General features: G+C 42.0%; 3 protein-coding genes across 3 annotated transcripts; all 3 read right to left on the reverse strand.

Moving 5' to 3' along the window:
- Window positions 1–4905: 4905 nt before the first annotated feature.
- Window positions 4906–13209, reverse strand: LOC120042530 (NACHT, LRR and PYD domains-containing protein 3-like; the record flags this gene model as incomplete). Its single annotated transcript, XM_038987370.1, has 8 exons — window positions 13184–13209; window positions 12765–12931; window positions 10722–12663; window positions 10465–10638; window positions 10212–10385; window positions 9682–9855; window positions 5607–5653; window positions 4906–5470 (listed from the first exon to the last, which is right to left on the reverse strand). Coding segments are annotated over exons 1-8 (3269 nt in total), but the record flags the coding sequence as incomplete, so codon positions are not given.
- Window positions 13210–31002: 17793 nt separating this feature from the next.
- On the reverse strand, window positions 31003–36094 carry LOC120042531. The gene is made up of 5 exons (XM_038987371.1): window positions 36003–36094; window positions 35720–35845; window positions 35411–35543; window positions 34889–34930; window positions 31003–31351 (listed from the first exon to the last, which is right to left on the reverse strand). The coding sequence occupies exons 1-5, from the start codon at window positions 36078–36080 to the stop codon at window positions 31017–31019; spliced, it is 714 nt and encodes a 237-aa protein (XP_038843299.1). The 5' UTR covers window positions 36081–36094; the 3' UTR covers window positions 31003–31016.
- A 6738-nt stretch (window positions 36095–42832) lies between these two features.
- LOC120042526 (NACHT, LRR and PYD domains-containing protein 12-like) lies at window positions 42833–50812 on the reverse strand. The gene is made up of 8 exons (XM_038987367.1): window positions 50692–50812; window positions 48703–50497; window positions 48452–48619; window positions 47789–47962; window positions 44774–44947; window positions 44030–44203; window positions 43512–43558; window positions 42833–43377 (listed from the first exon to the last, which is right to left on the reverse strand). Exons 1-8 carry the CDS (start codon window positions 50810–50812, stop codon window positions 42833–42835), a joined length of 3198 nt encoding a protein of 1065 aa, XP_038843295.1.
- Between the last annotated feature and the right edge of the window lie 16231 nt (window positions 50813–67043).

Here is a 67043-nt window from a genome sequence, read left to right on the forward strand (position 1 = left end):
CAACAGAACACATTAAAACACACCACTACTACTAATCTAACTGTCTGTAGGTCCAACAGAACACATTAAAACACACCACTACTACTAATCTAACTGTCTGTAGGTCCAACAGAACACATTAAAACACACCACTACTGCTAATCTAACTGTCTGTAGGTCCAACAGAACACATTAAAACACACTACTACTACTAATCTAACTGTCTGTAGGTCCAACAGAACACATTAAAACACACCACTACTACTAATCTAACTGTCTGTAGGTCCAACAGAACACATTAAAACACACCACTACTACTAATCTAACTGTCTGTAGGTCCAACAGAACACATTAAAACACACCACTACTACTAATCTAACTGTCTGTAGGTCCAACAGAACACATTAAAACACACCACTACTACTAATCTAACTGTCTGTAGGTCCAACAGAACACATTAAAACACACCACTACTACTAATCTAACTGTCTGTAGGTCCACCAGAACACATTAAAACACACCACTACTACTAATCTAACTGTCTGTAGGTCCAACAGAACACATTAAAACACACCACTACTACTAATCTAACTGTCTGTAGGTCCAACAGAACACATTAAAACACACCACTACTACTAATCTAACTGTCTGTAGGTCCAACAGAACACATTAAAACACACCACTACTGCTAATCTAACTGTCTGTAGGTCCAACAGAACACATTGAAACAGACTACTACTACTAATCTAACTGTCTGTAGGTCCAACAGAACACATTAAAACACACCACTACTACTAATCTAACTGTCTGTAGGTCCAACAGAACACATTAAAACACACCACTACTAGCTAATCTAACTGTCTGTAGGTCCAACAGAACACATTGAAAACAGACCTACTACTACTAATCTAACTGTCTGTAGGTCCAACAGAACACATTAAAACACACCACTACTACTAATCTAACTGTCTGTAGGTCCAACAGAACACATTAAAACACACCACTACTACTAATCTAACTGTCTGTAGGTCCAACAGAACACATTGAAACACACCACTACTACTAATCTAACTGTCTGTAGGTCCACCAGAACACATTAAAACACACCACTACTACTAATCTAACTGTCTGTAGGTCCAACAGAACACATTAAAACACACCACTACTACTAATCTAACTGTCTGTATGTCCACCAGAACACATTACAACACACCACTACTACTAATCTAACTGTCTGTAGGTCCAACAGAACACATTAAAACACACCATTACTACTAATCTATCTGTCTGTAGGTCCAACAGAACACATTAAAACACACACCTACTACTAATCTAACTGTCTGTAGGTCCACCAGAACACATTAAAACACACCACTACTACAAATCTAACTGTCTGTAGGTCCAACAGAACACATTAAAACACACCACTACTACTAATCTAACTGTCTGTAGGTCCAACAGAACACATTAAAACACACCACTACTACTAATCTAACTGTCTGTAGGTCCACCAGAACACATTAAAACACACCACTACTACTAATCTAACTGTCTATGTCCACCAGAACACATTACAACACACCACTACTACTAATCTAACTGTCTGTAGGTCCAACAGAACACATTAAAACACACCACTACTACTAATCTATCTGTCTGTAGGTCCAACAGAACACATTAAAACACACCCCTACTACTAATCTAACTGTCTGTAGGTCCAACAGAACACATTAAAACACACCACTACTACTAATCTAACTGTCTGTAGGTCCACCAGAACACATTAAAACACACCACTACTACTAATCTAACTGTCTGTAGGTCCAACAGAACACATTAAAACACACTACTACTACTAATCTAACTGTCTGTAGGTCCAACAGAACACATTAAAACACACCACTACTACTAATCTAACTGTCTGTAGGTCCAACAGAACACATTAAAACACACCACTACTACTAATCTAACTGTCTGTAGGTCCAACAGAACACATTAAAACACACCACTACTACTAATCTAACTGTCTGTAGGTCCAACAGAACACATTAAAACACACCACTACTACTAATCTAACTGTCTGTAGGTCCAACAGAACACATTAAAACACACCACTACTACTAATCTAACTGTCTGTAGGTCCAACAGAACACATTAAAACACACCACTACTACTAATCTAACTGTCTGTAGGTCCAACAGAACACATTAAAACACACCACTACTACTAATCTAACTGTCTGTAGGTCCAACAGAACACATTAAAACACACCACTACTACTAATCTAACTGTCTGTAGGTCCAACAGAACACATTAAAACACACCACTACTACTAATCTAACTGTCTGTAGGTCCAACAGAACACATTAAAACACACCACTACTACTAATCTAACTGTCTGTAGGTCCAACAGAACACATTAAAACACACCACTACTACTAATCTAACTGTCTGTAGGTCCAACAGAACACATTAAAACACACCACTACTACTAATCTAACTGTCTGTAGGTCCAACAGAACACATTAAAACACACCACTACTACTAATCTAACTGTCTGTAGGTCCAACAGAACACATTAAAACACACCACTACTACTAATCTAACTGTCTGTAGGTCCAACAGAACACATTAAAACACACCACTACTACTAATCTAACTGTCTGTAGGTCCAACAGAACACATTAAAACACACCACTACTACTAATCTAACTGTCTGTAGGTCCAACAGAACACATTAAAACACACCACTACTACTAATCTAACTGTCTGTAGGTCCAACAGAACACATTAAAACACACCACTACTACTAATCTAACTGTCTGTAGGTCCAACAGAACACATTAAAACACACCACTACTACTAATCTAACTGTCTGTAGGTCCAACAGAACACATTAAAACACAACACTACTACTAATCTATCTGTCTGTAGGTCCAACAGAACACATTAAAACACACCACTACTACTAATCTAACTGTCTGTAGGTCCAACAGAACACATTAAAACACACCACTACTACTAATCTAACTGTCTGTAGGTCCAACAGAACACATTGAAAACACACCACTACTACTAATCTAACTGTCTGTAGGTCCACCAGAACACATTACAACACACCACTACTACTAATCTAACTGTCTGTAGGTCCAACAGAACAAATAAAACACACCACTACTACTAATCTAACTGTCTGTAGGTCCAACAGAACACATTAAAACACCACTACTACTAACCTAACTGTCTGTTGGACCAACAGAACACATTAAAACACACCACTACTACTAATCTAACTGTCTGTAGGTCCAACAGAACACATTAAAACACACCACTACTACTAATCTAACTGTCTGTAGGTCCAACAGAACACATTAAAACACACCACTACTACTAATCTAACTGTCTGTAGGTCCAACAGAACACATTAAAACACACCACTACAACTAATCTAACTGTCTGTAGGTCCAACAGAACACATTAAAACACACCACTACTACTAATCTAACTGTCTGTAGGTCCAACAGAACACATAACTACTACTACTAATCTAACTGTCTGTAGGTCCAACAGAACACATTAAAACACACCACTACTACTAATCTAACTGTCTGTAGGTCCAACAGAACACATTAAAACACACCACTACTACTAATCTAACTGTCTGTAGGTCCACCAGAACACATTAAAACACACCACTACTACTAATCTAACTGTCTGTATGTCCACCAGAACACATTACAACACACCACTACTACTAATCTAACTGTCTGTAGGTCCAACAGAACACATTAAAACACACCACTACTACTAATCTATCTGTCTGTAGGTCCAACAGAGCACATTAAAACACACACCTACTACTAATCTAACTGTCTGTAGGTCCAACAGAACACATTAAAACACACCAATACTACTAATCTAACTGTCTGTAGGTCCAACAGAACACATTAAAACACACCACTACTACTAATCTATCTGTCTGTAGGTCCAACAGAACACATTAAAACACACACCTACTACTAATCTAACTGTCTGTAGGTCCAACAGAACACATTAAACACACTACTACTACTAATCTAACTGTCTGTAGGTCCAACAGAACACATTAAAACACACCACTACTACTAATCTAACTGTCTGTAGGTCCAACAGAACACATTAAAACACACCACTACTACTAATCTAACTGTATGTAGGTCCAACAGAACACATTAAAACACACCACTACTACTAATCTAACTGTCTGTAGGTCCACCAGAACACATTAAAACACACCACTACTACTAATCTAACTATCTGTAGGTCCACCAGAACACATTACAACACACCACTACTACTAATCTAACTGTCTGTAGGTCCAACAGAACAAAATAAAACACACCACTACTACTAATCTAACTGTCTGTAGGTCCAACAGAACACATTAAAACACCACTACTACTAACCTAACTGTCTGTAGGACCAACAGAACACATTAAAACACACCACTACTACTAACCTAACTGTCTGTAGGACCAACAGAACACATTAAAACACACCACTACTACTAATCTAACTGTCTGTATGTCCACCAGAACACATTACAACACACCACTACTACTAATCTAACTGTCTGTAGGTCCAACAGAACACATTAAAACACACCACTACTACTAATCTATCTGTCTGTAGGTCCAACAGAACACATTAAAACACACACCTACTACTAATCTAACTGTCTGTAGGTCCAACAGAACACATTAAAACACACCACTACTACAAATCTAACTGTCTGTAGGTCCAACAGAACACATTAAAACACACCACTACTACTAATCTAACTGTCTGTAGGTCCAACAGAACACATTAAAACACACCACTACTACTAATCTAATTGTAGAAATGATTCCAGAGGAAAACAAATGATAAAACATTGCTATGACTCACCTCTGAATGTGTTTCTGACACAGGGTCACTGAGGAGGAGGAGTAATCCCCAAGCCTAACCCCAAACACAGGATAGAGGGGTTCAGTGAATGTGGTGTGTTCTGTGTGAAGGTGTTTCAGTGTACCAGAGGAGACAATATAGAAGGACAAAGTACCAACTGGCCAGTCCAGATACACACCAACTCTGTTAGATCCAGGACCATGGAGGGATCTGTTGACTCCAGCATGGCTAAACATATAATGTCTACCAGTGCAAGGATAATCATAGTAGCTTAAACTCCAGGACTTCCCATTGTGTCCAGTCCTACTGTCATCCTCCCCTCCCTTCCTCTTCATTCCTTTGTACACCACACCAATGTCAGCCCCCTCACCATCCCTCTCCACCTCCCAGTAATAACGACCTCCAGATAAGCCTTCTCTGCAGAGAACTTGGAGATAACAGTCAAATCTGTCTGGATGGTCTTCATAATGCTGCTCCTCCACCACCCGTGTCACCTTCCTGTTCCCCTCAGACAGTATCAGGTATTGGTTTGCTGTATTTGGGTCCAGGGTGAGATGACAGGCATCTGTAGACAAAAGGAGAGTTTAATTAAACCACATCTTCATATAAAATGTTGTTTTGTAGGAACATAACAAGTATTGCTTAGTTACTATGTTACTATAGTTCTGAATATGCAGTTAATTAGGATTAAAGTGACTTACATTTCCCCAGCCCTGATTTCAGCCTGCACTCTCCACCATGACCCACACTGTAGGAGAAACAGGTTATTGACTGACAAAGACCTAATAAAGCAGTTAACATTTAAACCATATTGTTGTGTTCTGGTGCACTATCCAAGTTCATTACTAGAGACATACAGGTATTCTATCCTACCTACTGCATACAGAACGGAGTACAATTCATTACTAGAGACATACAGGTATTCTATCCTACCTACTGCATACAGAACAGAGTACAATTCATTACTAGAGACATACAGGTATTCTATCCTACCTACTGCATACAGAACGGAGTACAATTCATTACTAGAGACATACAGGTATTCTATCCTACCTACTGCATACAGAATGGAGTACAATTCCAACAGGATATCAGAGATGCAGAAGAAGAGTATTCATGTGATGATGATGTATGCTGTGATGGAGTGCTAAGCCTGCTGGGTAAACTTCCCCCACTTACACTTCCGGCGCCGACCGAGATGGCCGCCTCGCTTACGCGTTCCTTGGAAAATATGCAGTATTTGTTTTTTTATGTGTTATTCCTTACATTGGTACCCCAGGTAATCTTAGGTTTCATTACATACAGTCGGGAGGAACTACTGAATATAAGAGCAACGTCAACTCACCATCGTTACAACCAGGAATATGACTCTCCCAAAGAGGATCCTGTGTTTTGCCTTCCACCCAATACAATGGATCTGATCCCAGCCGGTGACCCTAAACAGCGACGCCGAAAAAGGGGCAAACGAAGCGGTCTCCTGGTCAGGCTTCGGAGACGGGCACATCGCGCTCCACTCCCTAGCATACTACTCGCCAATGTCCAGTCTCTTGACAATAAGGTTGATGAAATTCGAGCACGGGTAACATTCCAGAGAGACATCAGAGATTGTAACGTTCTCTGCTTCACGGAAACATGGCTCACTCAAGAGACGCTAACGGAGTCGGTGCAGCCAGCTGGTTTCTTCACGCATCGCGCCGACAGAAACAAACATCTTTCTGGTAAGAAGAGGGGCGGGGGTGTATGCCTTATTATCAACGAGACATGGTGTGATCATAACAACATACAGGAACTCAAGTCATTCTGTTCACCAGATTTAGAATTCCTCACAATCAAATGTCGACCGCATTATCTACCAAGGGAATTCTCTTCGATCATAATCACAGCCGTATATATTCCCCCCCCAAGCAGACACATCGATGGCCCTGAACGAACTTTATCTGACTCTTTGTAAACTGGAAACCACACACCCTGAGGCTGCATTCATCGTAGCTGGGGATTTTAACAAGGCTAATCTAAAAACAAAACTCCCTAAATTCTATCAGCATATCGATTGTGCTACCAGGGCTGGAAAAACCCTAGATCATTGTTATACTAATTTCCGCGACGCATATAAGGCCCTCCCCCGCCCCCCTTTCGGAAAAGCTGACCACGACTCCATTTTGTTGATTCCAGCCTACAAACAGAAACTAAAACAACAAGCTCCCGCGCTCAGGTCTGTTCAACGCTGGTCCGACCAATCTGATTCCACGCTTCAAGACTGCTTCGATCACGTGGATTGGGATATGTTCCGCATTGCGTCCAACAACAACATTGACGAATACGCTGATTCGGTGAGCGAGTTCATTAGAAAGTGCATTGACGATGTCGTACCCACAGCAACGATTAAAACATTCTCAAACCAGAAACCGTGGATTGATGGCAGCATTCGCGTGAAATTGAATGCGCAAACCACTGCTTTTAACCAGGGCAAGGTGACCGGAAACATGACCGAATACAAACATTGTAGCTATTCCCTCCGCAAGGCAATCAAACAAGCTAAGTCCCAGTATAGAGACAAAGTAGAGTCGCAATTCAACAGCTCAGACACAAGAGGTATGTGGCAGGGTCTACAGTCAATCACGGATTACAAAAAGAAAACCAGCCCCGTCGCGGACCAGGATGTCTTGCTCCCAGACAGACTAAATAACTTTTTTGCTGGCTTTGAGGACAATACAGCGCCACTGACACGGCCCGCTACCAAAACCTGCGGGCTCTCCTTCACTGCAGCCGAGGTGAGTAAAACATTTAAACGTGTTAACCCTCGCAAGGCTGCAGGCCCAGACGGCATTCCCAGCCGCGTCCTCAGAGCATGCGCAGACCAGCTGGCTGGTGTGTTTAAGGACATATTCAATCAATCCTTATCACAGTCTGCTGTTCCCACATGCTTCAAGAGGGCCATGATTGTTCCTGTTCCCAAGAAAGCTAAGGTAACTGAGCTAAACGACTACCGCCCCGTAGCACTCACTTCCGTCATCAAGAAGTGCTTTGAGAGACTAGTCAAGGACCATATCACCTCCACCCTACCTGACACCCTAGACACACTCCAATTTGCTTACCGACCCAATAGGTCCACAGACAACGCAATCGCAACCACACTGCACACTGCCCTAACCCATCTGGACAAGAGGAATACCTACGTGAGAATGCTGTTCATCGACTACAGCTCAGCATTTAACACCATAGTACCCTCCAAACTCGTCATCAAGCTCGAGACCCTGGGTCTCGACCCCGCCCTGTGCACTGGGTCCTGAACTTCCTGACGGGCCGCCCCCAGGTGGTGAGGGTAGGTAACAACATCTCCACCCCGCTGATCCTCAACACTGGGGCCCCACAAGGGTGCGTTCTGAGCCCTCTCCTGTACTCCCTGTTCACCCACGACTGCGTGGCCATGTACGCCTCCAACTCAATCATCAAGTTTGCGGACGACACTACAGTGGTAGGCTTGATTACCAACAACGACGAGACGGCCTACAGGGAGGAGGTGAGGGCCCTCGGAGTGTGGTGTCAGGAAAATAATCTCACACTCAAAGTCAACAAAACAAAGGAGATGATTGTGGACTTCAGGAAACAGCAGAGGGAGCACCCCCCTATCCACATCGACGGGACAGTAGTGGAGAAGGTGGAAAGTTTTAAGTTCCTCGGTCTACACATCACGAACAAACTGAATTGGTCCACCCACACAGACAGCGTTGTGAAGAAGGCGCAGCAGCGCCTCTTCAACCTCAGGAGGCTGAAGAAATTCGGCTTGTCACCAAAAGCACTCACAACCTTCTACAGATGCACAATCGAGAGCATCCTGTCGGGCTGTATCACCGCCTGGTACGGCAACTGCTAAGCCCACAACCGTAAGGCTCTCCAGAGGGTAGTGAGGTCTGCACAACGCATCACCGGGGGCAACTACCTGCCATCCAGGACACCTACACCACCCGATGTCACAGGAAGGCCATAAAGATCATCAAGGACAACAACCACCCGAGCCACTGCCTGTTCACCTCGCTATCATCCAGAAGGTGAGGTCAGTACAGGTGCATCAAAGCAGGGACCGAGAGACTGAAAAACAGCTTCTATCTCAAGGCCATCAGACTGTTAAACAGCCACCACTAACATTTAGTGGCCGCTGCCAACATACTGACTCAACTCCAGCCACTTTAATAATGGGAATTGATGGAAATTATGTAAAGATTTATCACTAGCCACTCTAAACAATGCCACTTAATATAATGTTTACATACCCTACATTACTCATCTCATATGTATATGTATATACTGTACTGTATATCATCCACTGCATCTTGCCATCTTTATGTAACACATGTATCACTAGCCACTTTAAACTATGCCACTTTATGTTTACATACCCTACATTACTCATCTCATATGTATATACTGTACTCGATACCATCTACTGCATCTTGCCTATGCCGTTCCGTACCATCACTCATTCATATATCTTTACGTACATATTCTTTATCCCTTTCCACTTGTATGTATAAGGTAGTAGTTATGGAATTGTTAGGTTAGATTACTTGTTGGTTATTACTGCATTGTCGGAACTAGAAGCACAAGCATTTCGCTACACTCGCATTAACATCTGCTAACCATGTGTATGTGACAAATAAAATTTGATTTGATTTGATTTAATTTAATTCTCTCATCATGTCCTCATGTTACTGACCCTACTACACTGCATATGACACAACTGCTGCTCACACTATTAGGACATCTATTCTGACTTACTTCAGCTTCATCAGTTTATATGTGGGATCCACCAGAGCAGCTGAAAGCAGTCCCCCTGCAGAGTCTCCTGGGTGATTGTAGCTCAGGTCCAGCTCTTTCAGGTGGGAGGGGTTTGACCTCAGAGCTGAAGACAGAGCAGCACAGCCCTCCTCTGTGACCAGACAGCCAGACAGCCTACAGAGAGACACAACAGCTGTCTAGGTTGGTGTACTGGTGTCAATCGTCTTGTAGGACACCCGTACATTTGTCCATGACACAAACATTGTCATGAAACATCAGATTTTCAGAGTATTTGTTTTACTAAGCTCAGTACTGACCTGACTGAAACAGTTGTACTTACCCCAGTGTGTGTAGTTTACAGTCTGGATCCTCCAGTCCAGCAGACAGCAGTGTAACTCAGCTCAGTACCAACCTGACTGAAACAGCTGTACTTACCCCAGTGTGTGTAGTTTACAGTCTGGATCCTCCAGTCCAGCAGACAGCAGTGTAACTCAGCTCAGTACCAACCTGACTGAAACAGCTGTACTTACCCCAGTGTGTGTAGTTTACAGTCTGGATCCTCCAGTCCAGCAGACAGCAGTGTAACTCCTGAGTCTTGCAGGTCATTGTCTCTCAGCTCCAGTTGTTTCAGTTGTGAGTTGGGTGAACTCAGGACTGAGGCAAGATTTGAACAGCAACCCTCTGTCAGACCACACTGACCAAGACTAGAGGGCAGAAGAGCACATGATTAACACATGTTTAAAACATCCACATAATAACTAATTGTCAAGATATTTAACTCACACTAGTGTCTGTATGTTGCAGAGTGGACTGGTTAGTCCAACACAGAGCAGCTTCATTCCTCTGTCTTCCAGGTCATTGTTGCTGAGGTCCAGTTCTCTCAGGGGGGAGTTTGGTGTCTGCAGAGCTGAGGCCAGAGTCTCACAGGATTTATATGTGAGTTTACAGCCATCCAGTCTGGAGAGAGGAGATAATCTGTTAGATATACAAATCCTTCATTATAATGATACTGTAAACATCAACTCAATAACAGAACTTACAGTGCTCTCTTGCAGGTTTTCACTACCGGCAGCAACCTCTGATAACCTTTCTCTGATGTGTTGTATGTCTTCAGGTCAAACTCCTCCAGCACCTCCTCTGACATCAGTAACAGGTAGGCCAGGGCTGAACATTGGTCAGGTTTAAGCTCTGTTTCTGAAAGAGTTCCTGATCGCAGGGAGGTCTGCATGTCTTCAACTAGAGAGTTGGCACCAAGTTCATTCAGACAGTGGAACAAGTTGATGATCCTTTCTGGTGAGGATTCCTCCTCGATCTTGTCTGAAAGGTACCTGACTGTTTCCTCATTGGTCTGTGTTGTACTTCCTACCTGTGTTAGAAGGACTCGTAACAGATTCTGATTGGACTCCAGTGAGAGACCCAGAAGGAAGCGGAGGAACAGGTCCAGGTGTCCATTCTCGCTCTTCAAGGCCTGGTCCACTGCTGTCCTGTGTAAGTCAGACAACTTGTCTGACTTCAACACGTCCCACTTCAACACGTCTGACTTCAACACGTCTGACTTCAACACGTCTGACTTCAACACGTCTGACTTCAACACGTCTGACTTCAACACGTCTGACTTCAACACGTCTGACGTCCTAATTTTGAATCGTCTTATTTCATAACAACTTTTACGCATACGGAATGCTTTGGATGGGAAGAAATGTTCCTTCTTGCCCAGACATGATTCTAAAGCATGCACTGCTGCTAGAAACTCCTGAATGCTCAGATGCACAAAGCTGTAGACCTTCTCTTGGTACAGCCCAGATTCTTCTTTAAAGATCTCTGTACACAATGCTGAAGACTCTGATGCCTCTGTGACATCAAGGCCACACTCTCTCAGGTCCTCCTCATAGAAGATCAGATTGCCCTTCTGCAGCTGTTGGAAAGCCAGCTTTGCCAGTTTCAGGATCATCTCTTTGTCTGACTGAGACAGTTCCTTTGGATTTATCTCTTTGGCTTTGTTGTACTTCCTGTTCTTCAAAATGATTTGGATGAGTATGAAGTGTGAGCACATCTGGGTCAGAGTTTTGGGGACTTCATCCTTCTCTGTCTCTTTCAGGATCATCTCAAGGACAGTGGCTGATATCCAACAGAAGACTGGTATGTGGCACATGATGTGGAGGATCCTTGATTTCTTCATGTGTTTGATGATTTCATTGGCCATGTTCTGATCTGTGATTTTCTTCCTGAAGTACTCCTCCTTCTGTGGATCATTGAACCCTCGTAACTCTGTCACCTGGTCAACGCACTCAGGAGGGATCTGATTGGCTGCTGCAGGCCTTGAGGTTATCCAGAGGAGAGCAGAGGGAAGCAGATTCTTTTCAATGAGGTTTGTCAGCAGCACATCTACTGAGGTTGGCTTCGTGACATCACAGCACTTCTCATTGTTTTTGAAGTCTAGAGGAAGTCGACACTCATCCAGACCATCAAAAATGAAAACAGTTTTGGTTTCACCATCTTCAATGCTGTCAATCTCTTTCAGCTCTGAGAAGTAGTGGGAAAGAAGTTGCACCAGACTGTATTGGTCCTTTTTCAGGTTCAGATCACGGAAAGGAAGAGGAAACATGAAATGAACGTCCTGATTTGCTTTTCCCTCTGCCCAGTCAAGGATGACCTTCTGCACAGAGACTGTTTTTCCAATGCCAGCGATTCCTTTTGTCAGTACAGTTCTGATAGGTTTGTCTTGTCCAGGTAAAGGCTTGAAGATGTCGTTGCATTTGATTGATGTCTCTTGTGTGGTTTGTTTCTTGGATGCCATCTCTATCTGTCTCACCTCATGTTCATTATTGAGCCCTCCACTTCCACCCTCTGTGATGTAGAGCTCTGTGTAGATGTCCTTGAACAGACTTTGGTTTCCATGGTGTCCAATTCCTTCAGATATGTGTTGATACTTGTGTTTCAGTTTAGCCTTAATGTCTTGTTGGACTGTCAGCAGAGTTTGACCTGTAGGAAAACAATGAGAGTTGAGACTCATACGTGTGTGTGTGTGTTTTATAAGGGCCTTTGTACCGTTCTTTGTAATATTGTATGAAACACAGTCTTACTTCTTCTGTCCAGAAGGTTGTGTGTGATCTTTAATGCATCCTCATTGTCCAAACTCTCCACTTCCTTATTGTCATCTGGTAATGGTTCCTGGCTGAAAGCAGGTGGCTGATCACTCTTCATTGATAGCAGGCTGGTTGTAGGTGACTCTGCTCTGGGCTTCTGGATACTGAACAAAACAGGGAGACAGATCACCTCATCAATATCACATCAATACCTCATGTACTTAATTTTAACAACTGTATAGTGGAACTTCTAGAAGTCCTGATGTTTCTTTTTAAAGCTACAGTCTGCAATTGGTAAATCCATTTGGGGCCTTTTAAATGAATGATGTAGACCTACAGTTTATGTAATGTGGGAACACCTTTCTCTTTAGTTTATATCTTTAAGATAACTGTATATTTTACATTTAATCTCTTACCTCTTAGAACTGGTGTCTTGAGTCATTTTAGAGGCAGTGGTCTCCTCTCTCTCCCCAGAGAGACTCATTTTAGAGGCAGTGGTCCCCTCCTCTCTCTCCCCAGAGAGACTCATTTTAGAGGCAGTGGTCTCCTCTCTCCCCCCAGAGAGACTCATTTTAGAGGCAGTGGTCCCCTCCTCTCTCTCCCCAGAGAGACTCATTTTAGAGGCAGTGGTTTCCTCCTCTCTCTCCCCAGAGAGACTCATTTTAGAGGCAGTGGTCTCCTCCTCTCTCTCCCCAGAGAGACTCATTTTAGAGGCAGTGGTCTCCTCCTCTCTCTCCCCAGAGAGACTCATTTTAGAGGCAGTGGTCTCCTCCTCTCTCTCCCCAGAGAGACTCATTTTAGAGGCAGTGGTCTCCTCTCTCTCACCAGAGAGACTCATTTTAGAAGCAGTAGTCCCCTCCTCTCTCTCACCAGAGAGACTCATTTTAGAAGCAGTAGTCTCCTCCTTTCTCTCCCCAGAGAGACTCATATTAGATGTAAGTCACAACTCACTCAGCTACAATAAGAAGAAACAGAACAGTCAACATTTCTGAACATTTTTGAAGAACCAATAACAATGACAACACTTTTTCTATCTGTGGTCAAAGAGTTCAATCAGCGACTTCATATTGTATTCAAACAATATGTTATTAAACATACACAGTCCAATATGTTATTAAACATACACAGTCCAATATGTTATTCTTTTGATTTGACTTGGATCCCCTGACTCCATAACAACAGCTAGTCTACCTGATTGGATCCCCTGACTCCATAACAACAGCTAGTCTACCTGGTTGGATCCCCATTAGCTGACTCCATAACAACAGCTAGTCTACCTGGTTGGATTCCCATTAGCTGACTCCATAACAACAGCTAGTCTACCCGGGGTACACACAACTAAAAATATGTTACAGTTTAGATTCACAGACGTAGTAGACATTATAAACATTCACCAAGTAGACATTACAGACCGTTAAATAGCTGACAGGTATTTATTCTATACCAAGGGAAGCCAGGCTTCCCCAAAACATTAACCAAGATCATTTTTATATAATGTATCTTTCGTCTCTCTGTGCTTCATAATTGTCCTTCAATTAGCAAGAGGCTGAATGTATCTCACAGGAGAAATAATCTGAGTGAAACAGCTCCCCTCTATCTCTCTACATGTAGACCATGTATCTGATGCTGTCTGGACAGTGAAACAGGGCCCCTCTATCTCTCTACATGTAGACCATGTATCTGATGCTGTCTGGACAGTGAAACAGAGCCCCTCTGTCTCTCTACATGTAGACAATGTATCTGATGCTGTCTGGTCAGTGAAACAGGGCCCCTCTGTCTCTCTACATGTAGACCATGTATCTGATGCTGTCTGGTCAGTGAAACAGGGCCCCTCTGTCTCTCTACATGTAGACCATGTATCTGATGCTGTCTGGACAGTGAAGCCCCCTCTGTCTCTCTACATGTAGACCATGTATCTGATGCTGTCTGGTCAGTGAAACAGGGCCCCTCTGTCTCTCTACATGTAGACCATGTATCTGATGCTGTCTGGACAGTGAAACAGGGCCTCTCTGTCTCTCTACATGTAGACCATGTATCTGATGCTGTCTGGACAGTGAAACAGGGCCCCTCTATCTCTCTACATGTAGACCATGTATCTGATGCTGTCTGGACAGTGAAACAGGGCCCCTCTGTCTCTCTACATGTAGACCATGTATCTGATGCTGTCTGGACAGTGAAACAGCACCCCTCTGTCTCCCTACATGTAGACCATGTATCTGATGCTGTCTGGACAGTGAAGCCCCCTCTGTCTCTCTACATGTAGACCATGTATCTGATGCTGTCTGGTCCAAACGAGTATGACACTGTTGCCCGAAGCATTGAAAGTAAGGGAAGCCAGCGAGCATTTGGCCCTTAATAAATAAAAAATATTAGAAATTAGCCAATCGGAGTTGAGCTAACCTGAGCGAGCTCAACTGTGAATGGTCCTGGCGCACCAAAAAAAGGTGTCAAGGTACACCAGTTTGGATTTTGGAGTCATTCCTCTCAAATTACCATTGAGAGCATAAGTGATCCGATTCAGGAAACTAGGTGTATGTCGCAAGTCACAAGTCACGACTTAACAGGAGAGCCGTTTGAACATAATTTTTTTTTTAATCAAAATACATTTTTAGGCAGAAATGCCTTCTTGAATGTGTGAACTTTCATGTGCCTTAATAACAAACTCGTATGCCGTCTGTAAATATGAATAAGACTGTTAAATTAGGAGCCTTGTTGGTTAAGCCACAGAAAAAGTTAGCAACCTTCCCACTAGCCATGATTGGCTGAGATGATGAGTGGGCTGGACATGCCGAGAGAGGAGTTATGATTGGTCTGCCATAGAAGCTGGTCAGTCTGTGTTGGTAATCCTGTCGAACGCGGCTTTTTAAAATAAATGTATTGTGTAGTGGAGCTGCATAAGTGTGGCTCTCCACTTTCTGGAGGATCAAGTTCTAAAATCAGTGGAATTAGAGTCTGATAGATAAAGAGATGGAGAAAACACCTGTCTCCAGATTACATCTTCAAACTAAGGGCAACCGTGGCATGGAATTCCTGACAGGGAGACGCGTCCATACACGATGATGTATACAGGTAAGATAGTCTAGAGTTAGCTAGCAAACATTACAATTTCAGATATTACACATTTTCTAATTTTGACAGAAAGTGGTTTAATTTCAAGCTAAAGTGTACTGTTAGCTAGCTAGCTGATGTTATTATTAGTTTCCCAGAGCCATTTGCTGTTCTAGTTAGAGCCTAATGTTAGCTAGCTAACATTGAACATGGTTGGTTAGCTCCCAGCACTGTTTATTGTTTAACTAGCTAACGTTGGCTGGCAGACTCGTTAGCTAACTTTACGTGAAGTGTGTACAACATCCGGTGAATATGGCCGGTGTCAGTAAACGTCTGCAAAAAAGCGTAATGAAATTGTTGCCAGCAGAGCTGGTTAGGCTGTTTTCATTTTATCCAGAGGTAAACAAATCATCGGCCAGAGGGTCAAGTGTGCACTTCGAGAGGACAAAGAGGGGTGGGGCAAAAGGTCAGGGTGAAAGTGTAAATGATAACATTGTGCATGACACAAGTAATTTTTACAACAATTGTTTACAGACAGATTATTTAACTTGTATCACAATTCCAATGGGTCAGACATTTACATACACTAAGTTGACTGTGCCTTTAAACAGCTTGGAAAATTCCAGAAAATGATGTCATGGCTTTAGAAGCTTCTGATAGGCTAATTTACATCATTTGAGTCAATTGGAGGTGTACCTGTGGATGTATTTCAAGGCCTACCTTCAAACTCAGGGCCTCTTTACTTGACATGATGGGAAAATCAAAAGAAATCAGCCAAGACCTCAGAAAAAAGATTGTAGACCTCCACAAATCTGGTTCATCCTTGGGAGCAATTTCCAAACACCTGAAGGTACCACGTTCATCTGTACAAACAATAATACGCAAGTATAAAGACCATGTGACCACGCAGCCGTCATACCGCTCAGGAAGGAGACGCGTTCTGTCTCTTAGAGATGAACGTACTTTCATGCGAAAAGTGCAAATCAATCGCAGAACAACAGCAAATGACCGTGTGAAGATGCTGGAGGAAACAGGTACAAAAGTATCTATATCCACAGTAAAACGAGTCCTATATCGACATAACCTGAAAGGCCGCTCAGCAAGGAAGAAGCCACTGCACCAAAACCACCATAAAAAAGCCAGACTACGGTTTGCAACTGCACATGGGGACAAAGACCGTACTTTTTGGAGAAATGTCCTCTGGTCTGATGATACAAAAATAGAACTGTTTGGCCATAATGACCATTGTTATGTTTGGAGGAAAAAGGGGGAGGCTTGCAAGCCGAAGAACACCATCCTAACCGTGAAGCACGGGGGTGGCAGCAACATGTTGTGGGGGTGCTTTGCTGCAGGAGGGACTGGTGCACTTCACAAAATAGATGGCATCATGAGGGAGGAAAATGATGTGGATATATTGAAGCAACACCATAAGACATCAGTCAGGAAGTTAAAGCTTGGTCGCAAATGGGTCTTCCAAATGGACAATGACCCCAAGCATACTTCCAAAGTTGTGGCAAAATGGCTTAAGGACAACAAAGTCAAGGTATTGGAGTGGCCATCACAAAGCCCTGACCTCAATCATATAGAAAATTTGTGGTCAGAATAAAAAAGCATGTGCGAGCAAGGAGGCCTACAAACCTGACTCAGTTACACCAGCTCTGTCAGGAGGAATGGGCCAAAATTCACTCAACTTATTGTGGGAAGCTTGTGGAAGGCTACCCGAAACGTTTCGCCCAAATTAAACAGTTTAAAGGCAATACTACCAAATACTAATTGAGTGTATGTAAACTTCTGACCCACTGGGAATGTGATGAAAGAAATAAAAGCTGAAATAAATCAATCTCTCTACTATTATTCTGACATTCCACATTCTTAAAATAAAGTGGTGATCCTAACTGACCTAAGACAGGGAATTTTTACTTGGATTAAATGTCAGAAATTGTGAAAAACTGAGTTTAAATGTATGTGTATATAAACTTCCGACTTCAACTGTAATTCTCCATACTGGCCAATGATTATAACTGCGAATCTGATCCAACCATTAATTCATACGTTGTTGTGTTCTGGCCTGAGAGGATAGAAGTTAAATATGAAGCTAGATGTAGAAGGCTCATGTTAACTAGCTAACGTTGCCCACGAATGGAAGTTAAATATGAAGCTAGATGTAGAAGGCTAATGTTAACTAGCTAACGTTGCCCATGAATGGAAGTTAAATATGTAGCTAGATGTAGAAGGCTCGTGTTAACTAGCTAACGTTGCCCATGAATGGAAGTTAGGCTAGCGGGCAAGCATTTTAGCCAGGTAGCCTAGGACAACAAACAAGAAAAGCGTGTACTGAATGACAGAGTGATAGACCGTGTACTGTATGACAGAGTGATAGACCGTGTACTGTATGACAGAGTGATAGACCGTGTACTGTATGACAGAGTGATAGACCGTGTACTGTATGACAGAGTGATAGACCGTGTACTCTATAACAGAGTGATAGACCGTGTACTGTATGACAGAGTGATAGACCGTGTACTGTATGACAGAGTGATAGACCGTGTACTGTATGACAGAGTGATAGACCGTGTACTCTATAACAGAGTGATAGACCGTGTACTGTATGACAGAGTGATAGACCGTGTACTCTATGACAGAGTGATAGACCGTGTACTGTATGACAGTTATAGACCGTGTACTCTATGACAGAGTGATAGACCGTGTACTCTATAACAGAGTGATAGACCGTGTACTGTATGACAGAGTGATAGACCGTGTACTGTATGACAGAGTGATAGACCGTGTACTCTATGACAGAGTGATAGACCGTGTACTGTATGACAGAGTGATAGACCGTGTACTGTATGACAGAGTGATAGACCGTGTACTGTATGACAGAGTGATAGACCGTGTACTGTATGACAGAGTGATAGACCGTGTACTCTATGACAGAGTGATAGACCGTGTACTGTATGACAGAGTGATAGACCGTGTACTGTATGACAGAGTGATAGACCGTGTACTGTATGACAGAGTGATAGACCGTGTACTCTATAACAGAGTGATAGACCGTGTACTCTATAACAGAGTGATAGACCGTGTACTCTATGACAGAGTGATAGACCGTGTACTCTATGACAGAGTGATAGACCGTGTACTCTATAACAGAGTGATAGACCGTGTACTCTATGACAGAGTGATAGACCGTGTACTGTATGACAGAGTGATAGACCGTGTACTCTATAACAGAGTGATATACCGTGTACTCTATAACAGAGTGATAGACCGTGTACTCTATAACAGAGTGATAGACCGTGTACTCTATAACAGAGTGATAGACCGTGTACTCTATGACAGAGTGATAGACCGTGTACTCTATAACAGAGTGATAGACCGTGTACTCTATAACAGAGTGATAGACCGTGTACTGTATGACAGAGTGATAGACCGTGTACTGTATGACAGAGTGATAGACCGTGTTGTCAACATGACAGAGAGGAGGATGTCATTGGTGTTTCTCTACAATTAGGGTGAGTCAACATGTTTTTTCTACTTGTATGAACACGCACACACAGACATCAGTACCATGAACCGTTCTTTACAACGTGCAGTAACTCTCTGTGGTTGTAAATTAATAGTTGTTTCGTGGTCCAAAAATGTCGGAAACATTAACTTGCTTGACCTTGCTGTAGGTCATGTAACTGTCTGTTAAATACAATATGTTTTCCGGACTTAACCGGACAGATGTTGCTCTCCGGTTTTGTGATAAAGACAAAGGTGTGGTTTGAATTTATTCTGCCACTGTGTCTTCTTATTGTCTCAGACTTAGTACTTATATATTAATAACAGTGATTTTACCCACGCACCGATACTGGTGGGACCTCATAATTGGCGTGGATGTAATGTGGACACCCCCGCTTTAGGCTTCTGTGGGACTGAACCTGTTGATGTAAGAGCTACGGAATGTTTTAATTATAGGCTATGTCCGGGCGTTCTCCGTTCTATTTTACAATCTGTATCGTGTCATTAAATATCAGCCACTATCGAGAACCACGGTCAGTAATACCCACATACATTTATAACGTTCTCCTGAAATTGTAGCTTACATTGTTGCACCATTCCATTCTGTTGTACAGGACCCCACCTATTCAACCTCTATTGTACACTTTTGTACACCTTCCAATGTTTCATGGATTCAACTTGAATATGAACATTTTCAGGATGAATCAAACCGCTGTATTTATTATTTATCAATATATTTCGTGTGAAAACGCTGTTGAATGGAAACTCCACCAGTAAATCTGTTGGCCAGCAAGTGGGTGTTTTCAGTGATTAAATTACATTTATTCAGCGCACGCGAGGGAACCACGTCTGCAAAGCCCGTTATGCAACTTAACAAGGTAAGTATGAATATAAACTAATGACAAGTGCGTAGGAAAGGCGTGCATAAGAAGGGCGTAATTTCGTAAAATTGGAATAGTGCCCTTAGTGAATACACACATGCACTGCTTGAGTTCACATGAGGTGCGATCAATTTATCTCGCCCGTTGTACTGGGTCTTCTATTCAGAAGAAGAAAGGTGTGCGGACAACGATTGAACCAGTGGGTAACATTACGCAACGGTGCACCGGCCAACTTATCGAGCGCACAGCAGTGAGCAAAACGGACCACCACTTTCCTGATCCGTGTCGCCAGAAAGCATTTTCAACGTTGATTTAGCCCTACATTCAAATAGTTTCTATGCCCATTGTTGCTCGTCACTTTTACTTGGCTGACTTGACTAAACAGAGTGTTTTCTTTAGTGACAGCTTTAAAGAATTCCGATTCACGTCTTCTAACGTAGTTTCGTCACGCGGTTAATAATCACGATAATGCGCTGTCCGTCACCTTTACCAATAATACCATACCTCATAGCCCTGTAGTCTATAACAATAATACCATACCTCATAGCCCTGTAGCCTATAACAATAATACCATACCTCATAGCCCTGTAGTCTATAACAATAATACCATACCTCATAGCCCTGTAGCCTATAACAATAATACCATACCTCATAGCCCTGTAGTCTATAACAATAATACCATACCTCATAGCCCTGTAGCCTATAACAATAATACCATACCTCATAGCCCTGTAGTCTATAACAATAATACCATACCTCATAGCCCTGTAGTCTATAACAATAATACCATACCTCATAGCCCTGTAGCCTATAACAATAATACCCTACCTCATAGCCCTGTAGCCTATAACAATAATACCATACCTCATAGCCCTGTAGCCTATAACAATAATACCATACCTCATAGCCCTGTAGTCTATAACAATAATACCATACCTCATAGCCCTGTAGCCTATAACAATAATACCATACCTCATATCCCTGTAGTCTATAACAATAATACCATACCTCATAGCCCTGTAGTCTATAACAATAATACCATACCTCATAGCCCTGTAGTCTATAACAATAATACCATACCTCATAGCCCTGTAGCCTAGAACAATAATACCATACCTCATAGCCCTGTAGTCTATAACAATAATACCATACCTCATATCCCTGTAGTCTATAACAATAATACCATACCTCATAGCCCTGTAGTCTATAACAATAATACCATACCTCATATCCCTGTAGTCTATAACAATAATACCATACCTCATAGCCCTGTAGTCTATAACAATAATACCATACCTCATAGCCCTGTAGTCTATAACAATAATACCATACCTCATATCCCTGTAGCCTAGAACAATAATACCATACCTCATAGCCCTGTAGTCTATAACAATAATACCATACCTCATAGCCCTGTAGTCTATAACAATAATACCATACCTCATATCCCTGTAGCCTAGAACAATAATACCATACCTCATAGCCCTGTAGTCTATAACAATAATACCATACCTCATAGCCCTGTAGTCTATAACAATAATACCATACCTCATAGCCCTGTAGCCTAGAACAATAATACCCTACCTCATAGCCCTGTAGCCTATATCACATCTTATTGATTAGGCTAATCACTATGAATCAACAACAATGTAAATACACCTAAAATAATCATTCTTTAAAGTTTAAATCAATATTGTATTAACTTGGCGGATGTTTAACCCCCTAAATCATCTCTCTCTTTATGATAATCTAACTTCTCAAAAATACTTTTCTACATGACATTCTAAAAGAACGCTGCAAACCTCTGAAAAAAATTGTTCCGACGATAACGTCCGTTACTTGCTCTACTTCCTCATACTAGTATTTCCTGTTTCAACTAGTGATGGGTCGTTCGATAACGATAACGGTTGTTTTTGAACGGATCTTTTTGGTGAACGTCGGTAACCGAATTGCACCGGTGAAAGAGCCGTTCATTTAGCTCCCTGGTTTCCATACAGCTACGAGGTGCTTTTTTAGCTCAAAACAACGATTACCTTCAGATAAATTACACAATAATTCTCTAAAGAGGGTGAATCCTTACTGCATAAACAATAACTAGTAAGTAGAGCGCGTCATTCTTTTCAAGGCTTTGTAGTGAGTAAAAAAAACAGGTGATCTAATAATTTAAATACTAGTTATCCACAAAAAGAAAAACGCCAACTTAATTTTTTGGCCAAAACTTTTGTATTATCTTAATGTTATGAATTTTAGTGACGTTGCCAATTCTTGTTCCCGAATTTATTTTGTTATTTGGTCCTCAAAACTTGAACTCGAGATTTGGAGAATACAGCGTTTCCCGCAACCATATGATTGGTCGGGTAAGATAACGCGTCATCACACTCCCTCATCTGATTGGTCGGGTAGGCGGACCTTCTGACTTTGTCCGACAGGACAAAATCGATTTGAACGGTCCTCTTTCTCGAGCGCTGACATCGTATTTTTCCGAGTTCCCTGTTGTTGTGAACGCGGCATAAACTTTTCACATTAGCCCTTCATTTAGTTTCAATACCCATTGCTACACGTCACTTTTACTTGGCCGAAATGACGAGAAGGACTTTTATTTTTCAAAGAAACTACTTTAGGTGATACACGTCTTTCTCCGGGAAGTGAATGAGCGCAAAGATAATAATCACTGTCATGTGCAGTCAATCGCCCATACCCTACCTCATAACCCTGTAGCCTATAATATAACATTGATACATATTGACTAGGCTGATCAATATGAATCAGCATCAATGTAAGGAAGCCTAAAATAATCATTATTGAAAGTTGAAATCAGTATTGTAATAACTTAACAATTCTGCGGATGTCTTACCCCCTAAATCACTTCTCTCTGCGATGGCCTAACTTCTACAAAACACTTTTCTACATAAAATTGTAAAATAACGCTACAAACCTTAGAAACATTTTTCTTCGACCGATATTGTGCATTTTTCCCCTTTACTTCCTTATAAATGTACTTCCTATTTCAACACAGTGGGCTGGTTCAACATGTATACGTTTATATTATATATTCATATTTGTGTCATGTAACGTTTTCATACAGATTGAGTGATGTTTTGCAGTATTCAGCCCATAGAATAGGAATATCTGGTTAAAATATATTTTAATTTTTTTTCAGGATTTGATTGAGTGATGTTTTGCAGTGCTACCAGCAGAGGGCAGTGTGACAACAACCAGGTTTGGCAGAAGGACGCTAGATGGTCATTTCTCTGTTGTGGTAACATGATAGGATGGGTAACCAATGATATACAATGGTTCTGCAGACCCCCCAAAATATTAATTATAATGTATAGCATATGAAGTTAAAAATAGACACATTCACACATAGAGACCAACACACATTTACATACACAGAGACCAACACACATTCACATAGACACACACATAAATACATTCAATTCCTTTTCCTTTCATTTATTGAAAATGTATTTGACAGGGATACTGCACATCAATCAACATTTCTGTAAATGAGACAGATTTAACCAGCTAGCTAGTTTAACTGTAGTCCCTGGGCAGGTAGATAAACATAGGTTGAAAAGCTCCTTATATGTCCTTCAGAGACTCACAAGTCATTGGTAAAGGAGTGACAGGTTACACAGCTCCTTATATGTCCTTCAGACACTCTCAAGTCATTGGTAAAGGAGTGACAGGTTACACAGCTCCTTATATGTCCTTCAGACACTCTCAAGTCATTGGTAAAGGGGTGACAGGTTACACAGCTCCTTATGTCTGTCAATGGTCAATGTGTTCCAGACGTGAGGCTCTCACTGAGAAAGCTGCTGATAGACTGAGGTGGTTGTGTTGATATTCAGTCTCTCTCATGAACCTCTAACAGGCCAACACTGTACAATATATTCATAAAATACATTTCTGTGGTTTTATGTTGAATGCCAAATTCTCAGAGCCAGTTTCACAGACACATTCCCAGTGATAATGCAAATACAGTAAGTACATTCCAATAACATCACAATACACGTTTACAATCCATATGTAACACATGTTTACAATCTCCTCCAATAGGGTGTTATTTCAGATGGTAATCCTAGACTCTCCTGTCCCCCTCATCTCCTCCAATAGGGTGTCATTTCAGATGGTAATCCTAGACTCTCCTCATCTCCTCCAATAGGGTGTCATTTCAGATGGTAATCCTAGACTCTCCTCATCTCCTCCAATAGGGTGTCATTTCAGATGGTAATCCTAGACTCTCCTCATCTCCTCCAATAGGGTGTTATTTCAGATGGTAATCCTAGACTCTCCTGTCCCCCGCATCTCCTCCAATAGGGTGTCATTTCAGATGGTAATCCTAGACTCTCCTCATCTCCTCCAATAGGATGTCATTTCAGATGGTAATCCTAGACTCTCCTCATCTCCTCCAATAGGATGTCATTTCAGATGGTAATCCTAGACTCTCCTCATCTCCTCCAATAGGATGTCATTTCAGATGGTAATCCTAGACTCTCCTCATCTCCTCCAATAGGATGTCATTTCAGATGGTAATCCTAGACTCTCCTCATCTCCTCCAATAGGATGTCATTTCAGATGGTAATCCGTTTTCTAATACTCATACTAACCACACTAACCGTACTATTTGTGACGTGATTTGAGTTTATAGTATGCTTATTGGTCATAGTATGATATAGTTTAACATGCCAAAAGTTCCCGGATGTCGTACTAAATTCGCCAACATATTAAATTTACACGCAGAGGGCACTACTTCCGTACTTTAGGGCCCATAATGCAATTCTTCAGGAAATGGGCGGGGCTACACATCGTTTTCAGATTTGAAGAAAATGGCGGAAAATATGTTGCTGAATCAGTCCAACGAGAGCGGAGACAAATTCATTACTTAACTAATTATGACAAATGTCAAGAAACTGTTGAGCAATGAAATAAAGCAATGCCTTTTCAAATAAGTTACCTTACACGTTATGTTGGCTGACAATTTGTTAGCTACGCTGTCCTTGTGAACCACATAGCATATCATTACAGCTGTATGTACCGGTATGTTAGCTACCTACCTAACGTTACAGTAGTTGGCTACTTATACATCAAACGTGTCAGTATATTAACTACAGGCTAACTAACTACTCAACGTTTATTGACTTGATTATTCCCGTCATTCTTAGCTAAATGGTATAGTCGTTGTGCTTTCGTAAATTCTGTCTCTACTCCGATTTCAGAGCATCTCGCCTGAGACCAGAGCGCAGAATAATGAATTTACGAGCCGCTCAACACCCGTTGAATATGGCCAGTGGCAGTAAACGTCGGGGGGAAAAAGCGTAATTAAATTGTTTCTAGCAGCACCCGAAAGCTCAAATCAACCCAACTCCTCGTCCAGAGAGTCCAGGACTCCAGATTTAATTTAATAACACACCCAAAGTCGAACAATGTCTAACTAGTAATTTGATACGCTAACTAGCTAGCAAGAGGTTGCATAGCAACAGCATCAACTTCCGGTAGAGAAGGCAAAGAGCTGGTTGGTTACAGTATACTAAAATGAACTAATAGTATGTAGTATATACTCATTAAGTATGTAGTATACAGTATACTAAAATGAACTAATAGTATGTAGATATACTCATTAAGTATGTAGTATACAGTATACTAAAATGAACTAATAGTATGTAGTATATACTCATTACGTACATAGTATACAGTATACTGAAATGAACTAATAGTATGTAGTATATACTCATTAAGTATGTAGTATACAGTATACTAAAATGAACTAATAGTATGTAGTATATACTCATTAAGTATGTAGTATACAGTATGTATACTACACTACTTTAGACCAGGGCCCTATTCCCTATATAGTGCACTACTTTTGACCAGGGGCCTATTCCCTATGTAGGGCACTACTTTTGACCAGAGCCCTATTCCCTATGTAGTGCACTACTTTAGACCAGGGCCCTATTCCCTATGTAGTGCACTACTTTAGACCAGGGCCCTATTCCCTATGTAGTGCACTACTTTAGACCAGGGCCCTATTCCCTATGTAGTGCACTACTTTAGACCAGAGCCCTATTCCCTATGTAGTGCACTACTTTAGACCAGAGCCCTATTCCCTATATAGTGCACTACTTTAGACCAGGGCCCTATTCCCTATATAGTGCACTACTTTAGACCAGAGCCCTATTCCCTATATAGTGCACTACTTTAGACCAGGGCCCTATTCCCTATGTAGTGCACTACTTTAGACCAGGGCCCTATTCCCTATATAGTGCACTACTTTAGACCAGGGCCCTATTCCCTATGTAGTGCACTACTTTTGACCAGGGCCCTATTCCCTATGTAGTGCACTACTTTAGACCAGGGCCCTATTCCCTATGTAGTGCACTACTTTAGACCAGGGCCCTATTCCCTATGTAGTGCACTACTTTAGACCAGGGCCCTATTCCCTATGTAGTGCACTACTTTTGACCAGAGCCCTATTCCCTATGTAGTGCACTACTTTAGACCAGGGCCCTATTCCCTATGTAGTGCACTACTTTAGACCAGAGCCCTATTCCCTATGTAGTGCACTACTTTAGACCAGGGCCCTATTCCCTATGTAGTGCACTACTTTAGACCAGGGCCCTATTCCCTATGTAGTGCACTACTTTAGACCAGAGCCCTATTCCCTATGTAGTGCACTACTTTAGACCAGGGCCCTATTCCCTATGTAGTGCACTACTTTAGACCAGGGCCCTATTCCCTATATAGTGCACTACTTTAGACCAGGGCCCAATTCCCTATGTAGTGCACTACTTTAGACCAGGGCCCTATTCCCTATGTAGTGCACTACTTTAGACCAGGGCCCAATTCCCTATGTAGTGCACTACTTTAGACCAGGGCCCTATTCCCTATGTAGTGCACTACTTTAGACCAGGGCCCTATTCCCTATGTAGTGCACTACTTTAGACCAGGGCCCTATTCCCTATGTAGTGCACTACTTTAGACCAGGGCCCTATTCCCTATGTAGTGCACTACTTTAGACCAGAGCCATATTCCCTATGTAGTGCACTACTTTAGACCAGGGCCCTATTCCCTATGTAGTGCACTACTTTAGACCAGAGCCCTATTCCCTATGTAGTGCACTACTTTAGACCAGGGCCCTATTCCCTATGTAGTGCACTACTTTAGACCAGGGCCCTATTCCCTATGTAGTGCACTACTTTAGACCAGGGCCCTATTCCCTATATAGTGCACTACTTTAGACCAGGGCCCTATTCCCTATGTAGTGCACTACTTTAGACCAGGGCTCTATTCCCTATGTAGTGCACTACTTTAGACCAGGGCCCTATTCCCTATGTAGTGCACTACTTTAGACCAGGGCCCTATTCCCTATGTAGTGCACTACTTTAGACCAGGGCCCATAGGGCTCTGTATAGGGAATAGGATGCCATTTGGTACAGCTTTGGCTGATCAGTAAAGGTCAAGGGTCATGCTCAGGGGGTTACCATGGAGATAGAGGAATATGTAGAATTAAAACGGGACGGCCAAGCCTACTCCTGGAATGATACTACTGGCCGTGCAGGCTTTTGCTCCGACCCTGCTCTAACACACCTGAATCTACTAATCAGTCGAATCAGAACCTTGACTGGCAGAATGAGGTGTGTTAGAGCAGGGCTGAAGCAAAAGCCTGCAGACCCAGTAGATTTCCTGTGTGTGTAGTTATGTTTCCATCTGTAATCTCAGTCCATGATTGGATCTTGGTCACCTCTTTTATATTCTTTGTATAGTATTTCTGAACAGGTGTGTTATGATCCTAGCAGACGTGTGTAGGAATGGTCACGTAACAGGTGTGTATGAATGATCACGTAACAGGTGTGTATGTAACAGGTGTGTATGAATGATCACGTAACAGGTGTGTATGTAACAGGTGTGTATGAATGCTCATGTAACAGGTGTGTATGTAACAGGTGTGTATGAATGCTCATGTAACAGGTGTGTATGTAACAGGTGTGTATGTAACAGGTGTGTATGAATGCTCACGTAACAGGTGTGTATGAATGATCATGTAACAGGTGTGTATGAATGATCACGTAACAGGTGTGTATGAATGATCACGTAACAGGTGTGTATGTAACAGGTGTATATGTAACAGGTGTGTGTACAGTAAACTACCCAGAAACAGAATACATTCTCTTTATCATGTTAAAACTCCAACAAGAGCACTATGGAACCATTTTAGGAACCAAAAACTAATTTTATTTGGAATGCTAAGCCAGACAAATTTAAACGTGCCTATTTATATAATGAATATATATAATGAGCTGGTCCCAGCTCTCTTCAGGTCATTGACCAGGTCCTGCCGTGTAGTTCTGGGCTGATCCCTCACCTTCCTCATGATCATTGATGCCCCACGAGGTGAGATCTTGCATGGATCCCCAGACCGAGGTTGATTGACCGTCATCTTGAACTTCTTCCATTTTCTAATAATTGCGCCAACAGTTGTTGCCTTCTCACCAAGCTACTTGCCTATTGTCCTGTAGCCCATCCCAGCCTTGTGCAGGTCTACAATTTTATCCCTGATGTCCTTACACAGCTCTCTGGTCTTGGCCATTGTGGAGAGGTTGGAGTCTGTTTGATTGAGTGTGTGGACAGGTGTCTTTTATACAGGTAACGAGTTCAAACAGGTACAGTTAATACAGGTAATGAGTGGAGAACAGGAGGGCTTCTTAAAGAAAAACTAACAGGTCTGTGAGAGCTGGAATTCTTACTGGTTGGTAGGTGATCAAACACTTATGTCATGCAATAAAATGCAAATTAATTACTTAAAAATCATACAATGTGATTTTCTGGATTTTTGTTTTAGATTCTGTCTCTCACAGTTGAAGTGTACCTATGATAAACAATTACAGACCTCTACATGCTTTGTAAGTAGAAAAACCTGCAAAATCGGCAGTGTATCAAATACTTGTTCTCCCCACTGTATATGGCACATGGAAATGTGTGTGTGTATGGATATATGTATATGTTTGGATATATGTATATGTAGCAAAAAATCTGAAATAAAACCAACATATTTGTCCTCCGAAGAGGGGGAGAGGTAAAAAAAAACTATAAACTTTTTTGTTTGTTGCTTTTTTGACAAAGATTTACATCCCAGTCAGATCAGGGGTGTATTCATTAGTCATCTACCGTAGCACAACGTTTTGCAACAAAACAATAGTTTATTTTGGACAAATTCAGGTAGGTCTCTACCCTGTTTTAAGGAGGAAAGCATTCAGTGTAATCCTAAATGTTGAATAGGAGTCCTGATCTAGGATCAGGTCTGTTTCCTAGTGAATACACCCCATGGTGTTGAATAGGAGTGTTGATCTAGGATCAGGTCTGTATCCTAGTGAATACACCCCATCGTGTTGAATAGGAGGGTTGATCTAGGATCAGGTCTGTTTCCTAGTGAATACACCCCATGGTGTTGAATAGGAGTGTTGATCTAGGATCAGGTCTGTTTCCTAGTGAATACACCCCATGGTGTTGAATAGGAGTGTTGATCTAGGATCAGGTCTGTTTCCTAGTGAATACACCCCATGGTGTTGAATAGGAGTCCTGATCTAGGATCAGGTCTGTTTCCTAGTGAATACACCCCATGGTGTTGAATAGGAGTGTTGATCTAGGATCAGGTCTGTTTCCTAGTGAATACACCCCATGGTGTTGAATAGGAGGGTTGATCTAGGATCAGGTCTGTTTCCTAGTGAATACACCCCATGGTGTTGAATAGGAGTGTTGATCTAGGATCAGGTCTGTTTCCTAGTGAATACACCCCATGGTGTTGAATAGGAGTGTTGATCTAGGATCAGGTCTGTTTCCTAGTGAATACACCCCATGGTGTTGAATAGGAGTGTTGATCTAGGATCAGGTCTGTTTCCTAGTGAATACACCCCATGGTGTTGAATGGGAGGGTTGATCTAGGATCAGGTCTGTTTCCTAGTGAATACACCCCATGGTGTTGAATAGGAGTGTTGATCTAGGATCAGGTCTGTTTCCTAGTGAATACACCCCATGGTGTTGAATAGGAGGGTTGATCTAGGATCAGGTCTGTTTCCTAGTGAATACACCCCATGGTACTAAATAGGAGTGTTGATCTAGGATCATATCTGTTTCCTAGTGAATACACCCCATGGTGTTGAATAGGAGTGTTGATCTAGGATCAGGTCTGTTTCCTAGTGAATACACCCCATGGTGTTGAATAGGAGTCCTGATCTAGGATCAGGTCTCCCCGGTCCAAATGATTCCAATTATTATTCTTATATTCAATGTTTTTACAAAACACTGTGTCTCCATAACATTTGTACAGTTATTTATGTATTTTGTACCCCAACACTGTTACTATCATTCTACCATTAGGTTGGTACCCCAACACTGTTACTATCCATTCTACCATTAGGTTGGTACCCCAACACTGTTACTATCCATTCTACCATTAGGATGGTACCCCAACACTGTTACTATCCATTCTACCATTAGGATGGTACCCCAACACTGTTACTATCCATTCTACCATTAGGATGGTACCCCAACACTGTTACTATCCATTCTACCATTAGGATGGTACCCCAACACTGTTACTATCCATTCTACCATTAGGATGGTACCCCAACACTGTTACTATCCATTCTAGCATTAGGTTGGTACCCCAACACTGTTACTATCCATTCTACCATTAGGATGGTACCCCAATACTGTTACTATCCATTCTACCATTAGGATGGTACCCCAACACTGTTACTATCCATTCTAGCATTAGGTTGGGACCCCAACACTGTTACTATCCATTCTACCATTAGGTTGGTACCCCAACACTGTTGATCTGAAGCAGTGAACAAAGACGGGGGTCCAGCTCCCCAAGAAGGTTCATCATCCTGGAACATGACTCAGTTCCTTTTCTCAACACCATGTCGATGATGTCACGTGCCATCTCTGCCCTCTCAGCTATCACCTCCACTGACTCCATTTCCTCCTGGTTGATGACTGTGTGTTGCAGGAGTCCGTCCAGCAGTTCATTCAGGACAGGTCTTGACACTCGTTTCACAAACTCTGTCCGTACAGAACGCAGCTGCTGCTCTCCAGAACCAGTCAGACTGCTCTCAGCCGGACCTCCTGCCCCCAACACAGCACCTGAGAGAGTCAGGTTACAAAATAACTACATTTGTACATTTACATTTCAGTCATTTAGAAGCAGAATCTGAAAATAAAAGTATTGAGAAAACATTCTCTTTTACAATACCGACCTGAACATATCACATATTCACATTTAGGGACGGTTTCACAGACATAGAAAAACAGTCTGGGTCATTCAGAACCAGGCTAATCTACATCAAGTCCTGGAGGAGATGTCATTGGGGCATTCAGAACCAGGCTAATCTACATCAAGTCCTGGAGGAGATGTCATTGTTCTTGAAGACAGTCTTTTATAATCAGGACTAGTCCAGGTCCTACAGTAAACCATGTTGACTGTCCTAGTCCAGGTCCTACAGTAAACCATGTTGACTGTCCTAGTCCAGGTCCTACAGTAAACCATGTTGACTGTCCTAGTCCAGGTCCTACAGTAAACCATGTTGACTGTCCTAGTCCAGGTCCTACAGTAAACCATGTTGACTGTCCTAGTCCAGGTCCTACAGTAAACCATGTTGACTGTCCTAGTCCGGGTCCTACAGTAAACCATGTTGACTGTCCTAGTCCAGGTCCTACAGTAAACCATGTTGACTGTCCTAGTCCAGGTCCTACAGTAAACCATGTTGACTGTCCTAGTCCAGGTCCTACAGTAAACCATGTTGACTGTCCTAGTCCGGGTCCTACAGGAAACCATGTTGACTGTCCTAGTCCAGGTCCTACAGTAAACCATGTTGACTGTCCTAGTCCAGGTCCTACAGTAAACCATGTTGACTGTCCTAGTCCAGGTCCTACAGTAAACCATGTTAACTGTCCTAGTCCAGGTCCTACAGTAAACCATGTTGACTGTCCTAGTCCAGGTCCTACAGTAAACCATGTTGACTGTCCTAGTCCGGGTCCTACAGTAAACCATGTTGACTGTCCTAGTCCAGGTCCTACAGTAAACCATGTTGACTGGACTAGTCTGGGTCCTACAGTAAACCATGTTGACTGTCCTAGTCCGGGTCCTACAGTAAACCATGTTGACTGTCCTAGTCCGGGTCCGACAGTAAACCATGTTGACTGTCCTAGTCCAGGTCCTACAGTAAACCATGTTGACTGGACTAGTCCAGGTCCTACAGTAAACCATGTTGACTGTCCTAGTCCGGGTCCTACAGTAAACCATGTTGACTGTCCTAGTCCAGGTCCGACAGTAAACCATGTTGACTGTCCTAGTCCAGGTCCTACAGTAAACCATGTTGACTGTCCTAGTCCAGGTCCTACAGTAAACCATGTTGACTGTACTAGTCCAGGTCCTACAGTAAACCATGTTGACTGTCCTAGTCCGGGTCCTACAGTAAACCATGTTGACTGTCCTAGTCCAGGTCCTACAGTAAACCATGTTGACTGTCCTAGTCCGGGTCCTACAGTAAACCATGTTGACTGTCCTAGTCCGGGTCCTACAGTAAACCATGTTGACTGTCCTAGTCCGGGTCCTACAGTAAACCATGTTGACTGTCCTAGTCCAGGTCCTACAGTAAACCATGTTGACTGTCCTAGTCCAGGTCCTACAGTAAACCATGTTGACTGTCCTAGTCCAGGTCCTACAGTAAACCATGTTGACTGTCCTAGTCCAGGTCCTACAGTAAACCATGTTGACTGTCCTAGTCCAGGTCCTACAGTAAACCATGTTGACTGTCCTAGTCCAGGTCCTACAGTAAACCATGTTGACTGTCCTAGTCCAGGTCCTACAGTAAACCATGTTGACTGGACTAGTCCAGGTCCTACAGTAAACCATGTTGACTGTCCTAGTCCAGGTCCTACAGTAAACCATGTTGACTGTCCTAGTCCAGGTCCTACAGTAAACCATGTTGACTGTCCTAGTCCAGGTCCTACAGTAAACCATGTTGACTGGCCCTCAAGTCATTGGTTTGTACATTGCATTCGGAAAGTATGACTTTTTCCACATTTTGTTACGTTCTACAATTCCTCATCAATCTACACACAACATCCCATAATGACAAAGCAAAAAAACAGTATTTTTGCTAATTTTTACAAATGTATTAAAGATAAAAAACAGAAATACCTTATTTACATAAGTATGCATTGATACTCGAAATCGCGCTCAGGTGCATCCTGTTTCCATTGATCATCCTTGAGATGTTTCTACAACTTAATTGGAGTGAGACTGTGGTAAATTCAATTAATTGGTAGGCACACACCTTTCTATATAAAGTCCCACAGTTGACAGTGCATGTCAGAGTAAAAACCAAGCCATGAGGTCGAAGGAATTGTCCGTAGACCTCTGAGACACGAAAATCTCGAGGCCCAGATCAGGGGAAGGATACCAAAAAAATTCTGCAGCATTGAAGATCCCCAAGAACACAGTGGCAGCCATCATTCTTAAATGGAAGAAGTATGGAACCACCAAGACTCTTCCTAGAGCTGGCCGCCCAGCCAAACTGACCAATCTGGACAGAAGGGCCTTGGTCAGGGAGGTGATCAAGAACCCGATGGTCACTCTGACAGAGCTCCAGAGTTCCTCTGTGGAGATGGGAGAACCTTCCATAAGGACAACCATGTTTGCAGCACTCCACCAATCAGGCCTTTATGGCCGAGTGACCAGACGGAAGCCACTCCTCAGTAAAAGGCATATGACAGCCCGCTTGGAGTTTGACAAAAGGCATGTAAAGACTCTCAGACCATGAGAAACAAGAATCTCCGGTATGAGGAAACAAAGATTGAACTCTTTGGCCTGAATTCCAAGGCTCATGTCTGGAAGAAACCTGTCACCATCTCTACAGTGAAGCATGGTGGTGGCAGCATCATGCTGTGGTGATGTTTTTTCAGCGGCAGAGACTGGGAAACTAGTCAGGATCGAGGCTAAGATGAATGGAGAAAAGTACAGAGATCCTTGATGAAAACCTGCTCCAGAGCGCTCAGACTGAGGCGAAGTTCCACCTTCCAACAGGACAACGATCCTAAGCACACAGTCAAGAAAACACAGGAGTGGCTTCGGGACAAGTCTCTGAATGTCCATGAGAGGCCCAACCAGAGTCCGGACTTGAACCCGATCTAACATCTCTGGAGAGACCTGAAAATAGCTGTGCAGTGACGCTCCCCATCCAACCTGACAGAGCTTGAGAGGATCTGCAGAGAAGAATGGGAGAAATTCCCCAAATACAGGTGTGCAAAGCTTGTAGCGTCATACCCAAGAAGATTCTAGGCTGTAATTTCTGCCAAAGGTGCTTCATCAAAGTACTGAGTAAAGGGTCTGAATACTTATGTAAATGTGATCGTTTTTTATTTTTAATACATTTGCAAAAATGTCTAAACCTGTTTTTGTTTTGTCATTATGGGGTATTGTGATGTCATTATGGGGTATTGTGACGTCATTATGGGGTATTGTGATGTCATTATGGGGTATTGTGTGTAGATTGATGAGGGGAAAAAATACAATTGCAAATTACAATTTTAGAACAAGGCTGTAACGTAACAAAATGTGGAAATAATCAAGGGGTCTGAATACTTTCAGAATGCATTGTAACTTTCATGTTTACTTACTTTTTGAATGGGTGTCAGTGACGTATTCTGTCACACCCTGATCTGTTTCACCTGTCTTTGTGATTGTCTCCACCCCCTCCAGGTATCGCCCATCTCCCCATTACCCCCTGTGTACTTATTCCTGTGTTCTCTGTTTGTCTGTTGACAGTTTGTCTTGTTTGTTCGAGTCAACCAGTGTTGTGTCTCAGCTCCTGTTTTTTCCCCAGTCTCTCTTTTCCTGTCTTCCCGGTTTTGACCCTTGCCTTTCCTGACTCTGAGCCCGCCTGCCTGACCACTCTGCCTGTCCCTGACCCTGCCTGACGATCGGTACCTTTTGCACCCTCTCTGGATTACTGACCTCTGCCTTGACCTGTCTTTGCCTGCCCATGCTGTTACAATAAACAGTGTTACTTGGACAGTCTGCATCTGGGTCTTACCTTGGTTCTGATAGTATTCATCTGAAAGATAAACAACATGAGGTTATATCACTCTAAATAGCATCTGGTACAAAAGTACAAAGTGATGATTGACATATGCTCCTACCTCGTGATACTATTTCTGTCCATACTGTCCTCTCATCATCACTGAATAACTCCATCTCAATGTCAATCCCTGTCATTTTCACAAGCGCCCTGAAAAAGCTTGGTGTTTTGTGTCTATGTATGAGATGAATCTTCTGGAGAGAGAGATTGTTTTGGCAATGTAAACATATGTTTCTCATGCCAATAAATCCATTTGAATTGAATTGAGAGTGAGTGAGAGAGACAGAGAGGAAGAGAGAGACAGAGAGAGCAATGCATAGAACTGTAACTGAAATGTCAGATTCATGTTCTTATTCTACTGAAACTGTACCTGTGGATTGATGGCGGTAGAACAGGGAATGTTCAGTCTGAAGGAACTATTCAGTTTGAAGGACTGCTCTGGTCCTGAGATGAGAATATTTGTAGACCCTTGAGAATTTTCCTGTTGTTCCACAGCCTGTGAAACGAGGCATGAAATACCCAGCCAGTCAATGTATAGTCTTATTCAAACATTATTCAGAAAACTAGCAACACACGTATCTTCATTTAATGAGTGTCAACATAAACTGCACCACTGGTTAGCTAAGGTCATCTCTATAATAATGGTCCCTCACCTGTATTTGGCCGGGGTTCCAGGGGAACAGGTATAGGCGAGAAATTAATGTTTCCCTTTTCACTGTCAGATAGAGCATCAGCTCACAGTGGACATCTACGTTATTTTTTCTTTCTTTTTTACTTCTCTGTTTTATTTTTATTTCAGAACGTAAGCTCAGTGTAACAGAGATAGGTGAGAACTTGGGATGGAGAATCTTAGCATGGAATCTGGTGACCTCATGCACTTCCTCTAAAGACACTCTATGTTCCTCTACATGAATAATCTTCATCTCATTCCTCAGGGAAGGGTTGGTCCCTGAACAACACAATAAAAAGGAGACAGAAAGACAAATATTGTATTATTCATCCAACTAAAACACAAAGAATATGCAGTACCAGATCAATAGTTCATTCATTCAGGAAGTGAAACTCAGTTACATGGAAATGTCTTTCTGAATACTATTTCTATATGGTTTTACCTAAACAGACAAAGTGTGGCAGATGAACTTCCGCAAGTTCACCTAACTCCATAGTGATGTCCAGCAATGGACCACCTTGTGTGTACTGCATGTCTTTCAGAAGTTGACTGTAGGGTTCCCAGTTCCTGAAGTGATACTTCAGGATGACATCTCTCTCACACAGCCAGCGGAGCCCAGACACTGTGCACTCATAACTCCCTGTGGGTGTCCTGTGCCTGAGGGCAACAACAAGATATGGGAGAGAGGTTCATTGGTCAAATGGAGAGGTTGGATTAGAAGACTATTCCCAAAGGTAATGGGGAAATACACTAGCAGGTGGAATGAAATGTTAAAAGTAGTTATTTTACCTGAACATTGTCACTCCCTGGACAGTGGAAGTCAAGGGTTCAATCTGAAGCCAGTGTGTGGAGTCCTGAACAAGGACAAGCATGTCAGTAATACATATGGGGCCAGTTTTTTTTTTTTTATATATATATGGGTGGATCAGCTTAATATGCCGGAAAGATTGTTGCCTCCATCAATGTAATCTGCATCATTTCCAATCCCCCATATATTTTTTTGGGTAAATATATATATACATATGCATACATATACACATGTATACATACACATACCTATATAGACATACTTTTTTAAGAATATACCTTTATTATTCCCCGCAAACCCTACCACCGATCCCCCAATTGGAGTAAACTGATAAACACTTCGGCTTTTACCTTCAGTTTATACATCTTATACACAGTTTACAGACACAGACATACTTTACAATAGTTATATTTTTGTTTGTTTTTAGTCCTTCCTCTATTTCTGATGTCCATCCAGTTTGATTTCTATTTGCCATATATTTTTCAACTGTGCTGTGATGTTTCCTGGACCTGTGACCAATAACGAGCTACATATGGACAATACCAAAAAAAATGATCTAATGACTGCCTCCTCACAGCAAAATCTGCAGAGCTGGGAAGATTGTAAAATTCCCGTGCTGTTTTGCGTATCAATTCATAAACCATGTGCCATGGAATGGGTACATCGAAAATCTCTTCCCAACTATTTTGCAATTTATACGACACAGCTGTCAGTTTTTTCGTCCTTAAATGAAATTGGTATATGTTTTTATTTATCACACTTTTCTTTAACCATTTATGTTCTTTAATACAGGGCCGACATATATGTTCCTTACTTTTTCCCCTTCTACTTGCCTCTTCCATTTTTGTGGTAATGCTGCAATTAGCTGGTTGTAATTTTGGGTAGAACAGACATTTCCATATGTCTGCGTTAGCTGCATGTGTAACATAACTCCACCAGTCCTATTCATGATATCATTCACTAAAATTATACATTTTAAAAACATTTCTTCGAAAAATATGTTTGTTTTTTAATCAATTAGTATATTTGAGTTTAACCACAATATTTGTTGTATTATTTGTTCTGTCTTTTCAGGTGGATTAAACTGAAATTGCAACCAACTTTCTAAGGCTTGTTTAAAAATAACGATATTTTGGAGATTATTTCCTTTTTAAACAACCGAAAGTGAGCAGGTCTAATCTGAATAAAGGGAAAAAGGCTATTCTTGAACATAGGATGAGACGATCCTACCAATTTACGACAGAACCATTTTGGATTTAAATATAACTTTTGTATGACTGATGCCTTTAGTGAGAGGTCTAATGCTTTAATATTTAATAATTTCTGCCCTCCGAATTCATATTCGTTATATAAATAGGCCCTTTTAATTTTGTCTGGCTTGCCATTCCAAATAAAATTGAATCTTTTTTGTTCATATAATTAAAAAAGCAAGTCACTAGGTGTAGGCAAAGCCATAAGCAAATAGGTAAACTGTGATATGACTTTTCACAAATAGACAGGTATTTTCCTTTCCATGGTAGCAAGATCTTATCTATTTTTGCTAACTTTATATTAAAATGTATTGGAGTGAGGTCATTTCTGTCTTTGGGGATATGTATACCGAGTATGTCCACATCCCCGTCAGACCATTTTATTTGTAAACTACACAGTAATGTAAACATTGTATTTTTTAGTGATCCAATACGTAATATAGTACATTTATGATAATTAGGTTTTAATCCAGAGAGGTTAGAAAAAGTATCTAGATCCTCTAAGAGGCCGTGGAAAGATTCTGATTGTGGTTTTAAAAGAAAACATGAATCATCAGCGTACAATGACACCTTAGTTTTTAAGCCACGGATTTCTAATCCCTTAATATTATTGTTTGATCTAATTTTAACAGCTAACATTTCGATGGCCATAATAAATAGATATGCCGATAGTGGACAACCTTGTTTTACTCCTCTAGATAGTTTAAAACTTTCTGAGATGTAGCCATTATTTACTGTTTTATAACTAGGGTTACTATACATAACTTTAACCCATTTTATAAGAGATTCCCCAAAATTGAAATATTCTAGGCATTTATATATAAACTCAAGTTGTACTTTATCAAAAGCATTCTTTAAGGTCCAGGACTAGACTTAATCTGTGTCTGGGAAACTGGCCCATTAACCAAAGTAACTAATCTAATGTATTTATTCAATGTTACATGGAATGCTGGTGATTTATCAATTAAACTGTCTAATGACAAAATATGACAACAGCTAAAATCCTGCATGCCTCCAAGCAGAACACAGGACTGTCTATATCCCAGTATGAATGGTTGGTCAGTACACACCTGGCTTTGAGACTGTGTTAATATTACTAAAGCAGAACACAGGACTGTCTATATCTCAGTATGAATGGTTGGTCAGTACACACCTGGCTTTGAGACTGTGACTCCTGCAGGTATGTATAAGTAAGAATTGACATTATGACTTACCTCAACGTGGTCACAAGTCTTACAGCTCTGAGGAATCCCTGAAGTCAAAAGTAGTTGTTTAAAATTGACAATGTAATAATGAATGAATAATTATTAAATACACTTGTAATAAAAATGAAAATAAGTGAGCAACAGTCTCAGAATGTACACTCATTAGCATACCATAATCTGACATTAGTGTTATATTAATTCATGTTTGTGGAAGCAGGAAACATCGTTCTGGTCCATGTTTTGTAGATGTTGGGGGCCTGATTTCTGGTAGATCCTAGGATGAGAGCTTAAAGGTAGAGTCAGCTAAATTATGTTGTACGAGCAGCACCACAGATATTGTGATGAGCAAGATGCCTGACTTCTCTCTCACACAGTCACACACAGTATCTGCCCATGTGCAAGGGTTCTCTTCACTCTCTTACAGAGTGTTAGTCACGGGACCAAAACAGCAGAGAAGTTTAGCCTTGCTCTCCAACACTCTTAGTTGTTGTAGAAATTGGCCCACAATGCCGTTTACTTTGTGCATCAACGTCATATCGCTGACTCAACCTTTAAGTTTGTTTAGACAAAATAGATCATGATTGTGTTCCTTGCCTGGGACTCAAGTACAATGAACGCTTTAAAAACATTGAGTTAAAAATTATTATCAGTTAACACTCACATTTCTCAGGTCCAGGCTTGATCCAACACTCTCCACCATGGTCTCTGGTGTTCTCAGGTCCAGGCTTGATCCAACACTCTCCACCATGGTCTCTGGTGTCCTCAGGTCCAGGCTTGATCCAACACTCTCCACCATGGTCTCTGGTGTCCTCAGGTCCAGGCTTGATCCAACACTCTCCACCATGGTCTCTGGTGTTCTCAGGTCCAGGCTTGATCCAACACTCTCCACCATGGTCTCTGGTGTTCTCAGGTCCAGGCTTGATCCAACACTGTCCACCATGGTCTCTGGTGTCCTCAGGTCCAGGCTTGATCCAACACTCTCCACCATGGTCTCCGATGTCCTCAGGTCCAGGCTTGATCCAACACTCTCCACCATGGTCTCTGGTGTCCTCAGGTCCAGGCTTGATCCAACTCTCTCCACCATGGTCTCTGGTGTCCTCAGGTCCAGGCTTGATCCAACTCTCTCCACCATGGTCTCTGGTGTTGGTAAAGCAGAAGGATAGACTGTGAATAAACTAAATACAACTTATAAAGGCTTTATATAGCATACAGTCTTCATAAGCAGTACAAAGGGTGTATAAAGGGTGACAGAACAGCTCCCTGTGTAGGGTGCATTGCCTAAATGTGACTTAAAACTTCTTTGGGATAGGGGGCGCTATTTTCACTTTGGGAAAAAATCGTGCCCAATTTAAACGGCCTCGTACTCTATTCTAGATCGTACAATATGCATATTATTATTACTATTGGATAGAAAACACTCTCAAGTTTCTAAAACCGTTTGAATTATATCTGTGAGTAAAACAGAACTCATTTTGCAGCAAACTCCCCGCCAGGAAGTGAAAAATCTGAAATCGAGGCTCTGTTCCAGGGCCTTCCTATTCATTTGCTTGAAATCTATGGATATACATGCACTTCATACGCCTTCCACTAGATGTCAACAGACAGTGGAAGGTGGAATGGGGTGTCTAGCTTGATCTGAGGTCGAACAAGAGCTCTTGGAATGACTTGACCCCAAATATCCTTTGTCCAGCAAGGCGCGGTAAGGAACCCTGGATTGCCTTCTGAAAAGCTTTTGTTATAGACGGCTAATATCTCCGGCTTTGATTTTATTTGATTCATATGATAATATCATCGTAAAGTATGTTTTTTCAATATAGTTTTATCAGATTATTGAACGTTTATCGGGAGTTTTGGCGTTTTCCGTTCTCTGCGTTTGGTGAAGATGGACAACTTCGCGCCACTTGGCTAGCTTTGGTTGATAATTCGACAGGAGAAGAGGACATTCTAAAACCAAACAACGATTTATTCTGGACAAAGGACAACTTGTACAACATTCTGATGGAAGCTCAGCAAAAGTAGGAACCATTTATGATGTTATTTCGTATTTCTGTGGAAAATGTTTAGTACTATTTTCCGCCCTCATTGCAGGCGCTGTCTCGCTATAACGTAAGCTGTATGTCGTACTAAAGTTATTTTTAGAATTCTAACAAGGCGATTGCATTAAGAACAAGTGTATCTTTCATTTGCTGTACAACATGTATTTTTTAGTAAAGTTTATGATGAGTTCTTTGATTAGATTAGGTGAGTGTCAGAAATGTATCCGGATAATTTTGTGCAGTTTGGCTACGTATTCACATTGTAAAACCACGATTTGTACCGCTAAATATGCACATTTTCGAACAAAACATAAATGTATTGTGTAACATGATGTTATAGGACTGTCATCTGATGAAGTTTGTCAAGGTTAGTGAATAAATTTATATCTTTTGCTGTTTTTTTGCGATCGCTACCTTTGCGGTGAATGAATGCGATTGTGTGGTTGGCTATTGTGGTACGCTAATATAATGCTATATTGTGTTTTCGCTGTAAAACACTAAACAAATCTGAAATATTGGCTGGATTCACAAGATGTTTATCTTTCATTTGCTGTACACCATGTATTTTTCATAAATGTTTTATGATGAGTATTTAGGTATTTCACGTTGCTCTCTGTAGTTATTCTTGCTGCTTCGGTGCTATTTGTGATTGTAGCTGCAATGTAAAACTATGATTTATACCTGTAATATGCACATTTTTCGAACAAAACATAGATTTATTGTATAACATGTTACAAGACTGTCATCTGATGAAGTTGTTTCTTGGTTAGTGACTAATTCTATCTCTATTTGGGGGTTTTGTGCAAGCTACCTGTGCTGTGAAAGAAATGTCTGTGCTTTTTTGTATTTGGTGGTGAGCTACCATAAATATACGTGGTGTTTTCGCTGTAAAACATTTAAAAAATCGGACATGTTGGCTGGATTCACAAGATGTTTATCTTTCATTTGCTGTGTTGGACTTGTTAATGTGTGAAAGTTAAATATTTCTAAAAAATATTTTTGAATTTCGCGCGCTGCCTTTTCAGTGGAATGTGGGGTTCCGCTAGCGGAACCCCAGTCCTAGACAGGATAACCCACTATGTCAACTTCAAAATGTGGCCCTGTGTAGCTCAGTTGGTAGAGTATGGTGCTTGCAATGTTAGGGTTGTGGGTTCGATTCCCACGGAGGACCATCAGGGGGGAAAAAAGAAACGTACGAAAAATGTATGCACTCACTACTGTAAATCCCTCTGGATTAAAACACACCACTACTACTAATCTAACTGTCTGTAGGTCCAACAGGACACATTAAAACACACCACTACTACTAATCTAACTGTCTGTAGGTCCAACAGAACACATTAAAACACACCACTAATCTAACTGTCTGTAGGTCCAACAGAACACATTAAAACACACTACTACAAATCTAACTGTCTGTAGGTCCAACAGAACACATTAAAACACACCACTACTACTAATCTAATTGTTTGAATGGTTCCAGAGGAAAACAAATGATAAAACATTGCTATGACTCACCTCTGAATGTGTTGGTCATCTATCTCACACAGAGTCACTGAGGAGGAGAAAACCGCAAACCCAGGATAGAGGGGTTCAGTGAATGTGGTGTGTTCTGTGTAAAGGTGTGTCAGTGTACCAGAGGAGGACACACTATATAAGGACAAAGTACCAGCTGGCCAGTCCAGAAATACTCCAACTCTGTTAGAAACATGACCATTGATGTATCTTCTGCTGACTCCATTATGGTAAAAGTGATAACCACTGTTATAGCCTACAAAACTCCAGGACTCCTGATTGTTTCCAATCACACTAAAGTCATTCCTCTTCATTCTTTTGTACGCCACACCTATGAAAACCTTGTCACCATCCCACTTCAGCTCCCAGTAATAACGATATCCAGATAAGCCTTCTCTGCAGAGAACTTGGGGATGATAGTCAAATCTGTCTGGATGGTCTTCATAATGCTGCTTCTCTTCCACCCATGTCATCTTCCTGTTCCCCTCAGACAGTATCAGGAATGGGTTTGCTGTATTTGGGTCCAGGGTGAGATGACAGGCATCTGTAGACAAAAGGAGTTTAATCAAACCACATCTTCATATAAAATGTTGTTATGTAGGTACAGAACAAGTATTGCTTAGTTACTATGTTACTATAGTTCTGAATATGCAGTTAATTAGGATTGAAGAGACTTACATTTCCTCAGCCCTGATTTCAGCCTGCACTCTCCACCATGATCCACACTGTAAGAGAAACAGGTTATTGACTGACAAAGACCTAATAAAGCAGTCAACATTTAAACCATATTGTTGTGTTCTGGTGCACTATCCAAGTTCATTACTAGAGATATACAGGTATTCTATCCTACCTACTGCATACAGAACAGAGTACAATTCATTTACTAGAGACATACAGGTATTCTATCCTACCTACTGCATACAGAACAGAGTACAATTCATTACTAGAGACATACAGGTATTCTATCCTACCTACTGCATACAGAACGGAGTACAATTCATTACTAGAGACATACAGGTATTCTATCCTACCTACTGCATACAGAACGGAGTACAATTCCAACAGGATATCAGAGATGCAGAAAAAGAGTATTCATGTGGTGATGATGTATCATCATGTCCTCATGTTACTGACCCTACTACACTACATATGACACAACCGCTGCTCACACTATTAGGACATCTATTCTGACTTACTTCAGCTTCATCAGTTTATATGTGGGATCCACCAGTGCAGCTGAAAGCAGTCCCCCTGCAGAGTCTCCTGGGTGATTGTAGCTTAGGTCCAGCTCTTTCAGGTGGGAGGGGTTTGACCTCAGAGCTGAAGACAGAGCAGCACAGCCCTCCTCTGTGACCAGACAGCCAGACAGCCTACAGAGAGACACAACAGCTGTCTAGGTTGGTGTACTGGTGTCAATCATCTTGTAGGACACCAATCCATTTGTCCATGACACAAACATTGTGATGAAACATCAGATTTTCAGAGTATTTATTTTACTAAGCTCAGTACAGCTTCTACCCCCAAGACATAAGTTGATGACTGCTGAACAATTCATCAAATGTCCATCTGGACTATTTACAGTCTGGATCCTCCAGTCCAGCAGACAGCAGTGTAACTCAGCTCAGTACCGACCTGACTGAAACAGCTGTACTTACCCCAGTGTGTGTAGTTTACAGTCTGGATCCTCCAGTCCAGCAGACAGCAGTGTAACTCAGCTCAGTACTGACCTGACTGAAACAGCTGTACTTACCCCAGTGTGTGTAGTTTACAGTCTGGATCCTCCAGTCCAGCAGACAGCAGTGTAACTCAGCTCAGTACCGACCTGACTGAAACAGCTGTACTTACCCCAGTGTGTGTAGTTTACAGTCTGGATCCTCCAGTCCAGCAGACAGCAGTGTAACTCAGCTCAGTACCGACCTGACTGAAACAGCTGTACTTACCCCAGTGTGTGTAGTTTACAGTCTGGATCCTCCAGTCCAGCAGACAGCAGTGTAACTCCTGAGTCCTGCAGGTCATTGTCTCTCAGCTCCAGTTGTTTCAGTTGTGAGTTGGGTGAACTCAGGACTGAGGCCAGATCTGAACAGCAACCCTCTGTCAGACCACACTGACCTAGACTAGAGGGCAGAGGAGAACATGATTAACACATTTTCATACAGTTCTTGTTGTGTCAACATTTTATTTTATTGTTATTATTAAATGTTCATGTAATTGCCCTTCATATTATGACCTAGGTTGGGGTTGTTTTGGATGAGGGGTGGGAGGAGGGGTTGTTTGGGATGAGGGGCGGGATGAGGGGTTGTTTGGGATGAGGGGTGGGAGGAGGGGTTGTTTGGGATGAGGGGCGGGAGGAGGGGTTGTTTGGGATGAGGGGTGGGAGGAGGGGTTGTTTGGGATGAGGGGTGGGAAGAGGGGTTGTTTGGGATGAGTGGTGGGAGGAGGGTTTTTTTGGGATGAGGGGAGGGACAAGGGGTTGTTTGGGATGAGGGGTGGGAGGAGGGGTTGTTTGGGATGAGGGGCGGGACGAGGGGTTGATTGGGATGAGGGTGGGAGGAGGGCTTGTTTGGGATGAGGGTGGGAGGAGGGCTTGTTTGGGATGAGGGGCGGGAGGAAGGCTTGTTTGGGATGAGGGGCGGGAGGAGGGGTTGTTTGGGATGAGGGTGGGAGGAGGGTGGGAGGAGGGCTTGTTTGGGATGAGGGTGGGAGGAGGGTTTTTTTGGGATGAGGGGCGGGACGAGGGGTTGTTTGGGATGAGGGTGGGAGGAGGGCTTGTTTGGGATGAGGGTGGGAGGAGGGGTTGTTTGGGATGAGGGGCGGGAGGAGGGCTTGTTTGGGATGAGGGGCGGGAGGAAGGGTTGTTTGGGATGAGGGTGGGAGGAGGGCTTGTTTGGGATGAGGGTGGGAGGAGGGGTTGTTTGGGATGAGGGGCGGGACGAGGGGTTGTTTGGGATGAAGGGCGGGACGAGGGGTTGTTTGGGATGACGAGCGGGACGAGGGGTTGTTTGGGATGAGGGGCGGGAGGAGGGCTTGTTTGGGATGAGGGTAGGAGGAGGGCTTGTTTGGGATGAGGGTGAGAGGAGGGGTTGTTTGGGATGAGGGGCGGGACGAGGGCTTGTTTGGGATGAGGGTGGGAGGAGGGGTTGTTTGGGATGAGGGTGGGAGGAGGGGTTGTTTGGGATGAGGGGCGGGACGAGGGGTTGTTTGGGATGAGGGGCGGGAAGAGGGGTTGTTTGGGATGAGGGACGGGACGAGGGGTTGTTTGGAATGAGGGGCGGGACGAGGGGTTGTTTGGGATGAGGGGCGGGACGAGGGGTTGTTTGGGATGAGGGGCGGGACGAGGGGTTGATTGGGATGAGGGGCGGGCCGAGGGGTTGTTTGGGATGAGGGGCGGGACGAGGGGTTGTTTGGAATGAGGGGCGGGACGAGGGGTTGTTTGGGATGAGGGGCGGGACGAGGGGTTGTTTGGGATGAGGGGCGGGAGGAGGGGTTGTTTGGGATGAGGGGCGGGAGGAGGGGTTGTTTGGGATGAGGGGCGGGAGGAGGGGTTGTTTGGGATGAGGGGCGGGATGAGGGGTTGTTTGGGATGAGGGGCGGGACGAGGGGTTGTTTGGGACGAGGGGCGGGATGAGGGGTTGTTTGCGACGAGGGGCGGGACGAGGGGTTGTTTGGGACGAGGGGCGGGACGAGGGGTTGTTTGGGACGAGGGGTGGGACGAGGGGTTGTTAATGATGAGGGGTTGGAGGAGGGGTTGTTTAGGATGAGGGGCGGGAGGAGGGGTTGTTTAGGATGAGGGGCGGGACGAGGGGTTGTTTAGGATGATGGTGGGAGGAGGGGTTGTTTGGGATGAGGGGCGGGAGGAGGGGTTGTTTGGGATGAGGGGCGGGAACAGGGGTTGTTTGGGATGAGGGGCGGGAACAGGGGTTGTTTGGGATGAGGGGCGGGACGAGGGGTTGTTTGGGACGAGGGGCGGGATGAGGGGTTGTTTGCGACGAGGGGCGGGACGAGGGGTTGTTTGGGACGAGGGGCGGGACGAGGGGTTGTTTGGGACGAGGGGTGGGACGAGGGGTTGTTAATGATGAGGGGTTGGAGGAGGGGTTGTTTAGGATGAGGGGCGGGAGGAGGGGTTGTTTAGGATGAGGGGCGGGACGAGGGGTTGTTTAGGATGATGGTGGGAGGAGGGGTTGTTTAAATGTTTTATTTCTCAATGATTTTACTGTTGTTGAAGTGAGTCAATAAAAACAATTGTTCACATAAAACACACACATAATAACTCATACTGAAGAAATGTAACTGTCTGCATGTAAGAGAACCATTAAAGAACCATTTTTAGTTCCAGGTAAAACCTTGTTTGTAACAGGCATTATGCTTCAACATGGAACCAGAAAGAGTTCTACCTGGAACCAGAAAGAGTTCTACCTGGAGCCAGAAAGAGTTCTACCTGGAACAAGAAAGAGTTCTACCTGGAACCTGAAAGAGTTCTACTTGGAACCTGAAAGAGTTCTACCTGGATCCAGAAAGAGTTCTACCTGGAACCAGAAAGAGTTCTCCCTGGAACCAGAAAGGGTTCTCCCTGGAACCAAAAAGGGTTCTCCCTGGAACCAGAAAGGGTTCTCCCTGGAACCAGAAAGGGTTCTCCCTGGAACCAGAAAGGGTTCTCCTGGAACCAGAAAGGGTTCTCCTGGAACCAGAAAGGGTTCTCCTGGAACCAGAAAGGGTTCTCCCTGGAACCAGAAAGGGTTCTCCTGGAACCAGAAAGGGTTCTCCTGGAACCAGAAAGGGTTCTCCCTGGAACCAGAAAGGGTTCTCCTATGGGGACAACTGAATAACCCTTTTGGAACCCTTTTGTCTATGAGTGTACTGAAGAAAGTTAACTCACATGTGTGTGTGACCAATAAAATGTGATTTGATTTACATACAAAATATATAAAGACAGTGGATACTGAAGATATTTAACTCACACAAGTGTCTCTATGTTGCAGAGTGGACTGGTTAGTCCAACACAGAGCAGCTCCACTCCTCTGTCTCCCAGGTCATTGTAGCTGAGGTCCAGTTCTCTCAGGGGGGAGTTTGGTGTCTGCAGAGCTGAGGCCAGAGTCTCACAGGATTCATATGTGAGTTTACAGCAAGCTAGTCTGAAGAGAGGATATATTGTGATACACTGTTAAATATGCAAAGCTTTAAGAATAATAAGATGCATTAAGACAATAACAGAAGGACATGATTAACCAATGTTAAAAACATACTATCTCACTAAAGATATTTAACCTTAACCTCAGTTTAATATATTTATCACATTTGATGTATGTTTCTGCATATTTACCAAGATGTTCAAATAATGTTAAAAACCTAATAACACAAAGTAGCTACAAATATATAAACAATATGAAGACAGGCAGGTAGCCTGGTGGTTTGAGTGTTGGGCCAGTAACCGACAGGTTGGTGGCTCGAATCCCCAAGCTGATAAGGTAAAAGTATGTCGTTCTGCCCCTGAACAAGGCAGTTAACCCACTGTTCCTCGGTAGGCCGTCATTGTAAATAAGAATTTGTTCTTAACTGACTTGCCTAGTTAAATAAAAGTTCAATTAAAAAAACACAGTGGATACTGAAGATATTTAACTTACACTAGTGTCTGTATGTTGCAGAGTGGACTGGTTAGTCCAAGCAGCTCCACTCCTCTGTCTTTCAGGTCATTGTAGCTGAGGTCCAGTTCTCTCAGGGGGGAGTTTGGTGTCTGCAAAGCTGAAGCCAGAGTTGAACAGGATTCATATGCGAGTTCACAGCCATCCAGTCTGGAGAGAGGAGACAATCTGTTAGATATACAAATCCTTCATTATAATGATACTGTAAACATCAACTCAAAAACAGAACTTACAGTGCTCTCTTGCAGGTTTTCACTACCGGCAGCAACCTCTGATAACCTTTCTCTGATGTGTTGTATGTCTTCAGGTCAAACTCCTCCAGCACCTCCTCTGACATCAGTAACAGGTAGGCCAGGGCTGAACATTGGTCAGGTTTTAGCTCTGTTTTTGAAAGAGTTCCTGATCGCATGGAGGTCTGCATCTCTTCAACTAGAGAATTGTCACCAAGTTCATTCAGACAGTGGAACAAGTTGATGACCCTTTCTGGTGAGGATTCGTACTTGATCTTGTCTGAAAGGTACCTGACTGTTCTCTTAACTGTTTCCTCATTGGTCTGTGTTGTACTTCCTGTCTGTGTCAGAAGGCCTCGTAACAGATTCTGATTGGACTCCAGTGAGAGACCCAGAAGGAAGCGGAGGAACAGGTCCAGGTGTCCATTCTCACTCTTCAAGGCCTGGTCCACTGCGCTCCTGTGTAAGTCAGACAACTGGATTGACTCCTTCTCTTCATCATCACTAGTGGGGGAGAAAACATTTTCCTTCTTGTCCAGACATGATTCTAAAGCATGCACTGCTGCTAGAAACTCCTGAATGCTCAGATGCACAAAGCTGTAGACCTTGTCTTGGTACAGCCCAGATTCTTCTTTAAAGATCTCTGTACACAATGCTGAGTACTCGGATGCCTCTGTGACATCAAGGCCACACTCTCTCAGGTCCTCCTCATAGAAGATCAGGTTGCCCTTCTGCAGCTGTTGGAAAGCCAGCTTTGCCATTTTCAGGATCATCTCTTTGTCTGACTGAGACAGTTCCTTTGGGTTTGTCTCTGTGGCTTTGTTGTACTTCTTGTTCTTCACAATGATTTGGATGAGAATGAAATGTGAGTACATGTGGGTCAGAGTTGTGGGGAGATCATCCTTCTCTGCCTCTTTCAGCATCATCTCAAGGACAGTGGCTGATATCCAACAGAATATTGGAATGTGGCACATGATGTGGAGGCTCCTTGAGTCCTCTATGTGTTTGATGATTTCATTGGACAGATTCTGATCTGTGATCTTCTTCCTGAAGTATTCCTCCTTCTGTGGATCATTGAACCCTCGTACCTCTATCACCTGGTCAACGCACTCAGGAGGGATCTTATTGGCTGCTGCAGGTCGTGTGGTTATCCAGAGGAGAGCAGAGGGAAGCAGATTCCCCTTGATGAGGTTTGTCAGTAGCACGGCCACTGAGGTTGGCTTCGTGACATCACAGCACTTCTCAATGTTTATGAAGTCTAGAGGAAGTCGACACTCATCCAGACCATCAAAAATGAAAACAGTTTTGGTTTCACCATCTTCAATGCTGTCAATCTCTTTCAGCTCTGAGAAGTAGTGGGAAAGAAGTTGCATCAGACTGTATTGGTCCTTTTTCAGGTTCAGATCACGGAAAGGAAGAGGAAACATGAAATGAACGTCCTGATTTGCTTTTCCCTCTGCCCAGTCAAGGAGGAACTTCTGCACAGAGACTGTTTTTCCAATGCCAGCGATTCCTTTTGTCAGCACAGTTCTGATAGGTTTGTCTTGTCCAGGTAAAGGCTTGAAGATGTCGTTGCATTTGATTGGTGTCTCTTGTGTGGTTTGTTTCTTGGATGCCATCTCTATCTGTCTAACCTCATGTTCATTATTGAGCCCTCCACTTCCACCCTCTGTGATGTAGAGCTTTGTGTAGATGTCGTTTAACAGACTTTGGTTTCCATGGTGTCCAATTCCTTCAGATATGTGTTGATACTTGTGTTTAGCCTTAATGTCTTGTTGGACTGTCAGCAGAGTTTGACCTGTAGGAAAACAATGAGAGTTTGAACTCTTAAGTTCATGTGTGTGTGTGTGTGTGTGTGTGTGTGTGTGTGTGTGTGTGTGTGTGTGTGTGTGTGTGTGTGTGTGTGTGTGTGTGTGTGTGTGTGTGTGTGTGTGTGTGTGTGTGTGTGTGTGTGAACCCTACTTTGTAATATTGTATGAAACACAGTCTTACTTCTGCTGTCCAGAAGGATGTGTGTGATCTTTAATGCATCCTCACTGTCCAAACTCTCCACTTCCTTATTGTCATCTGGTAATGGTTCCTGGCTGAAAGCAGGTGTCTGATCACTCTTCATTGATAGCAGGCTGGTTGTAGGTGACTCTGCTCTGGGCTTCTGGACACTGAACAAAACAGGGAGACAGATCACCTCATCAATACCTCATCAATACCTCATCTACATCATTATAATCAGTATAATGAACCTTCTACTGTATAAGTCCTGATGTTTCTTTACAAAGCTCAAACAGAAATTTGCATCCTATAGCACAAACTCCAAAAAGTTCTGGGACACTGTAAAGTCCATGGAGAATTAGAGCACCTCCTCCCAGCTGCCCACTGCACTGATAGGAAACACTGTCACCACCGATAAATCTACGATAATCGATAATTTCAAAAAGCATTTTTCTACGGCTGGCCATGCTTTCCACCTGGCTACCCCTACCCCGGTCAACAGCTCTGCACCCCCCACAGCAACTTGCCCAAGCCTCCCCCATTTCTCCTTCACCTAAATCCAGATAGCTAATGTTCTGAAAGATCTGCAAAATCTGGACCCCTACAAATCAGCTGGGCTAGACAATCTGGACCATCTCTTTCCAAAATTTTCAGCCGCAATTGATGCAACCTATATTACTACCCTGTTCAACCTCTCTTTCGTATTGTCTGAGATCCCCAAAGATTGGAAAGCTGCCGCGGTCATCCTCCTCTTCAAAGGGGGAGACACGCTAGACCCAAACTGCTACAGACCTATATCCATCCTACCCTGCCTTTCTAAGGTCTTCGAAAGCCAAGTTAACAAACAGATCACCGACCATTTCGAATCCCACCGTACCTTCTCCGCTATGCAATCTGGTATCCGAGCTGGTCATGGGTGCACCTCAGCCACGCTCAAGGTCCTAAACGATATCATAACCGCCATCGATAAAAGACAATACTGTGCAGCCGTATTCATCGACCTGGCCGAGGCATTCGACTCTGTCAATCACTTCATTCTTATCGGCAGACTCAACAGCCTTTGTTTCTCAAATGACTGCCTCGCCTGGTTCACCAACTACTTCTCAGACTGAGTTCAGTGTGTCAAATCAGAGGGCCTGTTGTCCGGACCTCTGGCAGTCTCTATGGGGGTGCCACAAGGTTCAAATTTAGGGCCGACTCTTTTCTCTGTGTACATCAATGATGTCGCTCTTGCTGCTGGTCCTTCCGTGGCCTCCAACTGCTCTTAAATGCAAGTCAAACTAAATGCATGCTCTTTAACCGATCGCTGCCCACACCTGCCCGCCCATCTAGCATCACTACTCTGGACAGTTCTGACTTAGAATATGTGGACAACTACAAATACCTAGGTGTCTGGTTAAACTATAAACTCTCCTTCCAGACTAACATTAAGCATCTCCAATCCAAAATTAAATCTAGAATCGGCTTCTTATTTCGCAACAAAGCATCCTTCACTCATGCTGCCAAACATACCATCGTAAAACTTACTATCCTACCGATCCTTGACTTCGGTGATGTCATTTACAAAATAGCCTCCAACACTCTACTCAGCAAATTGGATGCAGTCTATCACAGTGCCATCCGTTTTGTCACCAAAGCTCCATATACTACCCACCACTGCGACCTGTATGCTCTCGTTGGCTGACCCTCGTTTCATATTCGTCGCAAAACCCACCGGCTCCAGGTCATCTATAAGTCTTTGCTAGGTAAACCTCCACCTTATCTCAGCTCACTGGTCACCATAGCAACACCCACCCGTAGCACTCGCTCCAGCAGGTATATTTCGCTGGTCACCCTCAAAGCCAACTCCTCCTTTGGCCGCCTTTCCTTCCATTTCTCTGCTGCCAATGACTGGAACGAATTGCAAAAATCACTGAAGCTGGAGACTCATATATCCCTCATTAACCTTAAGCATCAGCTGTCAGAGCAGCTTACAGATCACTGCACCTGTACACAGCCCATCTGTAAATAGCCCACCCGACTACCTCATCCCCATATTGTTATTTATTTATTTTGCTCTTTTGCACCCCAGTATCTCTACTTGTACATTTATCTTCTACACGTCCATCACTCCAGTGTTTAATTGCTAAATTGTAATTATTTCGCCACTATGGCCTATTTATTGCCTTACCTCCCTAATCTTACTTCATTTGCACACACTGTATATAGACTTTGCTATTATGGTTATTGATTGTACATTTGTTTATTCCATGTGTAACTCTGTGTTGTTGTTTGTGTTGAACTGCTTTGCTTTATCTTGGCCAGGTCGCAGTTGTAAATGAGAACTTGTTCTCAACTGGCCTACCTGGTTAAATAAAGGTGAAATCTTTTTATTTTTTTATTTAAGCTACAGTCTGCAATTGGTAAATCAATTTTTGGCCTTTTGAATTAATGATCTAGACCATTTGATGTAATTTGGGAACACTTTTCCCTTTAAATAACTATATTTACAATTGATCTCTTACCTCTTAGAACTGGTGTCTTGAGGCAGACTCTTTTTAGAGGGTGTGGCCCCCTCCTCTCTCTCAGAATACTTCCTCTTAGAGGCAGTGCCTCTCTTCTCGCTCTCCCCAGAGAGACTCGTTTTAGAGGCAGTGGGCCCCTCCTCTCTCTCCCCAGAGAGACTCGTTTTAGAGGCAGTGGTCCCCTCCTCTCTCTCCCCAGAGAGACTCGTTTTAGAGGCAGTGGTCTCCTCCTCTCTCTCCCCAGAGAGACTCATTTTAGATGTAAGTCACAGCTCACTCAGCTACAATAAGAAATAAGAGATAAACAGTCAATATTTCTGAACATTGTTGCAAGTACCATTAACAATGACAAGACTTTTACTGTCCATGGTCACAGAGTTCTCACAACGACGTCACCTGCACCTGAAATTACCTTGATAACTGCATTTGTCAGTTATTTATTTATTTATTTATTTCACCTTTATTTAACCAGGTAGGCAAATTGAGAACACGTTCTCATTTACAATTGCGACCTGGCCAAGATAAAGCAAAGCAGTTCGACACATACAACAACACATAGTTACACATGGAGTAAAACAAACATACAGTCAATAATACAGTGAAAAATAAGTCTATATACAATGTGAGCAAGTGAGGTGAGATAAGGGAGGTGAAGGCAAACAAAATATATAAAATATATATATAAATAAATAAAAATATAAAAAAGGCCATGTAAATACAATATAGCAAGTAAAAAAAAACACTGGAATGGTTGGTTTGCAGTGGAAGAAAGTGTAAAGTAGAGATAGAAATAATGGGGTGCAAAGGAGCAAAATAAATAAATAAATACAGTAGGTAAAGAGGTAGTTGTTTGGGCTAAATTATAGATGGGCTATGTACAGGTGCAGTAATCTATGAGCTGCTCTGACAGCTGGTGCTTAAAGCTAGTGAGGGAGATAAGTGTTTCCAGTTTCAGAGATTTTTGTAGTTCGTTCCAGTCATTGGCAGCAGAGAACTGGAAGGAGAGGCGGCCAAAGGAAGAATTGGTTTTGGGGGTGACCAGAGAGATATACCTGCTGGAGCGCGTGCTACAGGTAGGTGCTGCTATGGTGACCAGCGAGCTGAGATAAGGGGGGACTTTACCTAGCAGGGTCTTGTAGATGACCTGGAGCCAGTGGGTTTGGCGACGAGTATGAAGCGAGGGCCAGCCAACGAGAGTGTACAGGTCGCAGTGGTGGGTAGTATATGGGGCTTTGGTGACAAAACGGATGGCACTGTGATAGACTGCATCCAATTTATTGAGTAGGGTTTTGGAGGCTATTTTGTAAATGACATCACCGAAGTCGAGGATTGGTAGGATGGTCAGTTTTACAAGGGTATGTTTGGCAGCATGAGTGAAGGATGCTTTGTTGCGGAATAGGAAGCCAATTCTAGATTTAACTTTGGATTGGAGATGTTTGATGTGAGTCTGGAAGGAGAGTTTACAGTCTAACCAGACACCTAGGTATTTGTAGTTGTCCACATATTCTAAGTTAAAAACATCCTAAAGATTGATTCTATACATCGTTTGACATGTTTCTATGAACTGTAATATGACTTTTCGTCTGAACTTTCGCATGGACTTGCCCGTGCGTCGTGAGTTTGGATTGTGTACTGAACGCGCAAACAAAAAGGAGGTATTGGACATAAATGATGGACTTTTTTGGAACAAATCACACATTTATTGTGTAACTGGGATTCCTGGGAGTGCATTCTGATGAAGATCATCAAAGGTAAGTGAATATTTATAATGCTACTTCTGAAATCTATTTTTTTTTTTAGCTCGACATTACATGAATTCACCAATTATACGGATAGAGCAGCCTGCTATAGAGCGGGCGAGCTCTTTAAATGCATTGGACAGTGTAGGGCGCAAGATGCGACTGACATTTTGCGTGTGGGAAAGAGTGAGAGAGGTTGGATGAGGAGGCTTGACATCTTGTTGTTATGACATGTATTATTTGAATTAGGCCCACACAATTATTCCTAAACTGGACCGGAAGGAACTTTGAATGTCTTTGAATTTCAGAGAGATGGCTTAACTAATGTTTGACCAACACTAGCTAGCTAAATTAGTTAGCTACAGTAGCTAACAGGCTTGTGTGTGCAGAGCGACACCAGAATTAAAATAAAACACGTCTTACCTTTTTGTAGTTCATAAATCCAATGTGAAACTTAATAACCATAGTATCCTTAACTAGCATTGAAAAAGTTAATTCATTCTCCTCTAATGAATTCTCTCTCCGTAATTTCTGAATCACGCTACAGTAGACTATGCACACTGGCACTGTGCAGACACTGGAATACGTTTCTGAATGACAGAGTGAGGGTTTTTCATAGTCGCTATGTTGCGTTTTTTGTGTAACTGGGGTAAAAAATGCCCGGAAAGCAAAATAAAATTATTAACAGCTTTTAACTGCTTTTAAAATAACGGTTCTGTTCTGGAGCAGTTTACATTTAGTTCTGATTCTGTGCCTCAAAATGTTTTATTTATTATTCCCTGAACCGGTTCCAACCCATGATAACAACAAAATGTCATTTGTTTACAAGCACAACTGGTAATAACTACCTTCCCACTTGGTTATGAACACAGCATAATGTCCAATGTCCACCAGATGCATATGTGGTTTTGTTTTGCCGGTTGTCTAGCCAGCATTTTCCATAATTGACACACATGTGCTTTGCTTTTCAACTCGTGTGGGAGTGAATGCTACATTTAGGGACAGACATAAAAGTGTACATTAGAATATAAACAGGAGAAGGCAGACGTGAGTGCATTTGCCATTCTGGTAAATACAGGAAACCAAAGATTAGCAGATGGCCAAAGTCATACGTGCTTTAAAGTGCATGTATGGAAAAAGCAGGACACCATTATGAAGATAAAATTGACAGGAACGGCCATAAGTGCTTAGGGTAAAGGCCATAAGTGCTTAGGGCAAGATAGACATATATTAATTTTAGGGGACAAGGGGGTCCTGCCCCCATTATAATCTAATCAAGAGCGGATACAGGCGTTATTGGGCGTAGACAAGCAGGAAGCCTGAAATGAAGGATAATGGTGGCAGATGACCATAGGAGAAGTAATTTAATTAATGTATGTAATGATCTCATGTGTGTGGATGTGTATAAAGAGCGAACCAGTGCTCTGGGAAGGGGTGGGATCCGCGGATCGTTCCGGCTTGTGATACATTGTATTAAAAGTCTATTTGATTTCACAAGTTCTTGTAAGTGTTATGGTTTGAACCGATTTTCCACGACATATTTGGCGAGCTTGCCAGGAGGGACAGGGACTGAGGAATGGCGTTCAGGGCTGGTGATAGTTTCTTTGGACAATCTTGCAAACAATATGGCCACAGCTATAAAAAGGTAAGCTTGTCTTACATAGTTGAAATGTTTGTATGGATTGCTTCAGAGATCCTGTCTCAGCGAGAAGGGCGCCACGTAAGTCTCTCTTTCAAATTTCCTAAAAAGAAACCAGTAAATACTAAAGAACTTTTGAATTCAATGAATTTGCATGTATGTGTAATTTGGGGAATTGTATTAAATATAAATGTATGCGCATGTATAGAGACTGAGTGAATAGGCGCTGTGAACTTTGCTTGTGTTGGGTGTTTAGCGGAGCGGGCATGCATGCACTCGTTCTGATCAGACCGTTCGAATGTGTAGCTTAAATGATGCGGTTGTTTGCGCCATCTGGCTGAGATGGCTGGCTATAATGTGGGACAGCCCATACGGTCAAAACAGATAATGTAGGTAGAAAATCCTGTAATACCTCTTCAATAAAATTAGTAGAAGGAACGCTTGGACAGGTTACTTATGGATGCGGCTCTAAAAAGAGAGAGCTGCATAAATAAGTAGTTAGGAAGCCACGATACCGCCCTTTAAAAAGGAACATTTTTTAAAGGGGTCTGCTTTGGGTGGGATATTCACGGCAGGAGGGTCTGTGGGTGAATATTTAGGACGCAGGGAGAACGCTGGCCCGATTGTGCGGTGTTCAACTGCAAAAGAAATCCTGCTGATAAGAAACGCTCCGTCTAGCTACACGGGGGGTTGAAAATCGGTAGGTCACGCCACGATATTGCTCTAATATGGAATAGAGATCAGTATTGGGTGGGTGAATAGGATATGAAGACAGGCTGGCCCGATTAGGTAGTAGTCTCGTCATATCGTAAAAATCCCATAAGTATAATTCCGGTTTATGTTGAGGAAGTGGATTAAATTAGTAGGAATAACTCTGGGTCGTTTTTAGGTAAAAACGAAGGGTGTGCGTGAATAAATGAATGACAATTATTTGTGATGAATGAGCAGATTAGGAAAATAGTGTGTGTCTGTGACCAACTGCTGGTAGGAAGAGGAAAGCGCAAGCCTCTCTGACAGTTAACTGAGTGTAATTTGAGAAGGAGAGTGCATTTAACTCTCACAGGGAAGAGGAACAAAATCGAAAAATATTGGGCAAAATAAGTTATAAATAACGATAAAAATTGACGTGATAATGTGTTAAAAGAGCATTGTAAAAATACAATAGGTGTTAAAGGGGTATTAAACTGAGGCACGAATAGTATATAAAAGGAAAGAACGTTTAAAATAAACTGAAATTATACTATAAGGTTAAAATAAATATTATACTATGAGGTTAAAATAAATCTAGGCTGTCTAGAATGACAAAAAATACACTAGAAAAAGCAGTGATCAGCCGCTCTGTACCAACAGAGACTGCAGTCTAAAAATAGCCTGAAGGACAGAGAGGGGTGTAAAAAATACTGAGGCTTGTTTCACTAAAACCATGAATCAGGAATTACATACTAAAATAAGTTAAAAAGACAATGTAGCAAGCTGATAAGAATGTGTAGACATTATAAATAGCTGAATTCTAAGGAAAAATTTATTAAATTGGATTTAAAACACTGAATAAAGTTAAAGTGATAAAATAAGCAAACTAATAAAATGAATAAATAATGATATCTGTAAAGGGAAAAACAGTGATATTTGAAGTACTGTACTAGAATAAGACATTAAGTCATCTGTAGTATTCAGAAATAATGTCTGTACTATTATAGAGTAGGCTTAGATAGGAGAAATTAAGTGATGTGACAAATGAATTATAATCTGGGAAAGGGGATTAGCTCTACCTTGGAAAAATAGTAAATAAAAGGTGTATAACAGAAGTGGAGTATTTAGGAAAAGTAAATAAATAAATAAATAGTGGCATGAAACAAAAAGACTGTTTCTCCCTAGCATAGAGAGATGAGGGATTTAATAAAGCCATGGAGTCACTGAAAGAAGCGCACATTAATTCTACCGAATTCGGATTGAATATGAAAAAACTGGATAATGGAGGACGCCATTACCCGGTAAACAGGATAAATAGAATAAGGGAGGCACAGACGCATGGGACCAAAATGTGAAGCTCGATTTGCAGGCGTTCTGATGTCAACATTCTATCATCAGAAAATACATTAAAATGAAGTACAAATGTGGTTCCTCTCGTCCTCACAGACGTGCGGGTGATTAGCAGAACTATTGACAATATCTAAGAACCAATAAGAAAATAGCTCTCTGTTTTGCATATGGTGATATCGCGTATGGGGAAAATAAGTGTACGGTGACACTGTCATTCTCTGAAAACTGTTAAGACGCTTATAGAATAAAAACTATGTATAAGTAATGCTATTGGTTTGCTGATTAAAAGGTAACATTGTGAATATTAACGATATGTATACTTTCTTTTCCAGAAAAAAAGGGTTTAATCTTCTCTGGTCAAAATGTCATTGGAGACTGCATTACTGTGGAAAGCAGTTAGTTAAAGTCAGCCGCTTTAAAAATAAAAATATCTGGATAAGGCTAAAAAATGGAGTTCTGGATAAGTGAGTCCAGTCCCTTTGTGTTATTGGCCTATGGTTCACTAGTAAGTACACCATGTACCGGGAATGAATATGCATTAGTGGATTTATTGGAAGGTTTTTTTCCAATTCAGTTTCAAATTGGATATGCAGAAGGAAGAAGGATGGAAATGTTTTTTGAAAAATGTATTTAAGTTGTTTCTAAAGAAAGGGGAGTGGAAACATTTTAATGGTGTCAAAATGCCCTGAATCCTAAGAATTTCCCGTGAAAGACTGATCACCTTCACTAGAAATTGTTGGAACAGGTGGGATTTAATTATAAAATGATTAAGAAACACCAGACTATTCAAAGTGTATAATTACTTTGAAAATCTATTATGTCCCTGGGAAAATTATGAAGAGTTGTAATCTTAAATTGACTAAAGTTATCATGGAAGGTGACGTCAGAATGCTTTAAGGCATGGGAGAGAATATCACCACAACAAGTGGGTGTGGAGCTCAAACCCACCCTAACCGACTGAATAGTGAGGGACAACTGTGTCTGATGACCTGTGAACTGTATCTAAAAATAGACATGCTGAAATTATATTTGCTGGAATAATGACTAAAAGGAATTGGGGTACTGACCTTGTATTACCAGGCCACTCATGAGAGAGAAACTGAGACAAAAGGGCTATTTGGAAGATAGATATTACTGGTAATGAAAGTGTTTAGTATAAATGTTAATTCTTAAAGGGATGATGTGTATTGAATAGATAAGGTCAAATTTGAGTTAAAGTAAACACTAAGGACTGTTGTCCTGAATATTGGGTTGGAAAATGTATTTAAAAAAAGAACGGTTTAGTTATCATTTGGATATAGAACTGTTTAAATTTAATAGGCCTAGGGAAGCTCTGGAAACTAATCCTGAGACAAGGTGGTTGACAAAACTTACAGAATATTAAAGGTTTTTTGTTTCTTTTGTTTTATAATGTCATTGGAATTGTAATGATAAAATGTAATAATATAATTGAATAAAAAGGTAGTCTGTTGTGCGATGATACCCAAGGATGAAGAAGAAAGAGACCAACAATAACATTGGCATAGAATGAAACGGATGGACGTTTTCCCCAGGTTTAATTACATTACAAATAGTGGTAATTTATTGCAAATGAGCAGTTATTATAATTTATTTTTCTCTTTTTCTCGTTTGGTCAATTTATTTTTGTTTTGAGAAACATAAGGTTGTGTATATGTTCCTGAGGAGGGAATGATATCTATTTTGAATTGATTAAAATTGATTGGAGAATGTTTTAAGTATGTATCAAACAATGGCTGTTATGGGTTAGAAAAACTGTGACTACATTGGGGATATGAGGGGACTCATAAATGAAGGTAATGGTAGTGAAGGGGTGTTATTTCTAGAAACTATGTATATTTTTAGAGGAGATAACTCACAGAAAAGGAAAGATAGCTGGCTGTGTAAAATATAGGGACAATTCTAAAGTAAATAGAACAATTCACATACCTAAATTATGGTAAAAGTAATAAGTGGTGGCATTTGGAACACTAGAGCAAAAGTTTAAGAAACTTATGACTTAGTTTTGTGAGGATTGGATATTCTTCCAATTGGAAGACACTTGACTGATTACATGTTATTTTACAGCAGTTGCTGTAGGGACCATCATTTGACTATCATTATGAATATTTCTGTGGCAGGAGGCCAGGTATTTGAGGCAGAATGTTTACATAGGGCTGTTATTAAAAAATTAAGAATTAGTGATCTTGCTATGAGAAGAAAGTCTGTTGTCAGGAAATAACCCATGTGTTAGTGTGTATGTCCTCAGGAAAAAACAGCCAGAAATGGAAGGGCTTGGGCTGAATTCTGGAGACTGAGTGTACATCAAGATACACCAGGCTGGGGGTATACTTCTTACAGCACTGCAGTGGTAAAGATCTTCATGTCTCTCTTTGGTGGGTGCATAAGTCTCACGAGAAGTGAGGTCCAGCTGAATAATGGGTGAGCTTGAAAACACCATGACAGAGGACGTGGAACCAGAGAGAGAGAGAGAGAGAGAGAGAGAAAGACTAGATTCCACTATAGACATACTGGGTTGAGTTAGGGGGCTACTTGTTTTATTTTTAATGCATCATGTGAAAAATAATAGATGTTCGGGTATTGTACTTTAAAAAAATATATAGAAAAAAAACATTAAAGGTATTGATGTGAAAGCAAATACAGTGTTGAATTACTTCAAGAAGAGATAATGTTGATTAAGGTTATGCACATGATTATCAGTTGAAATGGAGCAGATGGGAAACTAAGTTAAAAAAAAAATGACATGATTTGGGAACACCTCTCAGAACCTGGGGCCGAAAGGGGAAGACTGGGTGGAAGCATGAGGAAGCTTTTTAGGGCTTTTATTTTTGTGGAGTCCAGCAGAAAAGTATCCTGGAGGCATAGTCAGGTGAAGAGAGAGTGGGAATTGTCATGGTCTCAGATTTCAGTTTTCATGAATATATTTATGCATAACACATAACATGGTCAATACTGTTATGTTTTGTATGTTGTTTTCCAAGTCTTATGTTTAGGAAACCAGAAGGATAGGGGTTCGCCAGCTTCAGCTGGAATGTCAGTTTGTTGTGTGATGAGTGATGGAAGTAAGAGGATGTATGGTGTAATCATAGAACAGAGGCCATAAGTCTCTAAGTCTGAATGCCTCACAGAAAGAAGGCAGAAACCTGAACCAGGACGAGAGGTTCCGCGTCTGATGATCCAAGGGGACCAGAAGGACCTCTCCCAGTGATACCAGGAGATCTAGTCCACGTCGAGTGTTCCGGAGGAAGTGGGATCAACCGAGGAGAGAAGGACCCTATGAGGTGGCCAAAGCAACAAGAACGGCCGTCCAAGTGAAAGGAAGCCAGACGTGGTACCATCTGAACCACTGCACCTGAGTCCCAACAGAGAGAAGGACACAACCATATAGAGATGAGGACACAGAGGTTGCTGATTCACCAAGAGGGAGCCCGGAGGGAGCAGGAGCAGCGGGAAAGATTGAGACGCCAGGGAGGAGCCAAGAAAACAGCAAATCAAGTGAAAGCCAAAATGCGACAGGTGCACCGACTAATGCACCCAGAAGAGGAGGAGAGGCCTCACAAGGAACAGAATGAGAACATCTCTTCCCTAAAATTGAAACCCTTCCAGATGGAAGCTAAGTCCGGCCTGAGGAGGGAGCCTCAGGTGAAGAAAGTGGAGGAAAAGTCCCGCAAGCTGAAGAAAATGGGGATTTCCCCACAATTGACTTTTCAGCTCTTGAATGGTCTCCTTTACAGACAATTGAAGTTAGAACAACAAAATAATAATGAAATTGACATAACAGAAGTAACAGTGAATGCTAGTATAGAAACAACAGACTCATGCACAATCAAGATGTATGGTGGAAACAGGAAGAGAAGAGAGGAACCAGCCGAACAATCCACCTCAACTCATAACAGAAGCAGGAGAACTGAAGTCTATCTCAATAATAAGGATCAAACCCTTACCGGAGATTGCACTCTGTGGATGGACACATCACCAAACAAAGGGAGAAGTCGTTTGGGACCCGAAAGGATGTGACCTGACATTAATCAAAGAAAAAGACGAGTGGGTGCTCATCATGGACAAGAACAACAGTGACCGAAGGGAGTAGCAACACGGTCATTAAGATTGATCCTACCCCTGCACCTGAACAGGAAGAACCTGTGACAACGACAACAACAAGGGTGGCGGCTGCTGTGACGACCACAGTAGCTACCACTAAGATGACATCGACTGCCCTTACCAAGCAGACCACCGTACCCACAAAGCAACCTGAGACATCAGAGTCAGGAGAGTTTTTTACTGACATTTGGAACTTTCTGATAAACTCTAATGATCTACCTCAAGATAAGAACATTGTAAAAGCGACAGAACTAGATGTATCAGAATTAGAACCACTCAAGGACAGCACACGAGAAGAAGTAGTGAAGAACGAGTGGTACGAATGGGCTAAGTATATGGCAAACAAACACAGAACGGACAATTGTATTTTGTGTAGAAAATCACCTTTGTCTGATCTTTTAATAGTCTCTGAACCGGCATCATTTAAAAACTGTGTAAGTTGGAAAAATGACCATTGTACCAATAGAAAGTATTCTATTCCCTTGTGTGACATAGAATGTAGGATTGCTCTGGGTAAGCACTAGGGGTAAAAATATGTTGAATGAGACCATGCTGGGAGACAATGATTGTGCTGCCTATAACATTAGAACTGAATTAAATGGACCTCAATTAGACAGAGGTACCGTGGTTAAAAGAAAATATGAATGTTTTTACAGACACCACACCGAAGGAATTGACGTAGGAAACACCACTGTAGAATGTGATACTATTTGGGTGTTAGAGAATGTGGGAGTTCGTAAAAGTAATGATAAAGGGTTGATTATGAATAGAAAAGGGTTGTGTAGTCACATAACTCAGGTTGCGCCATCTCTTACTATGTTGACAAATCAAGACAGAGGTATTGCTGATAGTTTCTGGATGTGTGGAAAAAACTAACTGTTGAATGTATTGCCTGATGGATGGATTGGTCTTTGTGCCTTAGTTAGAGCAATTAAATAGGTTACTATTATTAAATCACCCCATGATGACTATGTTAAGCCTAGAGTTAAAAGGGCTTATGAGAAGGATCCTGAGGTATACCTTGATGCAATTGGACAGCCTAGAGGTGTACCTCGGGGATTTCAAGGCCAGAGAGGAGGTTAAATCAGGATTTGAATCTATATTCTTGTGGATAACACCAAATAAGAACTTAGAGTGGATTCATTAACTATACTGACTCGGCTCTAACGGCGTTGGGGGAATAGGTACAGGCTATCAGTAAAATGACATGGCAAAATAGACAGGCTCTCAATTGGCTCTTAGCGGAGAAGGGTGGAGTTTGTGTCATGTTCGGGGATGACTGTTGCACCTTTATTCCCAATATTGCTATGGCCAAACTCAAAGGATTATGAGCAGAAGTAAAGGCTAATTCTGGTTTAGACTCTCGTGTATGGGATTGGTTGGACCTAGCATTAGGAAAGTGGGGAGCCATGTTTGCTAGGATGGCCATCATGTTGGGAGGAGGGTTATTGGCTCTGGGTATTGCATTTTGTTGTGTTATACCCCTGGTAAAGTCAATTGTGGTTCAGATAACAGTTAAACAGATGTCTGAAAGGAGAGCTGACCCTCCTGTGGTGATTGATCCTATACCGGGAGGCCCAGGCAATTATACCAATAAGTATGGAAAGCATTGCAATGCGGTTGGAGGACCTCTTGACTGCCCCTTTGGTAACCCTGTCTCTATGAAGTGATTGGGGGGGGGGGGGGTGGTCATGCGTGTCACGGTCTCCCTGTATATGTTCAATTACCCAGTTCAGATGAATGTTTACTCATACATGTCCACAAAAAGTGTCATTTGCGTCACAATTGCAAGTGGTGTACAAAAATTCATGAGGATGGTCATAACCGTCACCCAGAACCTTTTTTCTGTGCAAAGTGTCAAAGAGGAGATTGTCTTATTTGTAAGGATGAGGACTGTGCTCCTAGATAATGGGGTTTTAGCATATCTATTTTGCCTAATGCTTTGTGTTCTTTGTAACCTCAGGCAAGGCTACATACTACATGCTCATGCTTCATCAAAATATAATGGTTGATTATAAGTGTTTTTTATTTTTAACTAGATCTTTCACTCCTATTTTATGTTATTAATTGGAGATGTTTGGTCTAGTTGGGTTTTGTAAGTGTATTATGTTTCAATTGGATCTTTTCTTCCTGTCTGTGTTTTTGATTGAGAGATGTTTGGTCCAGTTGACTTATATGCTTTATTCACATTTGGTCATTTTTGTTGTCCATCGTAGGTATTACCATTCACCATCCTGATGTCATGTTTGTTTAACTTCTTGCCACTATAGGGGGTGCTGTTTCGCATTAGCATAATTTCCTCTACAGATTAAACGGCTTCCTACTCAATTCTTGCTCGTACAATATGCATATTATTATTATTATTGGATAGAAAACACTCTCTAGTTTCTATAGCCGTTGGAATTTTGTCTCTGAGTGAAACAGAACTCAATCTACAGCACTTTTCATGATAGGGAGTCAGATTTCAGACATCTTGGCCCCTGATCTGGAGTCAGTTTAAAGGTCCGTGTAAATGCTATGGAGAAACAGACACTTCTTACGTCTTCCCCTGGATGTCAGTACGTGATGACGCTTTGAATGGAGTCGATTGCGCAATCAGGGGCTGTATAAAACAGCAAATACCGGAAGTAGCTTCCCTTTGCTGCCTGCGCCTGGCGCACGAAGGATGTCGGACTCGCCTCCTTCCAAGCTTTTGTTTAGCCAGTAATATTTCTCTGGTCATGTTTTTACTCGTTAGAGGTGTTAAAAACATCATAAGGTAGTTAATTTAAACCGTTTTATAGCAATTTATATCCGTTTAGTGCGATTTTGAGGCATTTATTTCTGAGACACTTTGAACCGCTGGGCACGTTTCCAGTTCATGCCGAACGTTAGTGGGCATTTCCACATGGCAAGAGGACAGCTTTCGACCAAAAGACGATTAGACCCAAGAAAGGATTCTTTGCCCAAGATTCTGATGGAAGAACAGCTCACAGTAAGAACAATTTATGATGATAAATCGTGTTTCTGTCGAAAAATGTTAAACGCTTATGCCGCCATTTTGTTTTGTATAGCTTCGCTTGGCGCAACCTGTATTGAAAAGTAAGGATAATTTAAAAAATGTAAATCAGCGATTGCATTAAGAACTAATTTGTCTTTCGATTCCTGTCAACCCTGTATTTTTTAGTCAAGTATATGATTAGCTTTTGATTAAACTAGATCACTCAAAGATGGCGACCGACATTTCCAGGCTTGTTTTGCTACTATTTTCATTGTATAACCACGGTTTTTTATGGCTAAATATGCACATTTTCGAACAAACTCTATATGTATGTTGTAATATGATGTTACAGGAGTGTCATCGGAAGAATTCTGGGAAGGTTAGTGAAAAAATTAATATATTTTGGCGATGATAACGATATCGCTCTCTTTGGCTTGAATTCATGCTGGGGTAACGTTTGCATATGTGGTATGCTAATATAACGATTTATTGTGTTTTCGCCGTAAAACACTTAGAAAATCTGAAATGTTGTCTGAATTCACAAGATCTGTGTCTTTCCATTGCTATGTGCTGTGTATTTTTAAGAAATGTTTTATGATGAGTAAATTGGTAATACAAGTTGCTCTCTGTAGTAATTCTAGTCGCTTTGGTGAGATTTGTGATGGTGGCTGCAATGGCAAACTATGATTTATACCTGAAATATGCACATTTTTCTAACAAAACCTATCCTATACCATAAATATGTTATCAGACTGTCATCTGATGAGGTTTTTTCTTGGTTAGTGGCTATCAATATCTTAGTTTAGCCGAATTGGTGATAGCTACTGGTGGAGAGAAAAAATGGTGGACAAAGAAAAATGGTGTCTTTTGCTAACGTGTTTAGCTAATAGATTTACATATTGTGTCTTCCCTGTAAAACATTTAAAAAATCTGAAATGGTGGCTTTATTCACAAGATCTGTATCTTTCATTAGGTGTCTTGGACTTGTGATTTAATGATATTTAGATGCTACTATTTAATTGTGACGCTATGCTAGCGATGCTAATCAGTGTGGGGGGGGGGTGGGGGGTGATCCCGGATCCGGGGTTGAGGCTCGTTAGAGGTTAATTTATGGGGCTGATCAGCCCCAGAGGAGGGATTATGTGGGAGTGAATGATACATTTAGGGACAGACATAAAAGTGTACATTAGAATATAAACAGGAGAAGGCAGACGTGAGTGCATTTGCCATTCTGGTAAATACAGGAAACCAAAGATTAGCAGATGGCCAAAGTCATACGTGCTTTAAAGTACATGTATGGAAAAAGCAGGACACCATTATGAAGATAAAATTGA

The sequence above is a fragment of the Salvelinus namaycush genome, unplaced genomic scaffold (assembly GCF_016432855.1).
Source record: "Salvelinus namaycush isolate Seneca unplaced genomic scaffold, SaNama_1.0 Scaffold707, whole genome shotgun sequence".
Taxonomy (NCBI): Eukaryota; Metazoa; Chordata; class Actinopteri; order Salmoniformes; family Salmonidae; genus Salvelinus; species Salvelinus namaycush.

Coding starts and splice junctions, on each gene's coding strand:
- LOC120042531 (XM_038987371.1), bottom strand. CDS start 36,080: ATGCTCTATCTGACAGTGAAAAGGGAAACATTAATTTCTCGCCTATAC. Junction 35,544..35,719: donor CTACCGCCATCAATCCACAG/GTACAGTTTCAG, acceptor CTCTCTCTCCAG/AAGATTCATCTCATACATAG. Junction 34,931..35,410: donor GACAGAAATAGTATCACGAG/GTAGGAGCATAT, acceptor CAGGTGAAACAG/ATCAGGGTGTGACAGAATAC.
- LOC120042526 (XM_038987367.1), bottom strand. CDS start 50,812: ATGAAGAGTGATCAGACACCTGCTTTCAGCCAGGAACCATTACCAGAT. Junction 47,963..48,451: donor TGCAACATACAGACACTAGT/GTAAGTTAAATA, acceptor TCCTCTCTTCAG/ACTAGCTTGCTGTAAACTCA. Junction 44,948..47,788: donor TGCAACATAGAGACACTTGT/GTGAGTTAAATA, acceptor TCTGCCCTCTAG/TCTAGGTCAGTGTGGTCTGA.